Genomic DNA, 72,089 nt, shown 5'->3' with positions numbered 1-72,089 from the left:
CTCCATTTAGGGAGGATCTGTTGCACTAATAATGACTTGAAAATGAGCTCTGCACTAGGAATCCAGTAGTGAATAACGGAAATAAGTGAGCTTACAAAATTTATTGGATATTTTTTTCTGAAGGTCAGAGAACATATTAAACACAACAGCAAACGTGCATTTTTAGTAGTACATCATATTTTTAGGAGGCTCTGATGTAAAGCTTATTACGCATTCTTTTCAAAAACAAAACCGAAACAAAAACAGGTTAAAGAGACTTCAATCAAAACCCACATTGTAGATTTGTCTAAATTTCTAGAATAATAAATTAGATGTAATAAAATAAAAAAATCTCTGGATTTTTCACTCAAAAAAAGAAAATATCCCTTTTGTGGACTTTGTTATAGTCATATTTTTATAGAAACATACATTATCACTTGAAAGCTATGTCATCTTGAATAGGAATGAGAATTTGTCTCTCAGTTTCCTTATTTTTAAACTGTAAATAATATTGTCTATTTTATAAGTATGATACAATGTATGCATAGCAGAGGCTTTACCATGAGCCTGGTTCACCATTGATTCCAATCCCAACTTCTGGTAGATAATTCCCATGCTGATGGCAAAACACCCTCTTCCAAAAACACAAGAGAAAACTACACATGGACATCACCAGATGGTCAACACTGAAATCAGGGTGATTTTATTCTTTGCAGCCAAAGATGGAGAAGCTCTATACAGTCAGCAAAAACAAGACTGGGAGCTGACTGTGGCTCAGATCATGAACTCCTTATTGTCAAATTCAGATTTAAACTGAAGAAAGTAGGGATAACCACTAGACCATTCAGGTATGACCTAAATCAAATCCCTTATGACTATACAGTGGAAGTGAGAAATAGATTTAAGGGACTAGATCTGATAGACAGAGAGCCTGATGAACTATGGACAGAGGTTCGTGACATTGTACAGGAGACAGGGATCAAGACCATCCCCATGGAAAAGAAAGGCAAAATGGTTGTCTGAGGAGGCCTTACAAATAGCTGTGAAACGAAGAGAAGCAAAAAGTAAAGGAGAAAAGGAAAGATATTCCCATTTGAATGCAGAATTCCAAAGAATACCCAGGAGAGATAAGAAAGCCTTCCTCATGGATCAATGCAAAGAAAGAGAGGAAAACAACAGAATGGGAAAGACTAGAGATCTCTTCAAGAAAATTAGATATACCAAGGGAACATTTCATGCAGAGATGGGCTCAATAAAGGACAGAAATGGTATGGACCTAACAGAAGCAGAAGATATTAAGAAGAGGTGGCAAGAATACATAGAAGGACTGTACAAAAAAGATCTTCATGACCCAGATAATCACAGTGGTGTGATAACTCACCAAGAGCCAGACATCCTGAAATGCTAAGTCAAGTGGGCCTTAGGAAGTATCACTATGAACAAAGCTAGTGGAGCTGACGGAATTCCAGTTAAGTTATTTCAAATCCTGAAAGATGATGCTGTGAAAGTGCTGCACTCAATATGCCAGCAAATTTGGAAAACTCAGCAGTGACCACAGGACTGGAAAAGGTCAGTTTTCATTCCAATCCCTAAGAAAGGCAATCCCAAAGAATGCTCAAACTACTGCACAATTGCACTCATCTCACACGCTAGTTAAGGTGATGCTCAAAATTCTGCAAGCCAGGCTTCAGCAATACGTGAACCGAGAATTTCCAGATGTTCAAGCTGGTTTTAGAAAAGGCCGAGGAACCAGATATCAAATTGCCAATATCCGTTGGATCATCGAAAAAGCAAGAAAGTCCCAGAAAAACATCTATTTCTGCTTTATTGACTACACAAAAGGCTTCGACTGTGTGGATCACAATAAACTGTGGAAAATTCTGAAGGAGATGGGAATATCAGACCACCTGACCTGCCTCTTGAGAAACCTGTATGCAGGTCAGGAAGCAACAATTAGAACTGGACATGGGACAACAGACTGGTTCCAAATAGGAAAAGGAGTACGTCAAGGCTGTATATTGTCACCCTGCTTATTTAACTTATATGCAGAGTACATCATGAGAAATGCTGGACTGGAAGAGGCACAAGCTGGAATCAAGATTACCAGGAGAAATATCAATAACCTCATCTATGCAGATGACACCACCCTTATGGCAGAAAGTGAAGAGGAACTAAAAAGCCTCTTAATGAAAGTGAAAGAGGAGAGTGAAAAAGTTGGCTTAAAGTTAACATTCAGAAAACTAAGATCATGGCATCTGGTCCCATCATCTCATGGAAAATAGATGGGGAAACAGTGGAAACAGTGTCCAAGTTTATTTTTTTTTTGGCTCTAAAATCACTGCAGATGGTGACTGCAGCCATGAAATTAAAAGATGTTTACTCCTTGGAAGGAAAGTTATGACCAACCCAGATAGCATATTAAAAAGCAGAGACATTACTTTGCCAGCAAAGGTCCATCTGGTCAAGGTTATGGTTTTTCCAGTGGTCATTTATGGATGTGAGAGTTAGACTGTGAAGAAAGCTGAGTGCCGAAAAATTGATGCTTTTGAACTGTGGTGTTGGAGAAGACTCTTGAGAATCCCTTGGAGTGCAAGGAGATGCAACCAGTCCATCCTGAAGGAGATCAGGCCTGGGTGTTCATTGGAAGGACTGATTCTGAAGCTGAAACTCCAATACTTTGGCCACCTCATGCAAATAGTTGACTCGTTGGAAAAGACCCTGATGCTGGGAGGGATGGGGGCAGGAGGAGAAGGGGACGACAGAGGATGAGATGGCTGGATGGCATCACCAGCTCGATGGGCATGGGTTTGAGTAAACTCCGGGAGTTTGTGATGGACAGGGAGGCCTGGCGTGCTACGATTCATGGGGTCACAAAGAGTCGGACACGACTGAGCGACTGAACTGAACTGAGCAAAACATGGCTACTGAAGACTTGAAATGTGGCTAATCCAAATTAAGAGGTGCTGACAGTGTAAGCCATATAACAGATTTTGAAAACTGAGAATAAAAAAAGAATATAAACTACCTTATTAATAATTTCATATTGGTTAGTTGAAATCACAGTATCTTACATTTATTCACTAAGCTGTGTCTGACTCTGCAACCCCATGGATTGCAGCACACCAGGCTCCTCTGTTCTCAACAATCTTCTGGAGTGTGCTCAAATTCATGCCCACTGAGTCTGTGATGCTATCTAACCACCTCATTCTCTGCCAACCCCTTCTCTTTTTGCCCTCAATCTTTCCCAGAATCAGGGTCTTTTCCAATGAGTTAGCACTTCACATTAGATGGCCAAAGGACATCAGCTTCAACTCAACTCTTCCAACAAATATTCAGGGTTGACTTCCTTTAGAATTGACTGGTTTGATCTCCTTGCAACCCAAGGGACTCTCAAGAGTCTTCAAAAGTATTTTACATACATTGAGTTAAATATTTCAAATGTATTACTAACATAAACTTCACTTGCTTCTTTTTACTTTTTATAATGTGGCTACTAAAATTTTTTAATTACATTAGTAATTCAGTCTGACTGAATTAGAAAAATGTATAAAGGCATGAAACGTATCAAAGCAATAAGTACTATTTCCTTAGTTTCCTTTGGGCACAGTTCTTATCATTAAGAAACTTTCAGACTGAGTGAATGAAATCTTTCACTTATTTCCCAGTGTCTGGAACATAGTAAGTTATCCATGTTTCCTTCTGCACAAATAAATCAGAGATTTTATTACAGGAAGAAATAAACAGTGAATGTTATAAAATAGGTTGATGTCAGATTATACAAGATGTCAGTGCAATTTATCTCAAAGGCAGTATAACATTCTTTAAGGTTTTGGTACCTCTTATTAGAAAGATTCATGTGAAATCAGTATGTAAGATGCAAAAGTGGAAGTGAGACTACAGTCTAGCTGGCAGGCTATTGCAAAATGCTGAGTTTGCCAATAGAAAGTGGTAGTCATGGCAATGGAGGGAAATCAGATCATAAGACAAAATTAAGAAGATGCTAGAAACTAATTGGTTCTGGGTAGAGAAAGAAGAGAGGAAGGGAAGTTTTTATGTCATCATTGCAGCATGAAATTCATTAAGAATCCATGTTCTATAATTACTATTGTTATTTTTTTTTTTAAAGTTGCCCTAAGAACTTTCTTCACTATTCAAAGGTATTTTCTAACTCAGGAAAAGAAAAATGACTGCAGAACAGCAGAAAAGGATGTCATATTCTTTATTCCTAACTTCAAAAGCAATGTTCCAAAAAAACAAAGACACTATAAAAGCACGTTCAGAAAGAGACTACATCCTTCCTCTCCATTCAAGCTTCCATGCCCAGAAGATAAGAGCCTTCTGATTAGGATGAAAAGAAGTCATGAGGGAGAAGGAAAGGGGTTAAATGCACATGCAAGGAGGTCTGGACCATGACCTACTTTCCCAGATGTGTAGCTGGGGGAGACAGAAGGATGGAGAAAAGTACAGTGTTCTAGATCTACCACTTCAGTTTGGTATTGAAGTTTCGGGGCAGAAGTGATAGTGTGGGTCTCTCTACACCATAATGACATCAAGCCAACAGTTAGACATGCTGGGTGTGACATAAGGGGACGGTGTGGCTCTGGTCCTACCTTAAACTCACCACTGAGAAGTGGACAAATAAACTTTCCCCACTTCCCCAAGCAGGGCTCAGATGTCAGTTGAAGGAGACAGCTAAGGGCCAAAGGGGCTTAAATTTGTAAACCAAATGCCACTGTGAATCACGAAACGGAGGTTTTCATAAACGCAGAGATTTCAGAAGAGTGACAAATGTTATGACCACCGGAGAGCAGACACTCTCTCCCCCTGACTTCCCATCTCAGCCCCACCCCGTCATTATCACACACAAGCCTTGGGACAGGAGGGCCACCCAAAGAGGAGGAAAGAAAGCAAAATCCAGAACTCACACAATTTTAAGCTTGACTGAAAAAGTATGACGGAGACTGAGTTCACCTGGAAATGACTAGATATAGTTTTATAGCATCAGGAAAAATAAGGCATATAATAGAAACTAAATGCAAAACTGGGAAAATAAAATGTTACCTGCTTTGAAAATACGATTTCAGGGTTCACAAAAACTATACTTATAGCAGGTATAAAGGAATTTACTACATTCTTAAAGAGGATTAAGAACTCTTTTTGGGGAACTATAACATATTTTATTTAAAAAAACATAATAAATGACTGACTGAAATGCTTCAATGCTAAATTGACATTTAAGGGAATTGCTATTTTCCTGCTGCCTGGGCTTCACTCTGAGGCATGGTCTGACTGTAATTTAGTGCTGGGTTTGATCAGTTGACTCATTTGAAAAGACCCTGATGTTGGGAAAGATTGAAGGCAGGAGGAGAAGGGGACGACAAAGGATGAGATGGTTAGATGGCATCATCAGCTCAATGGGCATGAGTCTGGGTAAACTCCGGGAGTTGGTGATGGACAGGGAGGCCTGGCGTGCTACGGTTCATGGGGTCGCAAAGAGTCGGACACAACTGAGCGACTGAACTGAACTGAACTTGATCAGTAAGGTGATAAGGATTACTAATCAATATTCTTTAGTACAGGGTATTCCAAAGATTTCGAGTCCATTCTTGGATCAGTTAAAGTCTAAAGGGCTCCCACAAAACGCATTGAAGGTATGAAGATGACTTGATAGTTAACATAAACTCTAGAGCAGTGGTTCTTTATGGAGAAGATGAAGGAGAGACAGCAAGTGGTTGGCTGGGGTGGGATAAGGTGTACATGGAGTGGGTGGTTTCTCCCCATGGGACAGCTGGCAATGTCTAGAGATAGTCCTGGTTGTCATAACTGAAGGTGGTGGGAGACATGAGCATCTAGAGGGTAGAGGCCAGAGATGCTGCTAAACATCCTACAATGCACAGACAGTCCCCACAGCAACCAGTGGTCAAAAAAAAAAAAAAAAAAGGCCACGGCTGAGAGACCTGCTCCAGAGGTGAGGCCTACCCACGTTGAGGATCCTGGCAGCCTCTTGAAGTTGACTGATCACTTTGAAGTGCTGACAGAAAAAAAAAAAACAAAAAACAGTGTTCATGGGATCATTTGTTCTGGGAGGAGCTTGGAGAAAACTTCCAGAATTGTCACCAAAAAAATAACTTTTCTTTTAAAAAGAGCTCCTCATGATGATAATAATAATAAAATTCAGGTAAACTTGGCTCTAGCTATAGTTTAGAGCAAGAAAGATATAGATAACCATCTACTCATCTGACTATTTTGGATTCTACAGTCTGAGTATTTAAATGCAAAGATCAGGTGAGAGGTAGAAAAGAGAGACAGGAAGAAGTTCGTAAGTGAAAGTGAAAGTTGCTCAGTCTGACTTTTAGTGGCCCCATGAACTACACAGTCCATGGAATTCTCAAGGCCAGAATTTTGGAGTGGGTAGCCTTTTCCTTCTCCAGGGGATCTTCCCAACCCAGGGATCGAACCCAGGTCTCCTGCATTGCAGGCAGATTCTTTACCAGCTGAGCCACAAGGGAAGCCTGAAGTCTGTAAGAGGAGTCCAATATCATCATTTCTATCATACTAGGAAACAAATCACTGGGTCATTTAGTAAAATTAGCTTTGAAAAATATAAACTTCAAAATTTTAAATGACCATTTGATTGTTTTAAGAAATATTTTCCCTTCTAAATAGAAAGTACAGACTGTCTTTAAATATTTTCCTCCTTTAATTATACAATCAATTAATCAATAAATGGCCATCTCCCTCTTAATTTCAGTAATCTGTTCTTGAATAGTTCTGTGAAAAACACTTCTGTGAACGTAACTACCACAATTTTAAATGGAAAAATTATAATGTATATGTCAACCACAAACCCATGGCCAATATTCTAAAACTCAGTAAAACAATCTTAAATAATTAACGAACTCTCACATTAGGACATATAAGGCTTGAAACATTACTTCCCAATAAACAACAAATCGATATAGCTAATAATTTAGCAACATACTCTCCTAAGCAACATCACCTCTCCTAAGACTCAAGAGATTTTCAAAATGTCAACATGTGAGTCTGATGTTGTGGCTTAAGTAACTCAAAAACACTCCTAAACATTGTTTTGTTGGAAATATTTTTTGGTTTTTCATTTCACTGACAACCAACAATATTTTTCATATACTTATTGGAGGGCTACAGTCCAAAGGGCTGCAAAGAGTCAGGCACGACTGAAGCAACTTAGCTCGCACAGAGGGTACTTGCACACCTTCCTTTGTTAAATTCTGTTCAAGTACTTTAGCTGTTTGTTTTAGTTAATTGTATTTCCAAAGAGTCGAACACAACTGACACAACTTGTTTTTTTAATGTATTTATACTATTGAGATATGAGTTGTTTATATATTCTAGGTATAATTCCTTTGTCAAACACATGCACTGTGAATATTTTGCTCCAGTTTATAGTCTGCTTTTCATTTTTAAATGTTCTTCAAAGAGGCTTTTAATTTTAATGAATCCAATTGTTTAGCTTTTACTTTCATGGTTAATGTTATCTGTAAGAAATTTCTACCTACCTCTAGGTCACAAAGATATCCTCATGCTTCTTTCTTCTAGAAATTTCATATAAATATGCATTAGAATGTCTAAAAGTAAAGGTTGACAACACCTAATGTAGGTAAGGATATGGAACAACCATATCTTTCATAATTTCCTGCTAAGAATGAGAAATGGTACAAGCATTTTGGAAAATTGCTTGGTAGGTTCTTAAGCTGTTAAACATATACCTACTCTATGACCCAGCAACTCTAGGTACTTACTCAAGAGAAGTGAAAATATGTCCATCAGAAGTTTATACAAAAATACTTAGTGGCCATATTCATAATAAAACTAGAAGCCACACAATTGTTCAACAAGAGATAGCAGACAAACAAATTTTAGTATATTCATACAATGATAAATGAACTACAGCTGTAAACAATAATACAGATGAATCTAGAAAAATGATGAGCAAAAGAAGCCAGACACAAAAGAGTTTATACTTTATGGTTCCACTATATGAATTTCAAAACAGGTAAAATTAATTGATCCTGATATTGATATAAACTAGAATATTGATTGCCTTGGGGTAGGGAGAAAGATAGGAAATTGAACAGGAAGAGGTATAAGGATATAAGGAAATTTTCCAAGGTAATGGAAATATTTTATATTTTGACAATGGAGTGGATTACATGGGTATATTGATTTGTTATTGAATTATATACTTGAAATGTGTGCATTTCACCATACATAAATTACATCTCAAAATATACATATTACATTTTAGAACCACAAGTATAAATTTTTCCTACAGTTAAGATATGTACACTTCATGACTTATTAAAAGTCACGGGAATTCTACTAGAAAAACGTTTAACTAGGAGAAATCCTGTTGGGGAGTGCCTGAATCTCTTGTATGTCTGAAAAGATCTGTCTTCATCTGTGCCCTTTTAGATATAAGTAGAGAGTCAGATTATGTGCTGAAGGTTGTTTCTCTCTAGATTATATTTAATCTCAGTGGGAATTCCCAACAGTGGGGCTATGTTCTCCAATATGTTTGACCTATACTACTGGGCAAGTGACAAGAGTGAATTCAATCTCTACTTAAAGTTGTAAATATCAAATACAGAATAACAGGATTTTCTTTATAAAAATAAAGCAAAAGTAACCCACTCCATCCTTTCAAGGACCAGAGCAAGAATACGCTTGACCAGAGACCAAGATCTGCCAAGACTCCAGCTCAGTCTTAATAGTACAGAAGAGACTACATCACTGAGGGTAAAGCATTAACAAAACCTCTTGTCCTTTATGAACAAACTTGACCCTGGCTAACTTTACAGCACTGTTTCCCTAGAAACCTGAAAAAAGCAGAACTGAAGTGGTGTTACTCAACAGTATTTCTTACGATAAAACATGACAAATTGCATCTGGCAGGAGAGAAACTATATATAAACTGTATAAACCTGATGGGAAACCAAAGTTTGGGGCTCCCTGTATGTGATGACTCATAACTAGGCAATCCCCTCGCAGGAACTCCAGAATTTATGCCTCAAATATTGTTATAATATATACTGGTTCCTATTTGAGATATGACGCTTTCATATCAGGACCGCATGCATGTGTCTCATCTCCTTGCACCTGAACTGTCAACTTGGAAGCCAGAGATCAGTCCCCTGACAGATGTGAGGACTGCTGCAAGAGTCTGACTGAAGGTGGATGCCCAACAATGTATTTCTATGTTTGTTTTCCTCTCAGATATATACATAAGTAGTTCCTCTCTAGTTTATATGTACTGGAGACTTCCCTCGTGGTCCAGTGGCTAAGACTCCACACTCCCAATGCAGGGGGCCCAGGTTTGATCCCTGGTGGGGGAACTGGATCCCACATGCAACTACGAGTTCTCATGCAACAACTAAAAGAATCTGCATGCTGCAACTGAACAAAAAAGATCTCGTATGCCACAAGGAAGATCAAAGATCCTGCAGGCCACAACTAACACTTGGCACAGTCAAGTAAACAAATAAATGTGGTGATTTAGTCGCTCAGTCGTGTCCGACTCTTTGCAACCCCATGGGCTGTAGCCCAGCAGGCTCCTCTGTCCATGGGGATTCTTTAGGCAAGAATACTGGAGTGGGTTGCCATGTCCTCCTCCAGGGGATCTTCCTGACCCAGGGCTCAAACCAAGGTCTCCCACATTGCAAGTGGATTCTTTACTGTCCAAGCCACCAGGCAAGCCCAAATACATAAAAATATTTTTTAAAAAAAATAAAGCTTATGTGTAACAAAGATGAAAATATAACCTCTCCCTTACATCTGGTTAACAGTGCCGAGTTATTAAATATCACAAACCAAAAGCAAACAAAGGGTCATTAAGAGAAGTTGGTGATTAAATAGTAAACAGAAACATAGAATGGAATGAAAATCCCCAAACCATTCTAAAGCAGAAAGAAAAAAATAGGGATATTTAGACTTAAAAGTACTTGATACAAACTTTAATAAACTAAGAGTAGCTCTGGAACAGTTTCCCATGACCATTTGAATTAATCTACACGTTAAGTCTATCAGAAATCAGTATACTACTATCAGTCACTAACTTTTCTTGAGGTTGTTATATAAACATTTTTCCTATGTAAACTTTTAATGAACCCAACATAAAAGGTAAGTCAATGAACTTAAAATTATGATCCGCCATAGGGAGATTAAGACTCATCCTGAGTACACATGAATTTGTCATTTGAACTTTAATTATGAAAACAGCATCTTCTCTTACCGAGTTCTAGGTAGAAAGCCTACACCCTCATCTGGCAGCTAACATTACCATTTGCACATACTGAATGACTCAGAAAAAAAATTTTTTTAAAGTTCAATATATCAATGACTAGATGATATAGCTGCAGGGCTTTTGTTTTGCTTTGTTTTTGAAGACAAAAACACTATGGCTTTCCAGATGATTAAACTGAAATATTTAATAATCTGCAATTCTAATTTATTTTCTAGGCATACATGCAAATTTTACCAATAGCCTATAGCAACATACTTAAGCTGCCACAAGTTGATCAACACATTCTAGCCTGGGTGTTTAAAAAGGATCTTGGGTAGAGATGGAGGGAAAAAAAGGCAAACTAACTCACCCATTCCTTAACCCTACAATCTCCAACAAGGAGTTTATGTCTGAGCAGACAAGAAATAAACAATATGACCAAGTTGCCTACATTGGTGTCACTCCTTTCTGGAAACAGAAAAAAGCCTCTCTCAAATCATGCCTGAGAGTAGACCACATATGGGCCCACTGCAGAAATGACAGGATTGACTACCTCTATCCAATCAGAAGTGCCTAAAAGACTAACAAATTCCACTAGTTATAGTGAATTTGAAAGCTAATAAGCACCTGCTCTGTGGTACCAGTGTGCTAGATAGATGACTCAGTGATTACTTGTTTGTACCTTTATTGTCAATTCCTCAAGGATATGCATGAGCTGTCTCTTAATCTCTTTACTCTAAGTTTTGCCTGGTATATAGTAAACTTAATAAATGAGTAAATGGACAAATGGTTGAATGAGTAACAGAAAGGTGGCCAATTAGTCTCAGCAACCACTGAAGATACTGTTACTCTATCACTTAGGATGTTTTCAGCTGCAATCAACAAGTAACAGAATATTGGATTACAAGATTGATAACAGAACAGGATTAAATAAAGTGGACATTATCATCTCAATTAAAAAGGAAAGTGAATCCAAGGTTGGTGCAGTGATTTAATTATGTCATGTGGGTTCTTTCTATCCTTCCACTCTTCCCACCTCAATTTTTAGCGATGTCTGCCTTCGTGGTCACAAGATGGTGGCTAAAGCTTCACGATCACACCAACACAAGGGTAAACAACAGCCAAAGCAGGAAGTAGGTAAGCATATTATTTTTATTTTCACAGGTTTTTTCCATTCTATTACATTTTTGCTTACCTCTCACTTGCCAAGACTGATATTGCTTGTTGTTCAGTTGCGAAGTTGTGCCCCTCTCTTTGCGACCCTGTTGACTGCAGCATGCCAGGCTTCCCCGTCCTTCACCATCTCCTGGAGTTTGCTTAAACTCATGTCCATTGAGTCAATGATGCCATCCAACCATCTCACCCTCTGTCACCCTCTTCTCCTCTTGCCCTCAATCTTCACTAGCATCAGGGTCTTTTATAATAAGTCAGCTCTTATCATTAGGTTGCCAAAGGGTTGAAGGTTCAGGTTCCGCATCAGTCCTTCCATGAATATTCAGGATTGATTTCCTTTAGGATTGACTATAGTTTGATCTCCTTGCTGTCCAAGGGCCTCTCAAGAGTTTTCCCCAGCACCACAGTTCAAAATCAATTCTTCAGCGTTCAGCCTTCTTTATGGTCCAGTTCTCACATTCATATATGACTACTGGAAAAACCACAGCTTTGACTATACAGATCTTTCTTGGCAAAATGATGTCTCTGCTTTTTAATACACTGTTTAGATTTGTCATAAGACAATATGAAAAAGAATGGAATTTCCATAACCAGCATAGAAGAGTTCTCTATGGCTAAAGAACAGAGAACAAAGATGTATCCTCCCTGCTCTCCTCTACCAAATGAACAAAATGAGAATTCTGTTTACATGCAAGAAGAGGAAATAGCTATAATCCATAGTATTTGCACAGCTCATTAACAGCATAATATACAGAAAAGTCACCACACTCTCAAATCGCTCATTCATTTATTCATTCAACAAATATTTGGCAGGCACTATTCTCTGTCCCAGGACTTCCCTGGTGGCTCAGTGGTAAAGAACTCACCTGTCAAAGTAAGAGATGCGGGTTAGATCCCTGGGTCAGGAAGATCCCCTGAAGAAGGGATTTCTTCTTGTATTCTTGCCTGGAAAATCCCATGGACAGAGGGGTCTGGTGGGCTACGGTCCATGGGGTCACAAAAGGGTGGGACACATCTGAGTGATTAAACAACAATATTCTCTGTCCCTGAGATACATGAGAAAACAAAATATGACTTCCAAATCTCATGAAATTTACATGCTAGAGGACAAAGACCAACAATACACAAGTATTATAAATAAGATATATGCATCACATGTATATGTATTTTGTAAATATACTAAAGTGATACGTTTGGTTTTTTTTTTCAAGATTGGAGTGAGGTGGGACTAAGATGGGGCTCTAAATAGGTTAATCACAGAAGACCTCCTGAGGGAGTGATAGTGATTAAATAGCAGATCAGACTGTTGCTTTTCTGGTCCAACCTAACTTTTCATACAGCCTCAAGATAGCTGCCACTAAAATAAAAGAACATGTCACAGGAAGAACAAGAAAGCAAAAACTGAAGTACTATGTTGAATATATCCAGAAAAAAATTGGGGTTGTGCTTACAGACATATTGAAAGCAAGCAAACTGCAGGCTTAATAAGACTGAGGAAACTATGTTGGTAAAGAATCCATGAGCCTGAGAACCAAAGAGCAGTGTGTCTCTCTGAGTCTTAAAACAAACTTTAGGTCTACAAACAGCTGCAAAATACAGCCCCTAAGGGGAACATATTCCCATAACCCACTTCAGATGTGGCCAACAAGATTAATAGATGGGGGAGATTCTTCCAGAGAGTAGGGTAGGGGACCACAGAAAGCAATGGGTAAGAATTCCCTCCCAAAGAGCAGAAACAGGATCCAATCAAGGAACGTCCTCCACTGCCAGAGCAGAGGGCTTTGAGACCCCTGCCCAGCTGGTCCCCATCAGTGCTGGGGACCAACGACTGCTATGTCTCTCATTCTTCTCTTATCTGAACAGGGGTTTTAATTTCCTGGCCCACTCTGATCTACCTGAGTTATATTTAGACCTGAGTAGAAAGACTGAATGTCACTCAGAAATCTTTGGATTTAAGCTGGATACAGTAACTGGATGGAACTTTGAGTCATCTGCCTTGGGACAGAGGTGAGTGTGCTCTATGTTTCTTGCATGGAAAAAGGATGAATGTGAGAAGGATACATGCAAAAATAGGCAGAGTTGCAGGCTATGAGAGATCGCTAGCTTCCCACCAATATTCATCCACCCCTTTTTCCTGCCACATAATCAGGTGACATTCTCAGTTTCCCTTGCAGACTGATGTAACTATGTGACTAAAATCCCAGCTATGATACATGTTATTGTTGTTGAGTCACTACGTCACATCTGAATCTTTTGTGACCCCATGGACTATAGCCCACTAGGCTCCTCTATCCACGGGATTTCAGGCAAGAATACTGGAGTGGGTTGCCATTCCCTTCTCCAGCGAATCTTCCTGACCAGGATCAAACCCGAGTCTCCTGCATTGGCAAGTGGGTACCACTGAGCCACCAGGGAAGCAGCTGTGGTATGTGCCTGATTCTTCGAAATTCCAGCCTTTAAGAGAGGTGTGCCTTGTCCACATGTTGCTCTCTCCATTGATTGAAACCTGAACAAGTCTTGACCTGATGACAAGGTTCTAGAGGATAAAAGCACCACAAGATGACAAGATGGGAGAATCTGGATCCCTGAATTGCCATGTGGAACAGAGTTACTACCAACCAGGTGTGTGTTAGGCACTCAGTCGTGTCCAGCTCTTTTTCAACCCCATAGACTGCAGCTCTCCAGGCTCCTCTGTCCATGGCATTTTCCAGGCAAGAACACTGCAATGGGTTGCCATTTGCTTCTCCAAGCGATCTTCCTGAATAAGGGATCAAACCTGGGTCTCCAGCATTGCAGGCAGATTCTTTGCCATCTGAGCCACCAGGGAAGCCCAACCTGGTAAACCCTCAGTTATTCTGTTAGGAAGAAATAACCTTCTTGTTCACAAAGTCACTGATTTTCTAAGTCTATTTTCACAGCAACTCAGTCTAACACAGAAACATAACTACCGAGCTAGTGTAGCAATTATCTTATATATATATATATCTTCTACATAGCCAAAAAGCACATAATACATTTTAGAAAACTTTTGTCTTAATCTGTTTGGTTGCTATTACAGAATGCCTTAGACTAAGGGGTTTATAAACAGCATAAATTTATTTCTCATAGTTCTGGAGGCTAGAAGTCCAAGACTGAGGTATTGCTGGCAGATTCAGTGTCCAGGTGAGATGCTACTTCCTGGTTCATAGATAGTCACCTTGTCACTGAGTTCTCTTGAGGCAGGAGAGGAAGGGAGCTCATGGAGGCCTCTTTTATTTATAAGAATACTATTCATGAGGGCTCCACCCTCCAAATCCCATCACATTAGTGGTTAGGATTTCAACATAAGGATTTGGGGAGAACATTCAGCCTATTGCAGCTTTCTTTCAAAACAGCTAAAAATTTTTAAAGCTTTAAAAACTATTATTTTCCAGTTATTAAAAAAAAAAACCTGTGGTGGAACCACTAATTTCCTACAGATTATAGATAAGTGAATCACTACTACACTTAGCATGTAAAATTTAGCAGAATAATGAAGAAAAAAAGCACAGAAAAATATAGACCAATGTGGTACTTAGACATTTTTATAGTGCTACAGCAATTAAAATGAAAATATATTCCAATGCCATTAAAAACTCCATTCTAAAAGCAATTACTTAATGCCTTTCTCTTACATCAGGTGGGAAATTTCTCAAGAGTAGGGATTCTGTTGCTTCCTACTATATAACTAACACCCAGAACAGTTTCAAAAAATATAATGAACATTTAATAAGAAATTGTTAAATGAATAAATAAATGAATGAATGAATGAAAAAAAGTATTTTAAATATTGAATTAGTTTTAACTTTTGTAGAAAAGTACCATGATTAGTAAAACAAAACTCAAAAAACAAAAAAGTTGTATTCTTTTTCACCATTAATGCTATCATCTCCCAACAACAAATCTCTCTGAATTAAAGAAAATCCTAAAAATTTAAAATTCTGAAATTTAAAATACCCTACCTAGCTTGACAGGCACACTAATAGTTAACTCAGAACTATGTCAGGATTTCCATTTCTAGCTTGAGTATTCCACACTCAGACATCTGATATTTATAAAATGAAACATAAAAATAAACCTTTGGTAAAACATTATGAAACAGATTTCTAACTTTGACATCAACTCCAAACTTTCCTTTTATCACTCTGAATTTAACAGCAGGAATTGTGCATATTACTAAAAACTGGATTTGACCCACAGTGGAAAAAAAAAAATCAATAGCTAGTAGTTAACTCCCAATCTCCTCCCAGCAATGTCAATGTTGAATTTATCCACAGACGGGAAATAGGTTTGGTTTGTTTGCTTGCACAATAGGACAATGGATCAGCAGACAGCTTACCCATAATGTCAGCATTACTGAAACTATAGGTGGTAAATCCCTTTAATGCAAGTATTTGTAGCCCAAACTTTCAAAGGGATGCTGGTCTAAGCTTAAGAGGACCCATAATTTTAAGAGAGACATTTTCTTCAGAGTTAAGAATTCCAATGGAGAAGCATGAAACTCTGTCGAGAATCCTATAAAAATTAGACTTTTAGAAAACGGATCAACAATACTGAAATAAGCCTACCACACCATTCAATTTGAGTGTAAAGCAAAAAGAATTCTAAAGCAAAGTCATTTTTTTTCTTTTTTGCTTATTAAAAATGAAAAATAGTTTAAATAGGTATTTTATCTCAAATAGATTATTTAAGCCAGCATTTAGTCTAAGATTGAAAACTTAGTTTTCAGTGTTTACTAACCAAATTTAATTTTTAATACATGATTCATTCAATCAACAGATTTATTCAAGAAATATGTATTGAGTACTAGGACAGAGATTGTTTATTGCCTAGTGTAATATCCATTGTCCCTACTTGAAAAAAGATAAAGTGTTAGTCTCTCAGTCGTGTCCAACTCTTTGCGACCCCATGGACCGTAGCCCACCAGGCTCCTCTGGGCATGGGATATTCCAGGCCAAAATACTAGCCATTCCCTGCTCCAGTGGACCTTCCCAACCCGGGGACCAGACCTGGGTCTCCTGCATTAGCAGGCAGGTCCTTTACCAGCTGAGCCACCGAGAAGCCCACTGTCCCTGCCTAGAAGGCCTGATTTTTAGCTGGGTGCCTGGATGTTGGAATAAAGATCTGATCCCAAGTCTCCCTTTCATCCTGGCTCTCACCACTGAAAGGGTGGGAGGTAACCAGAAATGTTATGTCGCAGTTTCTGAGAAATATCCTTAAAAAGCAGCCAGTATATATTCTTTGCTCTGTCTTCTCATCTTTCTCCACCTTGCTGTTTAAAATGTGTCTCTAATGAAAGATGCTCTCTCTTGCATAAAATGATGAGCCCACATCCTAGGGATGACAAACTAGAAAGCTAGAACCCGCATTCGTTCCTGAGGACTTTGTAGGTCAGGGCTACCACATCCATCCTAGACTGTCCATCTTCAGACTTCAATGCAAGAGAAAAAAAAAAGTCCTATCTTTTAAAGTCACTTGTATTGGGGATTTTTATATTACTGCAGTGAACCTAATCCTAACTGACACAAGCTCAACCTGTAAGGTAAGTACTGAAATACAAGATGACTGAAGCAGATTTCCTTGCACACAGCCAGCTTAAGTTCTAGCAATCGATACTGAAGTATAAACAACACTGAAGTGAATCATGACTATTTTTGCCTGTTTGTTCTATTTTCAAACCAACTCCCTTCTTCAGGTAACAATAACCACTTTTCTTCAGAGAAATATCTCTCTCATATTATGAGATCAGATTTTCATCCCTATAGCCCCATTCTTCAGTCAATCTATTTTGGGGGGAGAGGAGAAGGGGAGAGGTGGGAATGTAATCCAAGCCTGGCCAATTAAAGTACCAGTCAGTCAAACTGATTCAGAAATGAGCCAATTAAACTTAGCCATTTAGAATCCTGCTGTGTTAACGACCATCACTACAAGATGTCACATAACAAAACAACTCAGGACTCAGTGCTTATGACAACAAGCATCCATCACAAATCTGTAGGTCTTCTGGGCCTCCCTAGCTTCAGGCTGCTGACTGGACGCAGATCTGCTTCACATCTCTCATCCTCCTTGGACTGGCAACAACCTGAGTGAAATTCTCTTAGTGATATATGGCTGAGGCACAAGTCAAGCTAAATCACACAAGCACATTTAAGGTCTCTGCTCATGTCATTCTGATTAATATTTCATTGGGGTGGGGAAATACATTCTGCCCACTATAGTGAACTATGAGGTCACATAGCAGACAGAGGACATGAAGAAGTGGAAATGATAATGCATACAATCTAGTTGCCAATTATGCACACATCTGACACCTCTAGGTTTCTGACACCTCTAGGGTCATGGTGATCTTAGAAGGCTCTAAGCCTAAGGTTGCATGTGCTAATCTTCCAGGCTAAAAGGATGTCTCCAATGGCAGAGAATGACTTAACACGTGAAGAGAAACAAAGACAGTCAAGGTAAGAGATGCATGGATAGATACACAAAGCATACTGAATCCTTTACTTTAAAAGAGGAACATGTCAGAAAAAATACCAAGAATAGCAATAACACAAACAAGTGTTGTGAGGATTCAGAAAAGTGAGAAGATCAGAGAAATTTTTGTAGCAGACATTCATTGGAATGACGAGTATGGGTCATCTTCACGAGAGCAGACATTAAAATGATTTTCAGAAAAGCAAGTTATGCATTGTCTAGCAGTCCTTATTGGCTTATACACCTAATTTCCTTGCCTTGCCTTCTGTTGCAGAGGATGATAAAACTAAATACTCAGTTCCCTAGAATCCATTGTTGCAATGTAAGTTCTGCTGGGATCCCTCAGGAACACTGTTTCTTCCTTACAAAAATGAAAAGGCAGCTTTCCCTCCCATTTCTCCCTCCATCTTCCATTTCTATCTTCTTTCCTGGAAGACAATATATAGGGCAGTCTTTCTGCTCTTAAGAGGGAAAGCCAGAATAGATGCAGAGGGGGTGGTCCTGTGATAATGAACCAGCAGTTGGTTCTTCTGACCTTGTTTGGCTAAACAAATAAAACCTTACCCTGATTCAGATACTGTTAATCAGGTTTTCTGTTACTTGCATCTGAAAGGATTCCTAAACTGATTTAAGCCTAAAATCAAGGTAATATCCGTTTTAGGTCCAGAACCACCTATATAACTGATCTTTGTATTGATATGTCCCCTTACAGTTTATAACACATTTTTGCATTCCTTACTCAGTTACTAAATTAGTAAGGGTTGCAGTTAAATATAAAATCTTTGACTATTCAAGTAAATAAGTTAGATTTTATTAAATGAGACAGTAAACTGGAAAGCCTGATGTAACTGTCTAAACACTAAATAGATTTATGTATTACTGTTACAAGAAAGGCAAGAAGCTATGACAAGTTTTTGAGAAGGGGAGTTCATCTGTGTTTATTTAATAATGGACTGTGAAAGATGGATTGAAAAAACTAGATTGGAAGCAAAGAGACCTGGGAAGAAGCTCTGATAAATGAAGGATCCACTGACAAAATAACAAGGGATTCCAGCCAGGATGGAGTAAGGAGTACCAGAATAGCTCTGCAAAGTTAGAAAACAGGACAAAGTATATGAAATACTTATTTTCAGATGCTGAAACACAGGCAGAGCAAAATGTGATCTCAGAAAAAAAGGAAATAACTGAGGTAAGCCTTACAATTGCCCTGGTTTTATGCCTGGAGACACTTTCAGACCAAAGTCCACATAAGGATATTCTAGCAAAGCTGGTATGAAGAGACAAAAATTGAGTTTGGGGAGTATGAGATGTCTGGAATTTGCAATTAGGAGTGCAGAAAGGGAGAACTACTCAGAGAAAGAGTTTCAGAATATGCTTTAAGCCTTCACTTGAATACTTCACTTGAAGGCACTGTGCATGTACAGCGTAGAAGCTATGAAAGGCTGGGCAAAAATTAATCACCAGGGAAAAAAAAATTACCGGGGAACTACAATCTGAACAAATAGATTCAAGAGAAATAGATTCAAGGGATTAGATCTAACAGACAGAGTGCTTGATGAACTATGGACAAAAGAGGTTCCTGACATTCTACAGGAGGCAGGGATCAAGACCATCCCCAAGAAAAAGAAAAGCAAAAAAGCAAAATAGTTGTCTGAGAAGGCCTTATAAATAGCTGTGAAAAGAAAAGAAGTGAAAGCAAAGGAGAAAAGGAAAGATATACCCATGTGAATGCAGAGTTCCAAAGAATAGCAAGGAGAGATAAGAAAGCCTTCCTCATGGATCAATGCAAAGAAAGAGAGGAAAACAACAGAATGGGAAAGACTAGAGATCTCTTCAAGAAAATTAGAGATACCAAGGGGACATTTCATGCAGAGATGAGCTCAATAAAGGACAGAAATGGAATGGACCTAACAGAAGCAGAATATATTAAGAAGAGGTGGCAAGAATACACAGAAGAACTATACAAAAAAGAGCTTCATGACTCAGATAATCATGATGGTATGATCACTCACCTAGAGCCAAGACATCCTGGAATGCTAAGTCAAGTGGGCCTTAGGAAGCATCACTATGAACAAAGCTAGTGGACAGAGGTGATGGAATTCCAGTTGAGCTATTTCAAATGCTAAATGATGATGCTGTGAAAGTGCTGCATGCAATATGCCAGCAAATTTGGAAAACTCAGCAGTGACCACAGGACTGGAAAAGGTCAGTTTTCATTCCAATCCCAAAGAAAGGCAATGACAAAGAATGCTCAAACTACCGCACAATTGCTCTATCTCACACGCCAATAAGGTGATGCTCAAAATTCTTCAAGCCAGGCTTCAACAGTACATGAACCGAGAACTTCCAGATGTTCAAGCTGGTTTTAGGAAAGGCAGAGGAACCAGACATCAAATTGCCAACATCTGCTGGATTACTGAAAAGCAAGAGAGTTCCAGAAAAATATCTACTCCTGCTTTACTGGCTATGCCAAAAGCTCTGACTGTGTTCCGTTCAGTTCAGTTCAGTCGCTTAGTCCTGTCTGACTCTTTGTGACCCCATTGACCACAGCACACCAGGCCTCCCTGTCCATCACCAACTCCCAGAGTTTACCCAAGCTCATGTCCATTGAGTCAGTGATGCCAGTCAACCATCTCATCCTTCTACTCCCCTTCTCCTCCTGTCTTCAACCTTTCCCAGCATCAGGGTCTTTTCAAATGAGTCAGCTCTTCACATCAGGTGGCCAAAGTATTGGAGTTTCAGCTTCAACATCAGTCCTTCCAATGAATGCTCAGGACTGATCTCCTTTGGGATGGACTGATTGGGTCTCCTTGTAGTCCAAGGGACTCTCAAGAGTCTTCTCCAACACCACAGTTCAAAAGCATTAATTCTTCAGCACTCAACTTTCTTTATAGTCCAACTCTCACATCTATACACGACTACTGGTGGATCACCACAAACTATGGAAAATTCTTAAACAGATAAGAATACCAGACCACCTGACCTGCCTCTTGAGAAATCTATATGCAGGTCAGAAAGCAACAATTAGAACTGGACATGGAACAACAGACTGGTTCCAAATAGGAAAAGGAGTTCGTCAAGGCTGTATATTGTCAACCTGCTTATTTAACTTATATGCAGAGTCGATCATGAGAAATGCTAGGATGGATGAATCACAAGCTAGAATCAAGATGGCTGGGAGAAATATCAATAATCTCAGATATGCAGATGACACCACTCTTATGGCAGAAAGCAAAGAAGAACTAAAGAGCCTCTTGATGAAAGTGAAAGAGGAGAGTGGAAAAGTTGACTTAAAACTCAACATTCAGAAAAATAGGATCATGGCATCTGGTTCCATCACTTCATGGCAAATAGATGGGGAAACAGTGGAAACAGTGACAGACTTAATTTTGGGGGCTCCAAAATCACTGCAGATGGTGACTACAGCCATGATATTAAAAGACACTTACTCATTGGAAGAAAAGTTATGACCAACCTAGACAACATATTAAAAAGCAGAGACATTGTCAACAAAGGTCCATTTAGTCAAGGCTATGATTTTTCCAGTAGTCATGTATGGATGTGAGAGTTGACTATAAAGAAAGCTGAGTGCCGAGAATTAATGCTTTTGAAATGTGTTGGAGAAGACTCTTGAGAGTCCCTTGGACTGCAAGGAGACCCAACCAGTCCATCCCAAAGGAGATCAGTCCTGAGCATTCATTGGAAGGACTGATGCTGAAGCTGAAACTCCAATATTTTGGCCACCTGATGTGAAGAGCTGACTCATTTGAAAAGACCCTAATGCTGGGAAAGATTGAAGGCAGGAGGAGAAGGGGAGTAGAAGGATGAGATGGTTAGATGGCATCACCGACCCAATGAACATGAGTTTGAGTAAATTTCGGGAGTAGGTAATGGATATGGAGACCTGGCATGCTGCAGTCCACGGGGGTCACAAAAAGTCGGACACGACTGAGAGACTGAACTGAACCAAGCTGAACTGACAATCTTTACAACTACTGGAACTCTTAGGAAAGTAATCAATTGAGTTTTATACAACTAGAGAATAGAAACTTTATTGGAAGACCTGTGACATACAATAGAAGGCTTAAGCCACTCCTTAAGAAGAGAACTAGAAATTCTTGTAACAAAAGGATAGTCTAAACACTCACAAAGTTTAATAAGCTACTAGAGTAACAGCATTCCAAAACAAAGCCCAAAACTCTTTTAAAACCTGGATATTCAAATGTACTCATTTTATAATGCCGTCATAACAAATTGACACAAATTTAATGGCTTAAAATAATATAATTTACTATCTCTAAATTCTATTGGTAAGAAGTCCAGGTACAAGGGAATTCTAACCCTCCATTTAGAACCTCACAAGGCTAAAATCAAGACATCAGACAGGTATTGAACATCCAAATCCATCCAGTTTTTTAGCTGAATTCAGTTCCCTGAAGTTTTAGGACTGAAGTCCCATTTCCTAGTTGGCTGTCTGCTGGGGTCCAGTCTTTTTTTTTTTTTAATGTCTTTAATTTCTGCCATACAACAATGTGAATCAGCCATAAATATACATTTATTCCTCTCCTGCTTGAGCCTCCCTCCCATCCCCATCCCACCCTGCATCCCACTCCCCTAGGTCATCACAGAGCACAGGGCTGAATGGATGAACAAATTGTGGAATATTATTCAGCAACAAAAAGGAACTCCTATTAGAAAACAGCACCATGAATCTCAGAAATATGCTGAATAAGGCAATCACAAAAGAATACACACCATTTATTTTCACATATGTAAAGTTCTAGAGTAGGCAAACCATATCTTTAGAGATATAAATTAGATCAGATGGGGGAGGTGGTTTGAGAAGGGGCACAGAGAATTTCAAAGTTGTGGAAATGTTCTATATCTTGATTGGGGTGGTGGACATGCTATTGTATACATTTGGCAAAACCCATCGACTGTACTTTTAAAATGGGAAAGTTCTATTTCTGTAAGTTAAACCCCGAAGTGTAGACTTTTAAAAATAATTTAAAAATAAAAAACAAGGTAAAAGTTTTAAGGAGAGGTAGACAGGCAAAATGCTACAGAAAGAGAGAGAACACTGAGAAATGAAAATAACTTCGATACAAGAAAATCGTTACTGAGTTTAGAAAACATTTGATTGAAAAAAATGAGTAGAACCCAAGATGTAAGACATTTCAGTCATATTTCCATAAAATGTGAAATTCAAATAGGTAACACAAAGACTTTTCTATTTCAATCTGTTGTTGTTCAGTCAGCTAAGTTATGGCTCACTCACTTCAGAACCCACGGACTTCAGCCCACTGGGCTCCTCCGTCCATGGGATTTCCCAGGCAAGAACACCAGAGTAGGTTGCCAGGGATCCAACCCAGGGATCCAGCCCGCCGCTGCTGCATAGGCAGGCAGATTCTTTACCACTGAACCACCTGGGAGGCCCTTCTGTTTCTATTAGTGCTTCTCAAATTCTCAGAGGTGTACAGTAACCACCTCTGGGTTTTGTGAAAAGCAGGTTCAGATTCAGGATGTCTTGGGTGAGACTTTATATTCTACGCTTCTAACAAGATCAGTCAGTTCAGTTGCTCAGTCATGTCTGACTCTGCGACTCCATGGACTGCAGCATGCCCGGCTTCCCTGTCCATCACCAACTCTCAGAGCTTGCTCAAGCTCATGTTCATCCAGTCGGTGATGTCATCCAACCATCTCTTGTTTGCAGTCCCCTTCTCCTCCTTCTAACAAGATACCAGGCCAATAATGCTGACTCACCTTCTATACTTCAAGTAGCAAAAACACTGATCACTTTTCTGGGGCACTGATGGTTTACATTAAGTGCTAGTTTGGTCTAGAAGTTCCCAAGTTCTACGGAATCCATTCCTACCACCAGTCACCTGGAGACTGACAACCTAGTCCCGTCTCTGTAAACAATAGAGGTGTTTATGATGTTCTGGAAAATAACAGCTAACTCCCGTGATCAAGTCCCCACCTCTGATTCTAACCAATAGATAATCTGGGTTAGTCATTTTTAGGAGGCAAAATAAGAACTCTTCTGGTTTCTCTTTTCTAAGCTGTTGTGAGTCTTACAATAGAAAATGTAAGTCAAAGTGTTACATGAATCATAACAGCAAGCAAAGTGGGCAAAAGAGATCTTGAGTACCTCCGTTTTTTAAAGGGGCGGAACCTAAAATAAGAGGTGGGGCTCCGGGATTATCCTCGTGGGCGTGTTAGGAATGCGCCATATTACAGGGGAGGGGCGCCCCATTTCTACAACAATCTTAAAAAAATAAAGCTTCTGCATTTGAAATTACCCCTAAATGAGGAAAACTTGAAACACAAACTTTTCTCAAATTAAACTCGTCAACCAGCACCTAACTCAAAGTTCAGCGATACTATTTTGCCTCGGTCCGGCGAGTTCACCCGAAGTCCTCCCCGCGTTATCTGGCCGTGTCCCCCGGCCTCGTCACTTTGCGGCCCACGCGGCCCCCGCCCGGAGGCAGTAGTTTCCCTACGCTAAAGGGGGAGGTGATAACGGACTCCTCTATCTACTTGCCTCGAGGAGGGGCGTGTGAGGAGCCACCTTCCACCAAACGGTGAGAGACCCGGGCCAGGAGACGCGGGGTCAGGAGGAAATCCGAGCCGAGGCCGCGGCGTCGGTGCAGCCGGGGAGCTGCGGGGGTTGGCGGCCGGCGACCGAGCGCGCGGCCTCGCCCTCCGCGCCGCCCCGCCGTTCTCCCCTCAGAGCCTCGGAAGGATGGCACCGGCGGGAGGGGGCGGGCCCCCGGGAGGGGGCGGGGCCGCGCGGGCTGGCTGCTCGGCTGCGGCCGGAAACAATAGTGAGGAGCCCGAGCCGCGCGCATCGGCGGCGGCTGTGGCGGCGCGCGAACCCGGACGGTAAAGCTCCCGCTCCCCCAGCCCGCGCCCTGGTCCCCGACCCCGCGGTCCCGCCGCCTTAGCCCTCAGCCCCGCGGCCCCCGTCTCTATTGCGCGCGGGATACCCCGACGGACAGTCGGGGAGAAGGACGCGGCACCCTGAGGGGCGGGCGCGCGCCCCCAAACGCCGGAGGCCGGGCGGGAACCAGGCTCCCCGAAGCGCTGAGTCCGGACGGACCGGCTGCTGGAGCTCTCGAACGCCTTCTGCCGGGGTGGGAGGAAGCCCCGGGGCGAGGGGACGCGACGCTCCCGCCGGCTGGTCTCTCTGGGACCCCCCTGCCCCGGCCGGGCTTGGCCATCCCGGCTCCTCCGGCCGTGCCCGAGCCGCTCCGCTGAGCCGCTGCCCGACCTCCCGTGAGGATGCCAGGGACGCGGCCGAACCCCCGCCCTAGTGTTCACTTTTTCCACGTGCATTTTGCCCGCCGCGGACCTGGAATAGCACACCTCGCTACGCCGAGCTAGCGAGACGCATCTAAGGTTCCCACAGTGAAGTAAGGAGAGCGGTGTCCCGAGCGCCTCGCTCGTCCTCCCTTCAACAGCGTTAAGTAGGTTGACAGACCCCGGTAGCTGAACAGGCCGCGCCGCTAAGCTCTTTCTGCGCCTGGTCGGGGATGGAAGCGGTCTAGAATACCCGAAAATTGCTCTTCATCAGTTCCTCTCAACTAAATACAACACAGGACCAAAAAAGGCGCCTGGGCATAGTGTGACTTGCGGCTGGACTTTTAAGTTTTACTAGCTTTGTGTCCTTGCACAGTAAAAGTATTAGTGTGGCGATGCTTGTTTCGAGAGGCTGTTGCCTTAGATAAACTGAAAAGCATCCTTCTCTTTCCTAGAAGTTCCTACTATTGCCGTGATGACAAGTTCTTGAAATTGTGTAACTTTCTGTTTCTTAATAGGGGCACTATGAACGAAGAGGAGCAGTTTGTAAGCATTGATTTGAATGATGACAACATCTGCAGTGTTTGTAAACTGGGAACAGACAAAGAAACACTCTCCTTCTGCCACGTTTGTTTTGAGCTAAATATTGACGGTAAGGACACAGGATAGATTCATTTTATGCCGTGAACTTTACAGAACTACTTCATGCTCAACTCTGGTTATAAGGTAAAACTAAAGTTTCTTGAATGATTGTAAATTGTGTCAAGTGGAAATCTGTTAAAGATAAGGGTTTCTGGAAATGAAACTGAAGATAGCACAGCTATGAATTTAAGAGAAACTTGTTTTTTGGGGTTTTTTTTTTTTTTGACTCCCACAGTATTAACTCAGTTTTACTAATATAAAAATGAAAAACGAGTATTAACTGCTAAACTTTTCTTTTTGAGAGCTTATTGGGTTTTCAGATTTTAACAGATCTGTGTGTTTTGTTTTGTTTTAATATTTAAGAACTAACATAACTAAACATTTACATTGATAGGCAAATGTAATTTTGTTGTTTTGGCCATACCATGCTAGTACATAATTGAGGTGAGCTATAATTTTTTCTCCAGTGCTCTTATTATCTGAAACACATTTTAAAATTTTTAGATAACTTGTCAGTGGTCACACACACCTTTAATAATTTTTAAACTAAAAAGGCTTTTAAAATTTCTCAGTAGTATCTCTAACAGTACACAAATGAGTTCTCCAAATACTTTTTTTTTTAATCTCTATTAAAGTATTTAGGTTGATGCACAGCTAATGTGTCTGTGGGTATCAGTAGTTTGCCCCCAGGAAACATGTGGGATATGTTTCCTTAATCTTGATGTTACCTTGATAAATTCTGATTTTTTAAAATATTTATGCCACACAAAAAAAGATCTTAATATTCTGATGATAAGTTTGCCTGCCATTTGAATTTTGAATTGTAACATACCAGTAGAGAGATTTTGTTAGACCTTTGGATTAATTTATAGATTAATTTCTTTACTGGTTCTGTTTATTAAGTAGGAGATAACAAATGTTCTTTCCATTTGGAAAAAAAAGGGTTATCTACCTTGAGATTCCTCTTAAGACTTCTTTTTCAGAAATTGTTGTAGGCACCAAATTAATACATTTAGATACTCTGTAGTAAAAATCAAAATTATAACTATGAATAGACTATTAAAAACATGTAGAGTTAATTACATGACATTCATTTTCCATTTAAGATACTGGTTGTGACAGTTTTGCCATTGTACTCTCAGAAGTGTAGCTGCTAAACATGATAATCTATGGAAGAACATGGATTTCCTGTGGATTGCATTAAATGCATAAAACAATATTGACCCTGTATATTCTTTTTCATTGTAAATTTTGGTTCTAGATGGACCAGAGACATTGGAAATGACTCAGCCCAAAGTTGTGTTTACGTTGAGGAAAACTGGCAATCAGGTTGTGGGCCTGTTCAGGGTGGCTCTGGTGGTGATGGCAGTCTGTTGTTTGTGCCAGGCCCTGCACTAAGCACCTTATATGGATTATGTTATTCAACTCAAAATAGCTCTGTGATGGCTACTATTATCCATTTTAAGGTTGATGGAGCCTAACTTTCAAGACCTAGAAACTGCACTTTGAAGTTGCTCAGCAATGAATGACGTTGCTCGACTATGGAAGCCTGGCATCTAGTTCTAGTATATGTCCTTTTAATTCCATTGATCTACTGTCAATGGTTATTTTAGTTGATGGGGTAATATTAGAAACCTATGTTCCTGAATCGTAATTGCTGTCCTTGATATTCGGCCAGCCAACTTTTCCTAGCCAGTGTTTCCTGCTACATTACCATTAGGGGTATTCATGCTGTGATCAGATTTTTCTGAAGAAACCTAAACTTTCATATTAGCTTTTCTAGTTTTGTTTTTTTTTTAATGCCTTTTAACTGATTCTTCATCACTGTATAGACAATATACAGATATTTCTCAGGTACCATCCTTATAAATATTTCATCTCTGATAAATCTATCTGTGTATAAGCTTGTCGTAAGCCCTACATTGTTGAAATGTACTTATCTTTAGCTTAAAAGACAAAAATCATTCTCAATTTGAATTAGAACTGTTTCTTTTTATGTTCTACATACACTCAAGGTTTTATATTTTTAAATATAAATTAAATATTAAATATTATTAAATATAATTGACATTTTTAAATGCCAGTTAAACTTTCCTAGGGAAAATTACTTTAGAATTAAATTTTCTTCTCGACTTATCTGAAGTCAATTCCTAAGTCTCACAAATATAATACATTTCATATTTAACACAATGATGAGCTTCTGCATTATAGCCATTTTAATATGAGATTATTTTTTTAATCTTAGGGGAAAAGAAGGGAAATGAGAACCCTGAATGCCACAAAATTTCAATTTTTATATCAGTATACAGGTTTTTTAAAAGTCAATGAAAAAAAAAGGTGAAACAAGTTATATTCTTTGTTTATGTCAGTAAACCTTTTAAAATGTTTTTGAACATTTTTGTCCCCTACCAAATTCTAAGCACAGTACCAATCAATAAATGTTAGATAAGTAAGTGGGACTTTAAAAAGTAGGGCATTTAACTTTCCTACTTTTGGTATAACCTTTCTGTAGTGTGGTTATGTTGCCCTCATTTGGTTTCTTAGCTTTCTAACTGCCAAGTTTGCTCTAAAGCCTTCTATTCTTCTTTCACCTAAGAGGCTAGTTAAAAATTTTCTTAGAATTTTTTGAGTCCACAGATTCATAGTAAACAAAAATATTAATATCTTACACCTTCTGGATTGTAGCTTATGTCAGATCAAAACTAGCCTAATGTTGCTTGCATAAAATCAAAATTAAGCTTATCATATTTTTTAAACTGTGGGCATACATATATTTATAAAATGAAAATGAAAGAAGAAAGAAAAAAATTAAATCTTGTAGGAAAGATTTCATATTCTGAGCATGGCTCTAAGTTGCCTTTTTTCTGTGTCTTTGCAGTACTTACAAAGAAATGAGTACCTACATTTTTATATACTTTCAAACCAGAGGTGATATACTTCAAGAACCTAAAAAATACACTTTAAGGAAATTGATTTGGCCAAGGGGTGGGGAGGGACACATAATTCACCATTGGAATTACTTGTCTACTTCTAGGAGTAAGAGAAAGATGCATAAACTTCTTAATATTTATGACCTGTCCTTGGCGCCAAGACACTATAAACATTTTATGCATGTATAATCAAATACACTAACGTGCATCATAGTTCATGGTACTCAAATTTTTCTAAAGTTCTTTACTGACTACCATTCCCTAGGCTATTAAGGCTGGGAAGAAGGTAGCCCAGGGTAGTCAGGAGCCAGTCATGAAACTCAGCTGTAATATAGCACAGTCAGAAATGAAACTAAAGGTGGCAGGGTGGGGGAGAGCCAGGGCTACAGTCTGTTACTTCATAGTATCAGTTTTCATTTTGTGCCAAAATACTGTGCGAATAATTAGTATTTTTGTGTATGAATGTGTTAGTCATTCAGTCGTGTCTGACTCTGTACAACCCCATGGACTAACCCGCCGGGCTCCTCTGTCTCTGGGATTCTCCAGGCAAGAATACTGGAGTGGGTGGGTAGCCATTCCCTTCTCCAGGTGTTCATCCTGACCAAGAATCGAACCCAGGTCTCCTGCATTGCAGGCAGCTTTTTTTACTGTCCGAGCCTCCAGGGAAACCCTTGGTATTTTTACCTTCCTCCTCTAATAATTGCCTTCCTTTTTATTTAGTGAAGAGGAGCTTTTTGTAAGACAGAGATCAATTCCTCTTATGCCAAAGTTTTCAGTGTGAGTTGATCTTGCTAGTTGATTAAGTAAGCATTTCATATAATTACTAGTCCATCCTAGACTGTAAAATCTATCTCAGACTTCATTCTCCCCTAATTGGTTGAACCTTCTGGGAGCTTTTTTAGAAACAGACCCAAATTCAGATCCTTAATAATCTTCCCAGCAAGAAGTCTGTAGATGTTTTCTCTTAGTTAAGGCACTGGTGAACCCAGTGCTCACTTTTAATCTCATTTTTCCTTGATTCTCTGAGTCTTTGACCAAAACGTTGTTCCCATGGCCAGTAGTCAGGGAGCAGATTGAATCTCATATTAAATCCCTGATTTAGCTTGGAAGTCAGGACTGATTATTAACCACTCAGAGCCTGTCAACAGCTCTTCCCTTTGTCTTGTTGCTAACACGTCAGCATCTTTCCACTTGAGTAAAGGCCCACCACTTTACTTGTGATAGGGAGGCTGTATGTTGCTAACTCCATCTGGCATTAACCTCTTTCTCTTGCTTTTCATAATGACAGACATCATGCCTTTCTATTAGCTAAAAGAGCGCTTTTAAATATAAAGCCTGATGTGACTTTTGAATTTAGCTTAGCTGTCTTTATACTTAGAAGTACAGATGAAGAATTAATTTTTTAACTGCCTTTTAATGTCACTTTAAATTTGAACACTTAAAATGGCTCTAGCAGTAAAACCTCTTTATTTGGACAGGAGTTAGGAAGGGTGGAAATGAAATTGTAGGTTTAATTGGTGATAACTGTATAGAATATTTTTTTAAAAAGATAAAGCTAGGCTAGCCACATCTTGTAAGCTAACAAGCCATATCTGAGAAGCCAGGTTCCAGATTCTTTTCCCTGTCCTAATTTTATGATGGCCTCGTTTTAGTTACTCCCAACTTTTTCTCTCTTTAACTTCAAACTTTCTAATTTTAAAGTTTAGGATGAACTTAAAATTGAGATCATAAACGAATTTTGGTTAGAAAGATATACCCATTAGAAATTAGGTCTGGCTGTATGTAACAGAAAATCCAAATAATAATGATGAAATAATATGGGATGGATATTTACATATCTCGTAGTAAAAGAAGTTGATTCTGGAGTCTGTGTGGTAGCACCATGATCAGAAAGACTCAAGCTGCTTCTGTTTTACTAATCCACTTTCTTTAACACATATTTGCCATCACCAGTCGTCTCATGAACCAGGATGGCTGCTGGAACTCCAGCCATTGCTTCCTTATTCTCGGACAGAATAGAAGGGGCATCTGACAAAAGGTACATGGTAGCCGTCTCTCCTGAATCTATAAAGGAGCTTTTCCTAAAGTCCTCCTTAACAATTTGTTACACGTTTCACTGCCCTTTCAAGAGAAGCTGCTCCAAATAAAATCAGTATTTTACAAAGAAAGGGACAAAAGATGTTGAGTGTCCACCTAACAAGATCAGCAACAGAGAGGCCTTTCTAGTAATTGAAGGTTACCATGTTGAAAGCAAACTATTTGAGCTACAACTAAGACCAACAAGTAAAGGTCCCGTGATTCTTCTAACCCAGGAGTTTGAAATGGAATGGATTTTTACAAAGGAAGCCTTGTATTCTGAGGACAGGCATACAGCCAGATCTCATGTGAACTTGTTGCAAAAAAGCTATGAGAATTTTCAAATTTCTGACCCATCTTCAGGACATAAAATGTAATGGTTAATACTACTGCTCATTATACATATGTTAGATACTATAAACTTACCCTGCTTTCTCTCAGCCTCTCTTCTTGATAGACTAACATGGTAATTCCTCACACCTTTCCAGTTCAGTTCAGTTGCTCAGTCATGTCTGACTCTTTGTGAGCCCACGGACCACAGCACGCCAGGCTTCCTTGTCTATCCCCAACTCCCGGAGTTTACTCAAACTCATGTCCATTGAGTCAGTGATGCCATCCAACCATGTCATCCTCTGTCGTCCCCTTCTTCTGCCTTCAATCTTTCCCAGCATCCGGGTCTTTTCAAATGAGTCAGCTCTTCGCATCAAGTGCCAAAAGTATTGGGAGTTTGAGCATCAGTCCTTCCAATGAATATTCAGGACTGATTCCCTTTAGGGTGGACTGGTTGGATCTCCTTGCAGTCCAAAAGACTCCCAAGAGTCTTCTCCAACACCACAGTCCAAAAGCATCGATGCTTCAGCGCTCAGCTTTCTTTATAGTCCAACCCTCACATCCATACATGACTACTGGAAAAATCATAGTCTTGACTAGACAGACCTTTGTTGACAAAGTAATATCTTTGCCTTTTAATATGCTGTCTAGGTTGGTAATAACTTTTCTCCCAAGGAGTAAGCATCTTTTAATTTCATGGCCAATCACCATCAGCAGTGATTTTGGAGCCCAAAAAAGTAAAGCCTGTCACTGTTTCCATTGTTTCCCCATCTATTTGCCTTGAAGTGATGAGACCAGATGCCATGATCTTAGTTTTCTGAGTGTTGTATTTTAAGCCAACTTTTTCACTCTCCTCTTTCACTTTCACCAAGAGGCTCTTTAGTTGTTCTTTGCTTTCTGCCATAAGAGTGGTGTCATCTGTGTATCTGAGGTTATTGATATTTCTCGCAGCAATTTTGATTCCAGCTTGTGCTTCATCCAACCCTCCGTTTCTCATGATGTACTCTGCATATAAGTTAAATAAGCAGGATGACAATATGCAGCCTTGACGGATTCCTTTCCCTATTTGGAATCAGTCTGTTTTTCCATATCCAGTTCTAACTGTTGCTTACTGACCTGCATACAGGTTTCTCAAGAGGCAGGCCAACTGGCCTGGTATTCCCATCTCTTTCAGAATTTTTCAGTTTGTTGGTTCACACAGTCAAAGGCTTTGGCATGGTCAATAAAGCAGAAATAGATATTTTTCTGGATTTCTCTTGCTTTTTCGATGATCCAGCAGATGTTGGCAATTTGATCTCTGGTTCCTCTGCCTTTTCTAAAACCAGCTTGAACATCTGGAAATTCTCAGTTCACGTACTGTTGAAGCCTGGCTTGGAGAATTTTGAGCATTACTTTACTAGCGTGTGAGATGAGTGCAATTGTGCAGTCATTTGACTATTCTTTGGCATTGCCTTTCTTTGGGATTGGAATGAAAACTGATCTTTTCCAGTCCTGTGGCCACTTCTGAATTTTCCAAATTTGCTAACATATTGAGTGCAGCACTTTCACAGCATCATCATTTAGCATTTGAAATAGTTCAACTGGAATTCCATCACTTCCACTAGCTTTGTTCATAGTGATGCTTCCTAAGACCCACTTGACCTCACATTCCAGGATGTCTGGCTCTAGGTGAGTGATCACACCATTGTGATTATCCGGGTTGTGAAGATCTTTTTTGTATAGTTCTTCTGTGTATTCTTGCCACCTCTTCTTAATATCTTCTGCTTCTGTTAGGTCCATACCATTTCTGTCCTTTATTGAGCCCATCTCTGCATGAAATGTTCCCTTGGTGTCTAATTTTCTTTCACCTTTCCAGGGAAGATTGCTTTTCTACAGCTGGGTACATCTGCCACTGCTCTCCTTCTGCTCCATGTGGGCCCTGGACTCAGACCTGGCCTTGAATCTTGACTCTGCCACTTACTAGTTGGATTTTCTTGGCAAGATATCTAAGTTCATTGTGTCATACTGGTTCTCATATTTTGTACTTTCATTTCTTAATCTTGAAATTATTGTGCCAGAATCTAATTCAGAAGGCTGAACTCCAGTTGTTGCCATTTGTTCCAAGAATACTTGGCTATATAAGCAGTGGTGCTCAGATTGGTTTGGTCCTGATGCTCAGAATGAAGCTGCAGAGTTTTTCTCCCCACCTGTAAACTACACATCTGTATATGCAGCTAATGTGTAGACATCCTCACTTGTGAAGTATAAGTACTTCACACTGCATGTCTAAAGGTAAAGTATTATCCTATACTACATATTTTTCTTTTTAAAATGAATGAATAAATAAATAAGCAAATTCCCCCTCCATCCCTACAACAAAAAATGTTGGGGTTGGAAGTAAACTATGGAAAAGGTGAACAGATACATGCCTGGCTGAAATACTTGAGAGGTGGTACCACAGCAAGAACCTGCCTGCCCTAATTTTTTAAAAGTTATTAATACTTCTCAAAGCAGCCTTCCCTGCCCCCCAGCAGCACTGTCAGCCCCATGTGCTTTTCCTGCTAGTAGCACCCTTTTCTTCATGGCACTTGCTTTAATTTGTTGCTGTAACTATTGGTTTACTTCTTTGTTTGTTTGTGCTCACCCTCCTCCATTTCTAGCTCCATAAGGACTTGGGTTTGAGCCTCCTTTATTTACTAGTATATAATTAGCAGTAGCACGAGGATTGGCCAGAAGTTATGAATGAGTATTTGAAATATTTGATTGATGAGTGAATTAACCTAAAGGAGACTGTAGAGGACTGTCTTTTTTTTTTTTTTTTTCTGTTTTTCCCTTAATCTTGCCCACAGTGAAACTCTTCTCCTATTTTTCTGCCCTTCCACAGAATTGCCTGAGATCTTTCTAGAGTCTCCTAAAAGCTTTGTGAGTCTTACTAATAGAACTTTGTATTATATTCAAAAGAAAAATGTAGCAAATAATATTAACAGTGATATCTGGTTCTTTTTTTTTGCAATCAGGAGGATAGAAAACAGTATTTTTTCTCTACAGAGCAAGAAGTCTGAAACAGGACTGTGCTTAGAGAGGGAATTTCTACATTCATTTACATGCTGCAACTCTATTATTCCGAACACCTCAGCAGAGTGGTGTTTGCTCATGATGATGACCCCTTCATCATCATGATGTTTGATGTTTGATGACCTGGAGTGCTTGTTAAGTCTGTGATAAAAGTATACTCTTTAAATCAGTGATTTAAAGTTGAATACAAAGAAACAGTATACTACCCAGCGTATCTTATTAATAGAAACATCATGATTATAAATAAAGCATTTGTTACAATAGATAAAAATGACGTTCTGATTCAAATTCATAATTCATTTCCACCCAGTGTTGGCAGAGATGAAAAGAAATGTTTTATGAGTTGCCCAGAAACAAATTAAATCTAGATTGGAAATCTTTTAATTGTTAGCTCAGAATTATCTATTCTCAGTAAAGGGATACACTTTTCATTATTGAAATAATTTTATAATAACTGTTACTAGAAAGCTGATAAAGAGAAATCAGCTGCCCAGAAATAAAGGGGAATTTTTCTGTTGCATACAAAATAATACTGCCTGTGAAAAAAGAAAACAAAGATAAATTTCTCTACTCAGGAAGAAATGAAATAATCACTCTCTAGTTGGGAGAAGCTAGTCCAGCTGTCAAATACTTAAGGGATTTACACTTTTAGGTAAGTGATTTATCTAAATAATAGGTATTTATCAGCTATTCTGTGTTTCACATGCATTATTTCATTCTTAATACAGCTATATGAGATATAGGTGCTAGGTTATCCCAGTTTGATAAATGAGGGAGGTAAGGAGAGAATCTGGGAAGCTAATCTAGAATCACACAGCTTGGAAGTCCAAACCTGACCCCAAAAGTCCAAGTGCCTAAATCATTTCTGCTTCCAATGAAAATTACATGAACTCTTAAGAAATCTCAGAGATACTGGGTAACTTCTAGGCAAAATTACAGATGAATTACACAATGTGAATGGTTAGGCAAGGAACAAAATTTGGGTTCCGAGAAGTGCTTGCTTTTTAAAAGCTGTTTCTACTTGTGATGCTGTTTAATTAATACACATTTGGTGGAATATCCAAAAGTAGACCTTTTTCATGACCTAAGAGAGTAGGATGATACAGTCTCCATATAGGTTGTAATCTAAATAGTCTATCAAGAAAATGTAGATTCAATCATCAGAGAAGAGGGAAGGACTGGGAAGAAGAGACACACACAAGACAGTCTTGCTGCCCAGAAGACACAAGGAGGCTGAGCTGCAGACTGACATTTGCTGCAGAATCATACAGGTGTCGGCTCGTCAGGAGGCAGTGTTCTGGCACTGCTGTCCATCCTTCCAGCCGTTCAGGTAACAGAGGCTCACATACTTAGTCTGATTCATCTTCCTCTCAAGAGAGAATAGGTTCTGAGTAAGTGGAGGCAGACAGTACAAACTGAAGTGAAATTATCAGCACCAATCCTGGAATTGCACGCTATCTCCCTTTTGTTCATCTAGGAATACTTCCTAGAAAGAGAAGAAGCAGGTGGTAAGACAGCATAACTATATAGCACTTTAGATGTTCAAAGGTACTTTTGCAGCATCTTAAATTTAATTTCTACCTTATAAAGAATAGTAACACTAATTGTGAATTTCAAATAAGGTGTTAACATGGAAAATGTAACAAGTAATTGAAATCCAAGTGGCTAAGTAACATTGCAAAATTATCAAAATGTTGTCACAGTTCTAGTCAGAATGAATTTAAATCATTCTAATCCAGTTTGGCACACCATCTATTAGGATTTTGATAAGGGGAATAAGCCCATTAAACACCGAGCCTTGGATTTATAGTTTGTAATAAGGGAAAACAGTGTCTGTTTACAAATAATTTTAAACTAGTATATCTATTTCAGTTAGCTTTTTGGCATTACTGTCTCAACTATATAACAGCAAGGCAAAACAATGGTTTGTGGCACCCATGAAAATCTGAATCTTAGAGTCAGAGCTATGTTCATAGAGATTTTTATACACATTCACTAGTAAATATTAATTAGGCAACTGCTTTGTGCCAGCAATTGTTTGGTAGCTAAGGATAATACAACAGTTAACAAGAATAAATTATATGGTATATTAGAAGGCAATATAGAGTCATTTGCCTTTTATGAAGAATAAATTCAATCACTGGTATACTTTTCCATGTATTACCTTATTTAAAGTTTACATTTAGTGTTCATTTCCTACATAAAATGAGGATTAAAATTAATAGTAAAAGTGCCTTCCAACCACCAGAGTGCAATTCAAATACACTTAAATGACATCTTCAATATCTAAAACTCACGATAACTGGTGAAATAATATCTGCCATGAATTTAGCAAATGATAATTGCTAGTCTGTTGTGAAAACAGAGTTCACACATAGTGGAAGTCTGGTGGTATTAAGGTATCCTTCATAACCTTGACCATGTTACTTTGATTCATTGGAATAATTTCAGTATGTCAGCAATCAAGTTCAGTTCATTGTCAGTCAACATTTTGGCTGTATTTATACTACAAAGTAGAACAAATACAATATAATAATTCTTATATAATGTATAAGACAGTTCTTCAGAAAACCTAGTTTTTTATTACCAGTGTATTTACTAACCAAATGAAATAGCAGTCATAAGTATCTGAGGAAAGAAATTAAAATATCACAATTCTCAGTCAAGACTAATTAAAGCATAATTTAATTTCATGTTTCTTACACCCTGTCTCTCTTTTCTGCCACCCACTCTTCATTTATTCTTGCCTTCATTTGTTTTATCGTACACTGACACATCTTGCATAGTTACAGTTATCTTCTCCGTAACCTGACAGAGTGACCAAAAAGGTGATTAGAATGGCAGAAATGCTCCTGTCTCCCATATTTATAAGAAAATCAAGGGAAAAAGCATTCCTCTCTGTCCCTTAAAGCTATAGTTCTCGCAAGAGCAGTGTCCATTCAGTGTCTCCTCTGTCCCTCCTCCCCACTTCCTCTTCAATGCCCCTGTAATTGGCCTCCTCTTTTGCTTTCACCAGTGACTTCCTAGTTGTCAACACAATAAATAGTTTCAAGTCCTTACCATTTTCAAAATCTGACATTTAACATTTCCCTGTTTTTTCAAACACTCAGCTTCCTGGGTTCTCTGTTAAAATAGCTCTGGCCTCTTATTTCTGCCCTCTTTTCTTCTTCTTTAGTTCATTACCTATTGCAGATCCCTGAAATACCACTGTTTCATTGAATGCTGTCCTTGTTTTTCTTTTCTTCTCATATTTCACTATCTGTTTCTTTCACTGCATGAGCTTCAGGTATACCTTTGTAAGCTAATGGAACTCCATAAACATATCATAGGCCTATTTTCTTTTAAATGCCAGACCTATATATCCAACCACCTTCTGGGCCTCTCCACTTAGATATTCTACAGGTGTCTTAAATGTTAAAAGACATTTGCTCCTTGGCAAAAAAGCAATGACAGACTTAGAAAAGCAGAGACATTACTTTGCCTACAAAGGTCCATATAGTCAAAGCTGTGGTTTTTCCAGTAGTCATGTATGGATGTGAGAGTTGGACTATAAAGACAGCTCAGTGCCGAAGAATTGATGCTTTTGAACTGTAGTGTTGGAGAAGATTCTTGACAATCCCTTGTTGAGCAAGGGGATCAAACCAGTCAATCCTAAAAGAAATCAACCCTGAATATTCATTGGAAGGACTGATAAAGCTAAAGCTCCAATGCTTTGGCTTCCTGATGTGAAGAGCCAACTCATTGGTAAAGACCCTGATGCTGGAAAAGACTGAGGGCAGGTAGAGAAGGGGGCGACAGAGGATGAGATGGTTGGATGGCATCACTGACTCAATGATGTTTGAGTTTGAGCAAATTCTGGAAGGACAGGGAAGCCTGGCATGTTGCAGTCCATGGGATAGCAAAGTGTCGGACACGACCAGGTGACTGAACAGCAACACAGGAATCTTGAATTTAAGTTTCCCAGACTAAATTTATCTCCTTACTTCCATATACACATGGCGTTTTTATTTCTTTCATCTTTGGTTCACATGGAATTCCAGGTCCAATACCCCAGAGTTTGTGTTTCAATACAGTTGAGTCTCTCAATCTACAGTTGAGTCTAGGAATTTGCACTTTAATGGGAATCCCAGCTGACTCCTACGCAGGTGGTCCCAGGACCAAACTTTGAAAAACTTCCCTGCGAATGAATGGTTCCAGTTTCTTCAGGGCTTTCCATATAAAGTTGTGCAGTTGAGGTGATGTGTTGTGGCTGACCTAAGCTCTGCATTTCAAGCTGTATGCCTTTATTGCTTCTTATAGTACCACCTCAAGACCCACTTAGTCAGATTTATAGACTTGATCTCCCTTCCCCATCACTACCCCACACCCCTAGTTCTCTAGGTATCACCAGAAGGGTCTTTAAAGTGCTAATCTGATATACCATTAATTTTCTTAGAACTCCTCACTGATTCCTTACCATTTTCTTCTGGTTAGACTGTTAACTCCCTAACATGACACATGAGACATTTCATGACCAGGTATCTGCTTAACTGGCTACCTTCATTACCTCTTCAAAGGCACTCTACAAGCCAAGCATCCATGCCCACTGTCTCTCCCTTCCTCTAGTTTCCTCCATTTCTTTCTCACTTCCATACTTTATTTAGTTTCCTGTGTCTTAAACGCCATTGACTTTGGCTTCCTCCTAGTATGCAACTGCCTAACGTTTATTGATATTAAATAGAGATGATAAATTACACTGTTGCCAGTGTTCACAGGGTCACTTCAAGGATCACAAAAAGATAATAAGTGTAGGAGCTCTTTGGTAAATATATCAGCAGCATGTGGTGTAGCTGTTATTTAAATTGAAAGGCAGAAGTGTTTTATTTTCATCTCATCTGAAAAGATGAAAGTCTCCTGAAACAATCATTCTGACTCATTTATGTATTGAGTTTGTGTTGTTCATTTGTGTTGAGTTGTGTTGTTCACTCATTTGTGGTGTTCATTTGAACAACTCTTCCATTGCCAAAATAATTCAGTGTTTTATGCACACTGAAGTTTGACTTTATCCTCGGTTTTGGCTGCACTGGGTCTTAGTTGCTTCATGCAAACTCTTAGTTTGCAACATGTGGGATCTAGTTTCCTGACGGGGTAGAACCTGGGCTCCCTGCATTGGGAGTGCAGAGTCTTAGCTCCTGGCCCACTGAGGAAGTCCCTCGAGTTTACCTTTTTATGATTTGGTTTTCTTTATGATTTGGTTTTCAGTAGATTTTTCTGCTCTAGCCACCGTAATTTCCCTCATGTATCAGCTGCCCTGGTGGCTCAGTGGTAAAAGAATCTGCCTGCCAAGCAGAAGACATGGGTTCAGTCCCTGGGAAAACCCCCTGGAGGAAGAAACCACAACCCATTCCAGTATTCTTGCCTGGGAAATGCCCTGGGCAGAGGAGCCTAGCCGGCTCCTGTGCATAGTGTCACAAAGACTTGGACAAGCAATTAGACAGCAGCAACCACAGCAGCTGCCCAGCTAGTCCTTTCCCCAGTTTCTTTCAACAGTACGGATTGTGTTCACACGTCAGTGTCTTTTTCCCTCAGTGCCTTTCAAGTCTTTGGGTCTCCAACAAGGATTTCCAGATAAAACTATGCAGTGGTTATAATCTGACTTCGGAGGAGAGGAATCTTTGATTTGAAGGTTACCCTTTGCTAGAAACATTGTTAGCCTAAGGAAATTTTCAACCTTAAAAATATTCAGAATATTGGGATATTTTAGGACTATGTATCTTTTATCATTCCAGTATTATAATTTTTTTGTTTTACTTAGTTCATTGGAACATATAGTATATAACTTAAAACCTAATTTGTCTTGCACTAAGACACCCTGTTTTCTTTCCCAAACCAAAATATTTCTTTGTAGGCTTTTTAAAAAATGTTTTAAATTTTCACTATTTAAATGATGAAAGATTTTCTTTCTCTCATTGAAATGAAATTTCTCTCTTTTCATCTCTTTTTATTTTCATTAAAAAAGCAAACTATTACAGAAAAATCAAAATACAGGAAGCAAAAAGAATTTTAAGATTCATAATCCCACATATCTACCAATAATATTAATATTTTTGATGTGTTTTATAAATTATTTTCTGCAGTACAGTATCCATGTATACGTGGTAAGTTGTGTTTAAAAATGAAATCAGGCTATGTATACCATTTATAACTGGTCTTTTAATTTAATATATCAGAAACATCTTTTTCATATAAATGGATGAAAAAGGTTGCACTGCATTGGACTGTAATTTTTATAACTTTGTTTCATCATGGAACAATTTTACTGGACACTAGCTCTCCAGACCCTTTCTGCAAATCAAAGTTCCTTTTACTCTAGAAATGCTGTGATTCAATTGTAGTATGTAGTCACAATCTTTCTTTTTTAGCATGTTTCAGTATGATTCATCAATTATTGCCTTTTTGAAAAATCTTTAGTTTTTTTAATCAAATGGTTGGTGAGTTGTAGTGATTGCTTCCCATCAGTTTTGATTTTTACCATTTACTACCTATAGTAGTAATTGAATTATAAATGACTTCAAATTCACTTGCTAGTAAATCTCTATTAGATGCTGCTGTAAAGCATTATGTAAGGAATAGTCAGCTAGAACTTCAGGAACAGTGATTCAGATACATGCGAAGAAGTTGAGATACAAAACATGTTTTATAAATAGCTGCAGGACAGCTTTTATTTTGTTTTTCTTATTTGTAAGAAAATAAATCAGGCAAAACCTTAACTAGGCGGAGGGAAGTTCAGGAGGCAGAGGGCAGTTCAGGAGACAAAGGGCAGTAATGTGCTAGAAAAGCAATTTTAGCTTTTTATATTCTGTGCTACTGTGAGCTTAGTATCCTAAAGATGGATAACTTCCATTCGTATTCTTTTTCCAAATACCCTTGTACTTCATCAGTTATCTATGGACAAGCTACCCTGTCCAATTTGGTAACCTAGCCACAATGTAGTGATTTAAATTTAAGTTAACTAAAGTCAAAATTAAAACCCTAGTTCCTTGGTCATGCTCTCTGCATTTCACATGCTTGGTAGCCACATAAGGTTAGTGGCTATGGTATTGTATATAGCACAGGATGAGAACACGTCCACTATCACAGAGAGTTCTATTGGACCTTTCTCGTTAAAATAGGTAATTAAATTTGAGAGCAGAATTGAGTGTAGATTGTTATTTTTTGTACCCAGTTAGTAATAAACAGTTGTTATGTAGGTGTGTTTCTCCAGTTTCCCAACTGTTATGATGAAAAAGTAAAATTCACTGAGAAAGGTTTTCTTTTTGATAAATTATTTGCAGTTTATACATCCATCATTACAAGAATTCAGTTCTGCTATGGCTTCCTTGGTTATTTGAGGTTGAGGTTTATCTTTTAACATCAACCTTCTGAACTCTTTGCTGATTGAAATTTGCCCTTATAATTCGTTTATTGCATAAATCTGCTTTGACTAACTGCTTAATCCTTCTCTCCACACACACAAAAACCTTTGGCATAAACATCTCCTAAACTGAAATACGCAGTCCACAGACCACCTGTTGGTATATCTTTCTTTAAGGCAATGATTCTCAAAATTTGGAAAAGCAAGTTGCTGAGCCCATCTGTGTATTGGCTTAGTACAGTTTCCAATAATTCCATCTGTTTCCAATGCAGAGATAAGCAATTCCCTATTCCTTTGAACAGTATGTTGGGTATTTGAACATGACAGACTCTTAAGTGATGTTAGGGGGAGGGGACTGGAGCACTGTTCACCACAGAGCCCACTGAGGCACAGAGGACAACTGATACAATTTTCCCTGTTTCGGATTTATGGAAGTAGGTGCCCCAAGTATCCATCCTCATCTTCCCACCTTCAGGCTAATTTGCCTTTTGCTAGTAAGAGTGTAGACAGTCTGAGCGTTCTCCCACTGCATGCCTGTGACTGGCAGTAGATCTAAAGGTGATCACTCTTCTTGAATCATGGCTTGGCTGCTGCTTGATCATCAAATGCAGAGGAGCCTGGTCACCTGGGGTGTCCAGCCATTACTGGGACAGCCATTACCTACACAGAAGCAATCCAGACCTGCGTCATTACAGTCTCGGTGTAGTGTGAGAGTCACTAACCAGCATGGCTGTGCTGGATAAGTCACAAGTACCTGCACACTCCCAAAGGGAAAGATAAGGACTGTTGAAGAGCACTTGCCCAGTTTTCAGGCAGTAGCTGCTTCTCATTACTAGCCATTTGCTGTCAGATCTTCTGATTATGTTTTTAAGGGAAACCAAGAAATCAAAAACTGTAAGTGAATCAAAATTTTTTTAAAAAACATTTATAGGCTAAGCAGAACTTGCTACAGTATGGATCCAGACTTCAGGCTGTGGGCATGCCACCTCTACTTCCAGAAAAGTGAAAAGTGTTAGTCACTCAGTCATATCTGACTCTTTGCGACCCCATGGACTGTAGCCCGCCAGGTTCCTCTGTCCATGGAATTCTCCAGACAAGAATACTGGAGTGGGTAGCCATTCCCTTTTCCAGGGAGTCTTCCTGACCCAGGGATCAAACCTGGGTCTCCTGCATTGCAGGCAGATTCTTTACCATCTGAGCCATCAGGGAAGCCCCAACTTTTCCTCTATTCCTTTTTTCAGAAATGGGAACCTGGTCCTCAGAAACAAAGGCATAACAGCTCCTTCCTTTCCTTCTTAATTCAATAGAGTTTAGCTCTTTGCTCCCATCTTTACAATTAACACTTACTGAAAAAGTGGAAACAGTGACAGACTTTATTTTCTTGGGCTCCACAATCACTACGGACAGTGACTGCCACCGTGAATTAAAGACACTTGCTCCTTGGAAGAAAAGCTATGACCAACCTAGACAGCGTATTAATAACATGAGACATCACTCTGCTGACAAAGGTCTATATAGTCAAAGCCATGATTTTTCCAGTAGTCCTGTATGGATGTGAGAGTTGAACCATAAAGAGAGCTGAGCGCTGAAGAATTGATGCTTTCGAATTGTGGTGCTGGAGAAGACTCTCAAGAGTCCCTTGGGCTGCAAAGAGATCAAACCAGTCAGTCGTAAAGGGAAAGCAGTCCTGAATATTCATTTGAAGAATGAAGCTCCAATCCTTTGGCCACCTGATGTGAAGAGCTGACTCACTGGAAAAGACCTTGATGCTGGAAAAGGTTTGAGGGCAAGAGGAGAGATGGTTGGATGGCATCATTGACTCAGGGGACATGAGTTTGAGCACAGAGATAGTGAAGGACAAGGAAGCCTGGCATGCTGCAGTTCATGGGGTCGCAGATATTCCAACACGACTAAACAACAAAGATGTACGTAAACTTGGCTTAATGTGGGCAACACATAAACATGTAGGTGCTTGTTCTCCATTCCTAGCAACCAGGATAAGATCATCATAAAAAGAAAACACCTTAACTCTTGGAAAATTCTTTATGCTGGGCAAATGTGAGCCTCCATAAAAAAAAATTCTGAAGCAGTACTGTGAATTGTTGCACAAATGTTGGTTATGTCTGGAGGCAGTGTGCTTAAAATTTCTTCACAGCCTGTTAACCTGAAACTTGACATAAATAAATAATCTTGCCTTACTTTAAAATTAAGAAAGAACACACAAACCCACCATTCGGAAAACCAGTACTGCCAGCTCTCTAATTTTTTTTTTTTTTTTTTTTTGGTTGTAGTAAAAGTTGAAATGCTTACTCCCTTAGAGCTTTCCAGTCCCCTGCTGATATAACAGGTATTACAGCTTTGCATCCAACAGTTGGTTGTATTATATTTGCTCAACCTATGGAATATCAAAGTATATGAAGCCAGTCCTGTGACTGAGGAGTGAAATATAGCAGTCACATTCAGAAGGAAGACTAATTGACAGAGAGTAAATATGCATATGGCAGTCAGATGATATGATTCGAGAACCTGTGAAAATAAGAAGGGATGTAACATCAGTGTAGTTGGCTGAGAGATGGCACTGTTTGATAGGACCAGCTGGGGAACCAGCAGGAAAAGATTGCTTTGCTTATCTAATTACCACCAAATCATAAATAAGATCTTCAAGAGGCTAAAAGGGAAAAGCAGAAGGTGATGGGACATGTCGTAGAACTTAAGTGTTTGGGGTTCTGTGGCTGTTATTTAGTGCCATTTGGAGTATCATCTTGTGAGAGGACAAACTGTTACTACAATAAGCATATTAAATATATGCATGGAAACATCTTTATTTTAAAAGGGTGACAATGATAGGCAAACGAGAAGATCTACATTTGAGTGACTTTTGCCCTTTTATGACTTTAACCAAGTTTTCTTAAAGCAAATTGATCCTAGAAAGGAATTTAAAGAACAGAAATGGGGATAGCATAGCAGATGGGTTAGTGGGAGGGTTTTCAAAGTATGTGAGAATGGTATAACAAAATCAGAAATGAAAGTGGGGAAAAACGTTATAAAGAAAACTATTGAATAGAAACAGCTTAATTTTTAAAAATACCACTGTTCGTACAGAAATGTCCACCTAAATAAATTTCCAAAATATTAGCAATTATGATTGCCAAGTAAGGTCCTGGTTCTCTACTAATCACGAACTCAAGACCCAAAGTTACATAGCCATCTATGTGATATGTTTTAAAGTTTTCCTTATACTTAGGATGTCAATTATATTGCTCCTCAGAAGTTTTATTAGGAAGTTGTAGTACAGTTTTTGTGGAACTGGTTTGGAAATTACTTCTAACTCAGTTTCTGAAAAGTACCAACTCATTTAATTGCATTTAGATTCATTCCCTTTCAAAAGCTGCTGAAGATTGAAAAATTGAAAGCATTTCCCCTGAAATCAGGAACAAGACAAGGGTGCCCACTCTCACCACTACTATTCAACATAGTCTTGGAAGTTTTGGCCACAGCAATCAGAGCAGAAAAAGAAGTAAAAGGAATCCAGATAGGAAAAGAAGAAGTGAAACTCTCACTGTTTGCAGATGACATGATCCTCTACATAGAAAACCCTAAAGACTCTTCCAGAAAATTACTAGAGCTAATTAATGAATATAGTAAAGTTGCAGGATATAAAATTAACACACAGAAATCCCTTGCATTCCTATATACTAACAATGAAAAAACAGAAAGAGAAATTAAGGAAACAATACCATTCACCATTGCAACAAAAAGAATAAAATACTTAGGAGTATACCTACCTAAAGAAACAAAAGACCTGTACATAGAAAACTATAAAACACTGATGAAAGAAATCAAAGAGGACACAAACAGATGGAGAAACATACCGTGTTCATGGATTGGAAGAATCAATATTGTCAAAATGGCTATTCTACCCAAAGCAATCTATAGATTCAGTGCAATCCCTATCAAGCTACCAACGGTATTTTTCACAGAACTAGAACAAATAATTTCACAATTTGTATGGAAATACAGAAAACCACGAATAGCCAAAGTAATCTTGAGAAAGAAGAATGGAACTGGAGGAATCAACCTGCCTGACTTCAAACTCTACTACAAAGCCACAGTCATCAAGACAGTATGGTACTGGCACAAAGACAGAAATATAGATCAATGGAACAGAATAGAAAGCCCAGAGATAAATCCACGAACCTATGGACACCTTATCTTTGACAAACGAGGCAAGGATATACAATGGAAAAAAGACAACCTCTTTAACAAGTGGTGCTGGGAAAACTGGTCAACCACTTGTCAAAGAATGAAACTAGAACACTTTCTAACACCATACACAAAAATAAACTCAAAATGGATTAAAGATCTAAATGTAAGACCAGAAACTATAAAACTCCTAGAGGAGAACATAGGCAAAACACTCTCCGACATAAATCTCAGTGGGGTCCTCTATGACCCACCTCCCAGAATATTGGAAATAAAAGCAAAACTAAACAAATGGGACCTAATGAAACTTAAAAGCTTCTGCACTACAAAGGAAACTATAAGTAAGGTGAAAAGACAGCCCTCAGATTGGGAGAAAATAATAGCAAATGAAGAAACAGATAAAGGATCAATCTCAAAAATATACAAGCAACTCCTGAAGCTCAATTCCAGAAAAATAAATGACCCAATCAAAAAATGGGCCAAAGAACTGAACAGACATTTCTCCAAAGAAGACATACAGATGGCTAACAAACACATGAAAAGATGCTCAACATCACTCATTATTAGAGAAATGCAAATCAAAACCACAATGAGGTACCATTACACGCCAGTCAGGATGGCGGCTATCCAAAAGTCTACAAGCAATAAATGCTGGAGAGGGTGTGGAGAAAAGGGAACCCTCTTACACTGTTGGTGGGAATGCAAACTAGTACAGCCACTATGGAAAACAGTGTGGAGATTTCTTAAAAAACTGGAAATAGAACTACCATATGACCCAGCAATACCACTTCTGGGCATACACACCGAAGAAACCAGATCTGAAAGAGACACGTGCACCCCAATGTTCATCGCAGCACTGTTTATAATAGCCAGGACATGGAAGCAACCTAGATGCCCATCAGCAGATGAATGGATAAGGAAGCTGTGGTACATATACACCATGGAATATTACTCAGCTGTTAAAAAGAATTCATTTGAATCAGTTCTAATGAGATGGATGAAACTGGAGCCCATTATACAGAGTGAAGTAAGCCAGAAAGATAAAGAACATTACAGCATACTAACACATATATATGGGATTTAGAAGGATGGTAATGATAACCCTATATGCAAAACAGAAAAAGAGACACAGAAGTACAGAACAGACTTTTGGACTCTGTGGGAGAAGGTAAGGGTGGGATATTTCAAAAGAACAGCATGTATATTATCTATGGTGAAACAGATCACTAGCCTGGGTGAGATGCATGAGACGAGTGCTCGGGCCTGGTGCACTGGGAGGACCCAGAGGAGTCGGGTGGGGGGGGGTGAGAGGGGTGATCGGAATGGGGAATACGTATAACTCTATGGCTGATTCGTGTTAATGTATGACAAAACCCACTGAAATGTTGTGAAGTAATTGGCCTCCAACTAATAAAAAAAAAAAAAAAAAAGCTGCTGAAGAAACAAATTTGTGCTCAGAGCTGTTAACACTTGTAAATGCAATTAAAATTTATAAAGTCAACTGGAAAACTCACTGGGATCTCTGATAATAGCAGTGGTTGTTTCTCTTATATTAATTCAAACTGATGAGGTGGAAAAAACAAAATCACTTCAGGAATTTATAAAATGACACATATATTGTTGATATAAATTGAGTGGGCTACTCACATTCATTTCTTGTAAAAAGGTATATGAAGTGTCAGTATATTAAATTTTCTTAATTGGGTATTTTAAACTATGTTTACAAGACAAGTATTTTCAAATTAAACTTTAAAACTGATTCAGGTTTTAAATTTTTAGTGAGTTAAGAAGGTATAGGTACAGATCTGGAGAATGAGCTACAGTTTACATAAAACAGCCTTGTATATTCACAGTATGTATATTTCTAATAAAAATAAGTAATTGAGTAGAAGTTCCTGATTTTATTTGGCAGATTGAATGATGCCACTGGAATGCATCTCTATATATCAGTGCCACTCATCAGTTCTTGGGATTAATGTCATATTAAACCAAACAGGAGTAACTCCACTGGAAGATGTCTTTAATAACTTCCCTGTGTGTTTGTGTTCGCTCAGTCACATCCAACTCTTTGTAACCCCCATGGACTATAACCCACCAGGCTTCTCTGTCCATGGGATTTCCCAGGCAAGAATACTGGAGGAGGTTGCCATTTCCTCCTCCAGGGGATCTTCCCAACCCAGGAATTGAACTTGGGTCTCCTGCACTGGCAGGCGAATTCTTTACCACTGTGCCACCTGGGAAGCCCAGTTAACTTCTGAGAGCCTGCAAAGCTGCGCAGCCTAGTTACCTTGCAGATGGGTAAAACTTCATTGCAGTAGACCTCAAATAATAATTGGTAGTAAGTTTTAGGTTTGCTTTTTAAATGCAATTTTAATTTTCCTTTATTCATGTAATGACTTTTTCTTGAGTATTCACTATGATAATAAGGATGTATATAAAACAGATGGTGCTCTTTCTTACAGAATTTACCTCTAGCAGGAGATAAAGGCCAGTGAAGAAGCAATTTGAAAATCTGGTGCCATTAGCTCAGATGTAACTGGTTAGAAAAGGCTTCTCAGAGGAGGAGGGACTAGAGAGGGGCTGGTATGAAGACCCAGATGATGGAGGGGGAGTGGTCATGGCGTGAAGGAAGATTTAGTGTGCTAGGTTTTAGCGGGGAGAAGTCTGTGAAGGTGGACAGTAAAGCATCTGGGATGCAGCACCAGGAGGAACTGTCACAGAGGACACCCAGTTTTCTTCCCTGAGCAGTGGGGTGTGCCAGACTCAGGAGGAGGAGCGGGTGTGGGTGTAAGGATGGAGGAAGAGGCGGGGGGGATGTGAGCAGCATGGCAACCCCTCCAGTGTTCTTGCCTGGAGAATACCATGGACAGAGGAGCCTGGCGGGCTCCAGTCCGTGGGATCAGAGTCGGACATGACTGAGCAAATAATTGCACATGGGACATCTAGCTAGAAATATTCCCACATTCAGAACTGTTCCTGTCATGGCATTTTTTTGTCTTTTATAGGGGATTTTTCACCTGAGTGTCTGAATCTGAAATTTACTTTACATTTACATGTTTTCACAGTAAATTGAATATTGTTGTTCTCTGATTTGCTTTTCATCTCAGCTGATTACCAGTATGCATATAATTGTGTGTTTACTGGGCTCCAAACGTTCATTTGGGTGGGCATTTAAGTAAAAGCTAAAAGAATTAAAATTATTTCTGAAGAACAAAAAGTTATATTACATAAATTACTAAGAAGAAAGATTGGGTTAAAAAATCATTAACTTTAAAAGCCCACATTATTCTTCAAATAAACATTTATTATATTGACTTATTATTAAAGCTCTGGGGCACATTGGGAAAGTTGTCGTTTCATATTTTTGTCTTTTTTTAATACAACTTCTGAACATTCCAAATAAATTTTTTAAAACCCCCAAAAAACTAGCAGCAAAGAAAAATGACTTTCTACTGGCTTCCCAGGTGGCACCAGTGGTGAGGAATCCACCTGCCAGTGCAGGAGACATAAGAGACACGGGTTGGATCCCTGGGTGGGGAAGATCCCCAGGAGGAGAGCATGGCCACCCACTCCAGTACTCTTGCCTGAAGAATCCCAGGCACAGAGTAGCCTGACAGGCTGTGGTCCTTGGGGCCACAGAGAGGCAGACACGACACAAACGCACATAGCCTAGCTTAGAATCCTTCTTACACACAGAAGGATTTCCTCTCATGTATAGTAAAGGAGAAATATAATTTACAACATTTAGATTCAGCTAAACCATCGCTACATAGATTAGTGCTGTGGCAATGGACTGAGTGAGAATGAGACCATTTACGGTTTCTGGGGTTGGCCAGCTACCTGTTGGCACCGAGCCCCAAGAGAGTAAGAAAGCTCTCTAGTGAATTTTCCAAAGTTCCTAAAATACTCGAGCTTCAGGTTCTCTCTGCCTAGCAGTCAGTGTTAGAATCAAACAACAGAACGGAGGTGTTTCTTATTTTATCTATAATTGATGCTAACTGCCTTTTTGTCTTATTTATGATATTAAACCATACATAATATTATAAAGTACTTTTAATATGTTTATTCTAATCAAGATTTGTGCACTTCCCTTTTATGTTAATTTACCAGGTTTCGAAGGCATACAGTGTTGTCAAATAGAGCTTTGAAGTTTTGTGCTTGAATATTTTAATTTTGCAGGAAATTTGACCTAACCAGACAATAACTGGTAAAAAGTATATACACACACAAATACAGCACGGGCACCAAAGGAGTAAATAAAATGTGTATGCAATTGTTTTAAGTTTGGTTTTTGCGCTCAGTGGAAGAAACACGACTGAGATGGTTGAGTTTACCTGGTGAGGCACGTCTGCTTAGTTAGACGGCTAGTATTTAAGAGGGGTGCCCCTGTAGCTTGTGAGGGAGCTAACAGCCCAGTTAGTACTGGTTTTGGCAGGACCCATCATTGGCTGATGTGATGTTGTTTTAGAACAAGTTAGTATTTGTATTTTGCACCTGATTTAATACTGTTAAAATACAGATACATCACTATTTTAGTATTAGCCAGCAAGTCAGTGAATAAAATTATTACAACTTCAGCTTTTAAAACAAGGGATGTGTCAGGGAATGTTTGACGGGAGGATTCCTAGTGCTGTCCCTCATGAGCCCTTTGTCCCTCTTCAAGCGGAACAGCACGCTGCTCCCAGGGCCTGAGGTCACTGTGTGAGGCAGGCTTGGGTCTCCTTTAGTAAACATTCTCTTTAGGACAAAACTGCTTAGTCCCGTTCCCCTTTCTTGAGATATGGATTGTCTCCTGACCTTGTGACTAACATTACCCCTTGTTCCCCTGGTAATGGTTGCTGTACGTTTGGTTTTCTGATCTCTCTCATTCCCGAAAGAAGTTTCTTGTACCACAGCCTATATATACTCATAGAAAAATCATTAAAGCACCTTTACTTCATCAGAGCTTAGGTCCCCGGGTCTTTTCTCTCTCTCTCTCTCTCTCTCTCTCTCTCTCTCTCTTTTACTTTCTTATTGTCGACTCCGTACCCTAGGTTCCTGTCCATTAAAGGACCCAACAGGGATGGATACAGAATGTAATTTTTTCTGATGAGTCAGTTAAAACTTCCTTTTTAAGTTAACACCTGAGTGGTTCTCAACTTCCTGTTTTCAAAGCTAAGCAATTTAGAATGCTTAATTCTTGCAGGCATTAATTTTCCATTCCACATCTCATGTTTACCTTCAACGTAAAAGCACTGCTGTTTTATTTTAAATGGTTTGAACTTACAAAAATGTATCAATGTATTCTGTATTTCAAAGTATGTTGTATATTTGAAAATGTATTCTCTTTTAAAAAACAATAGAGATAGCATACTTGAGCTCTACTAAAAAGTTGGAAATGTAAATGTGTAGTATTTTCCATGATTTGTGGTATGTAATGAACATTTGTGAGTTGAAGAATTATATTGTGTCTTGGTAGATTGAATTTGTTGCTCTGTGAATAAGAACTGTGTGTAGTGCATTTCTTCTAGAGATAAAATTATGAAGTTTTAGTAAGTATTAAACATGTGAAAACATTTTAGATGTTTTTATTTTCTTACTTGAAAAAAATCTAAACAGTTCATTGACTTTTTGAGGCTTTTATTAATGTATATTTTCCTGATTCTGGTTTACCTGTCCCCAGTAAAAATATAACTATTAATTTAAAATCATGATTTACTGTGTTTTTTTGTTAGGGAAAAAATTGTGAAGCATTTCTCTTTATTAAACCTATAACAAAAATTTTTACAAATGTATAATTTCAGGAGAGCTAGTGAAGAAAGCTTTATAATGTACAGGTCAACGTTCTGTAAATAAAAATTGCTGGTTTGGTGGTATTTTTTTAATATTATGCAATAACATGCCTCTGGACTGAGGTTGAAATTGAATCATTAAGTCCTTAAGAAAGGCTTTGCTATTCATAAGAACTTAATATTTCTGCTATTCAGAAGTAAAGCGTAAATTATTAGGCTATACATTATTGTAATATATATGTATATTATTAATACTAATATTCTTTAGCATTTTTCCACTAATTTGTAAATTAATTGGTGACTCGGTATTTTACTAAGATTTATATTTTTTAATGCAGCTTATAAAAAAAAAATTGGGTCACGTCTTACTTTTTTTCTTTTAGGAATACCAAAATCTGATCTCTTGCACACCAAATCGTTAAGGGGCCATAAAGACTGCTTTGAAAAATATCATTTGATTGCAAACCAGGATTGTCCTCGATCTAAGCTTTCAAAAAGTACTTATGAAGAAGTTAAAACCATTTTGAGCAAGAAGATAAATTGGATTGTACAATATGCACAAAATAAGGATCTGGATTCAGACTCCGAGTGTTCTAAAAACCCCCAGCATCACCTGTTTAACTTTAGGCATAAGCCAGATAAAAAGTTACTCCCACAGTTTGATTCTCAAGTACCAAAATATTCTGCAAAGTGGATAGAAGGAAATGCAGGTGGCCTCTCAAACTGTACACAACGAGTGCTGGAACAGAGGGAGAACACAGACTTTGGGCTTGCTGTGTTACAAGATTCGGGTACCACTTTATGCCACAGTAGTGTACGGTGGCCTCACAGTCACACCCGGGAACAGAAAAAGGAAAAGACGATCTCTGGTCCAGAGGCTCATGTCCAGACCCAGCATCCACATTACAGCAGAGAGGAATGTAAGTATAGGGAAAGAGGGTAAAGATTGGAGTTTTGTTGGTTCTTTTTTATTTTTTTAATGTTTCACATATGTGATGTGTCAAGAATTTTGCTGTGGAATTACAGATTTGGTTAATTTAGCATTTAAATGACAGGTTCACCCTAGCAAAAATGCTATCATTTCTTTGGAATATTCCTTAGTATGCCCTAAAACCAGTGGAATTCTACAGTCCCATCATTTGTTTTGCCATTTTAAATTATTAATAGAATGGAATCAACAGCTTGGGAATTAGGAAGTTCAGAGTTCATATAGTTAGAAGTAGAGCCTCCAGCACTGACAAGCACACACCGTCGTGTCGCTAACCCTAGAAGACTAGTTGGGTTGGGGCTGGTGTTTCAGAAGCAGAAACCTGACAAGTTCCCAAAGGTCAAAGGTGACGTGTGCACCTAGAAAAACCGACTCATTCAGTCTGCATCCGTTTCTTCAGAAACGCACAGGAGCACACGTGGTTTTAATTAACTTAGAATCAAGTGATCTTAGGGCTAGAAGGGCCCTTGGGCCTATTTTTGTATAACTCCTTGATTCTGCATCTGAGTTATCTACAGTCGTAAACGTAGACGGTGCTCCCCGGTGGCCCAGTGCTGAAGAGTCTCCTGCCAGTTCAGGAGACGAAGGTTCAGTTCCTGGGGCGGGAAGATCCCCTAGAGTAGGAAATGGCAACCTACTCCAGTATTCTTGGCTGGAGAATTCCATGGGCAGAAGAGCCTGGTGGGTTGCAGTCTATCGGGTCACAAGAGTCAGACACAACTTGGCGACTTAACAGCAACATATAGCTAGATAAATGGATTTTCAAACTGTTTCTGTAGTACGTTAGTCTTTCAAGCTACACATCATGAAGCATGTCGCACTTTAACAAAGTCAACTCAGTGGGTAGTAACTAGCACTTTTTAAAAATGGAAACAGCATGAGAAATACCAGAACCCATTGGACCTAGTGCTAAGAATTTTTCTGTGAACTTTTTATTTCAGGTGGAGGTAGACCGGTAGTGAAATAGACTGGTTGTGGATTGTGGGCAGAATTTGAAAACCCAGCACTTTAGGAGTTAATGAATGAATCCTAGGGTCCTGTTAAATGTCATGTTCAGAAATAAATGCAGATACTTTGTTTTAAATAGGATGTTGTGTTGATGGTGTAGAAAACTTATTTCCCCAGGTTGTCATGGTAGTAATGAATGTATTTTCATGTTTCAGTGAATTCGATGACTCTTGGTGAGGTAAAGCAACTGAATGCAGAGCTCCAACAACAAATACAGGGTAAAGACTCATGTCAGTACTTCATACATGTGCCAGTTTTGTTACAGAAAATCCCTTATTATCATTATTTGCATTTAAATTTTAAAATGATCCTCTTAGACTCTCCAGAGCAAAAAGCATTTTTCTTAGTCTTCTCAGTGAACTGATGGTGACATAGATTCTTCTTTTTCTGGTGAAAACAGAGACTACAATGTAATCTCTTACTAACATGTTTCTTTACTGCCTACTATTGTGTGAGGCACTGCACAGGGGTGCTCCTTAGCAGATTTCTAAGGCAGGTGGTATTGGCCCCGTTTTTTGTTTTGTTTTGTTTTGTTTTAATTATTATTAACTCTTCCAAACACAAAAGTAGTCAGAATAATGTAGTGAAACCCTCTTTCCAAATTTCAACTGACTAATTTTCCTTCTTCTCTACTTGCACCCGTTTTCCTTCCCCTACTCCTACCTCCAGCATGGATTATTTTGGAACAAATTCCAGACAATATTTTGTTTTGTTGTCCATAAATGTAATAGTGTAGAATTTTCTCTAAAGATAATATTCTTTTTTAGGCAATCACAACCTCATGTTTTTAAAAAAAGAACAGTAGTGTGTTAATATCATTCAAGCAGGATGCTAATACAGTTAACGGTGTTCAATTTCCCCAATTGTCTTTTTTTCTTTTTCCCCTATAATTAATTCCCATTTAGGTAAGGAAACTGCACTTCAGAAACCTTAAGTTGCTTACAATTGCTTTAGCTGCTTACAGAGATCTTGGATTCAGTAAACAACAGATTAAGGATTCTAATTCCTGTCCTTTTAACTCCAAAGGTAGTGGTCTTTCTTGACTACACAGCCTCTCAGGATAATAAAATAATAATAGCAACTTAACATTTGTCAAGTACTTATCCTGTGACAAGTACTTTACAAGTATGATCTTATTTAATCCTCACAGTAACCCTGTGAGGTGCTTACTTTCATCATCAAGGTTATTCCATAAGAGGAAATTAAAACATAGTTTAAGTTACTTGCCTGAGACACTAAGAGTCAGAACAAAAATTCAGGTAGTCTGATTCCAAAGCCTCTTAGAGGAGGTTCCAGACCTGGGTACTAACAGGCACTTTACTGTTCATAAATCATATTAGAAATTCATTGAACCTGTTTATTCCATGTGAGGAAAGGATCTCAGAGGTGATTGTAACTGCCATCTCTGCTGTGCATCTGGGTCATTGCTTAGGACTCGCAAGTTTCATTTGATGGAGAAGGACACCATATTCCAGTTGGCTATGCAAAGTGTACAACTTCCTAGGATGATCAAAACTCAGCTGTTTCCTTGGTTTCAAACTACTTTCATTACAAACACTTGCCCAATGTGTTCATTTCAGCTTAAGTACTTGAAATATAAATCATAGATTAGGTTTCTGTGTATTAAAAATAGAATTACTTTTTAAATCTTTACAGAAGTTTTTGAAGAGTTAGCCCACCAAGTGCAAGAGAAGGATTCTTTAGCCTCAGAGCTCCATGTCCGCCACGTTGCCATCGAACAGCTTCTCAAGAACTATTCCAAGTTACCATGTCTGCAGATGGGCCGAACGGGATTGAAGTCACACCCGCCCATAAACAACTGAACTCAACTTACACTTACTTCCCATGCTCTGCCATTTTTTGGTCTGCTGGGCATGTTCACTTTGAAGAAGTTGAAGAAAGTTATGGTCAATTATTTTATGGTCATTAAATTTGCAAAGATTAAGGCAATATTCAACATCTTTGCCAAATAAAGCAGACCATTACACTCTAGTCTTCTAGGGTTGATCATTTTGATTCATTTGGGGAATCTGTTTTCCCATAATTACTAAACAGCCCTCCCTAATTTATACCACATGTGACTACTTAAATATACTGTTACAGTGTGATTTTATTAAACATGTTTTAATGTAATTCACCTGTCAAAACAACAGAAGGTTAACAAAGTTCTTATATTAGTCTAAATTACTAAAGATAACAAGAGGGAAATGGAATTCATAATATCACCTCTTATTTATTGAGCAATATTTTAATATGAAAATTTTATATATAAAAATGCTATTTTAGGTACTTTTCATCCTCTTTATAAATGTGCATTTGAATGGCTCTGTATATTATAGTTACACTTCGTGTGTGAGTATGTTACTCATTTCACATTACTGCATTTTATTCTCTTAATAATGTTTTTACAGCTGTTACCTTGTTTTCCAAAGATAAATGTATTTTGGAATAGAAATCTATCTAGTTGAACTGTTTTGACTTCTAATAACTCTTATGAAAGAGGAGTTAATAACTTTTTAAAGCAAGTATACGGGAAAATAAAAGACATTATTTTTTTCTAACAAAAGCAATTATGAGTTCAGGAAGAAAATACTAATCTAGTTTTTGTATGTCAGCTTATCTCTGTAGAAGTAAAAGCCTATTTTAGTCAGTATTACTTTCAATAATGACTTTGATGTGTTAGAATTTGGACATGAGTTTAAGTCAAGCCTCACTTCCAAGTCAAATATATTATCTATCTTCAAATTTAATATGCCATGAAACTGGTGTCCTGTCTTTGAAAAAAATTATATTGTGTGCTAGATAAAAGTTCAAGAATTCTTCAACTGTCCAAATTCTTTTAACATCATTGAAAGTCATGCCCAAAGAAAGCATTTTCTAAATTTTAGAATCAAAAGGAAAAGAGAAGATTGCTTGTGAAAGAAAAGTAAAATTCTAATTCAAAAAAATAAGCTCCTTTTTAAGAAGATATTCTTGTTAGTTGCTTCTCATGTTTCCAAGAGTTCTGAACAAATAAGTTGTCTCAAACAGATAAGTTTTCAAGCCATATAGTATAGTGAATGCTATAACCAACGCAGATTTAAAATGGGCTCTAAATTCTGTTTTCTGCTGGTACTTAGAATGTATTTATGAGACAGGATCCTTTGCATGAAAGCATCAACAGAAAAGCCCATTAACTTGGCAGTTTTGTACATAAAGATATGAATAACTTCTGCCTTAAATTTGGCGGGCTGCCCTGGCTTGGGGCAGATTTTAGTCTTGAACACAAAGAGTATTTGACCAAGCAAAGAAATGCCTCTATCTAGTAGAAAACAAATTTTTGTCATGCTAAAATATAAAATGTGTTATATTTGCCCGAGGATATTAATTGATGTGTTACTGATTTTTGTGAAATATGTTACTGATTTTGTGAAATATGACATAACTGCTTTTTGGAGGGAGCTTTTGAAAGACGCTTTCCATTTCTCTCGATTCTTTGAGTCATCCAAAATGAATTTAAAATCCAAGGAGTGGGGAATGAATTCATTGCCTTAGTTTTGATAAGCTTTAAATTAAATGTGTGCAATATAAAAAATCCCTATAAATTGTAAGTTGAATAGAGATGTTTCCTGATGCCAGTAAGTGTCTCAGTGCTTCGTTGTTATGGACAGATGTTCAAATTTGACTTTACTCTTTTTTTGGTATAATTCATTAAGGATGTTACCAGCCAGTGTGCTTGCACACATTTGTGCTTCTATTTAGATCACTTTGGGACAGTCGTAAAAACTGGGGATGTGTTGCCTTTGATAGAAGCAGTAGCTTGTTTCCAGAAGAGCCATTCTGAATCCAACAGTGTTATCCAAAGAAAGTGTTTGCTTATTTCTGGCAAAATTGTAGCTTTACTGCTGAGGTTGGCACAATTAGATGGGATCATATAGGTACCAAGGTCTTATTTGGAGACTGACTTACTCCATTTAGATATTTTACGTGAGCTCTTCAAAGGCACGGTGCTCTTAAAAAATTTCTGTGGTGCTGGTACTCACACTAGTACTTGATTTGGGTGGATATTCTAGTTTAAAAAAATTTTTGACAAAAGTATTTTGCACAGCAGTTTATCCAAATATTTGGTAAACTTATTCTATATTCCTATGTTAGTTTTCTCGAATATGCAGTTATTCTATATGCTAGATAGAGTTGAGTTCTATCTTCAGAGAACATGAAATACTCCAAATATTGGTTACCATCCTTGGCCATTTTTCGGCAGAGTTGTTAGTATTTTTTGAGGATGTTTAGAAGAAAATCTCACCTATACTTTTAGTTTCAAAAATGGCAAAAAAGAGATTGCCAGTCAGCTATTTAATAGCTGATATGATTAAGGAGAGTGAAATAAGACTAATATTTTTTCACTTTAGATTTCATAATTAGACAAGTTGAATTAACTTTAAAAAATTAGTTTGAAGTTGAAAGTGATTTTGACAACACAAGATTGTTCTCTTTAAAGATTTCAAGTGCTGTCAGCCTTTTAATTAAGCTAAAAATGTGTTTACTTTGTGATTATTATCCTTTGATCCTAGTATTCAGTGTCCAAATTAGTCTTTTGAAAGGCATGCACTTTCAAACCAGACCAGCAATAGATGATGCATGCAGGCAGCCAGTGTTCCACTCCATTATGTAGCTTCTTACAGTGTTGGAGCAAAGAAATGTTTTTAGTTTTTCAAATTATATGTTCATTTTACCACAGAGTGCCCATTTTTATAAACATTTGAGGATTATTTTTAAATAAGTTCATGTTGGGAAGTGATTTCAGAAATATAGTCAAAATATATTGTTGGCATCTTGAGATTTCTGGGGTTTTTTATTTTACCGTTTACTGCTGAAAATGGTTTAGAGCTCATTCTTGTTGTTTATATGTTTTTTTACCTTGGTGTTTATGCTGTTCCTTTCAGTCAGCTTTTGCTGTGTGTGTATGTGTGAGGGTGTGTTTTTAATTAATTTCTGGGGATAGATGTGTGTGTGTTAATGTTTACAAATTTTGGCTTTGTTTTGTTTTAGAAGAAATCTGCTAGTGTTATTAATGTTGTAAAATGTAATACAAAATGTATATGCTCAAAACTTCAGTAGGAACTTTTAAAGAGTAAATTATTTGTGTAGCTCAGTAAGCAGTTCAGGCTAGTGACCATAAAATTAGGTTATGTGACATAAAAACTTGCAAATGGTACAGTGTAAAGTTCTTGTAGTGTTATTTTTATGCTGAAGTAAGATGTTTGAGTACTTTTAAAGTACTTAATAAAAAATGTTTAGTACTCAAGTATCTTTGTTCAGATGTGACTGTAAAACAAAGATAATTGATTTCAGTGTTCAGTTGCGTTTTTAAGTTTAGGTTGGTGGAAGTAATTATTTGAGGAAATTTGTGGTGGAATGGGAGAGAGTTCATTGACCAAATAATAAGGTAATGAAGCCCTGGCACAAGTAAATGTATCTTGGAGAAGGGCTCTGATACTGTGCTTGGAATAACAAGGTTCTGTCCAGTGTCTCGGAATTTTCATCCACTTCATCCTTTCATAACTGCCCTTATTAATAATGTAGCCTAACCTATTAAGCAACTTGATCGCCTTGCTGTGAACCATATCATAACAAGTCTCTAAAACTGAGATATCTTTAACACCTAGTTTGTAACATACACTTTTCATACTTTTTCAGTTTAAAAGAATCCAGATTACTAATGCATTTTAGTGATGTTGAATTAGTCCACAATTTTAACCTTAACAAATTACAAAAATCATGCAAGCGATTATTGCCCTCCACCCTCCATTCAAAAAGTGTTACTTGGAGCTTCCCTCAACTGCACCAAAAAAAAAAAAAAAAGAATTTTAGTAAATGTGTTTCTTCTTTCAAACATAGAATGTTTACTGCCATCCTGCTGCCTCCAAAAGAGGTATTTTAGAAAGTGTTCAGTAGTGACTTCTGTTAAATGCTATTCATACTTTTACAATTTGTGTGTGTGTGTTAATCTTGCTTTAAATTTTAGCAGAACATTCAAAATTGTCTAAGATTTGAGAAAAGAAAATGAAGCTGCCGTGATGAAAACCAAGTTGGTTTCAAAATTTATTTAGACATTACTTGGCTGTTATACTTTCCTTTTAAAACTGCAATAATTTATATATTTCTATTGCTCTGCTTTGGAACTGTAACTACATATGCTTGTCTACTATTTTTAATTTTACAAAAATAAAATAAATATTTTATTATCTGTTAGCTTTAGTGGCTATTTTTAAGTGTCCATATATTTTCTCTAAATTATTGACCAAGTGAAAAGTTTCATTTTCAGGTTTAGGACGTCTGTACTTAAAAATGGTTATCTAACAGTTTCTTAATTCTTGGTGAGACTCTTTCTTTGATAATATTCCCTCTGCCCCAAGAGTTCAGAAGCAGAAAATAAGATTCTTGTGGCTTTCTAGATGCCTGCGCAACTTTTTAAGGTTTTAAGTGTGTTAAGTTTTAATAAGTGTATACAACTGTATAACCATCTCCTCTTAGGATGCCTTTCAAATCTCTTCCTTCTCCATTTCCTTTCCAGTGTCCTGATCTCTGTCACCGTACTTTGCATTTGCCTGCCTTAGAACTTTACATAAATGTTATTCTACGGGATGTACTTGTTTGCCTCTGGCTTTTTTTTCACTCAGCTGGCTACTTTAAAACTCATCTGTATTAGTGCAAGGATCGGTAGTTCATTCCCTCTTTTTGAGCTGACTAGTCTTTTATTGTATGTATTAGAGTTTGTTTATCTATTCATCCTGTTGATGGACATTGAGTTGCTCCAATTTAGGGTTCTATAAATAAAGCTGTAGTGAATATTTTTAAATTGGCTTTTAAAAGGATACTAAAGTAGAAATTAAAGTATCAAGATTACTTGTGGTTAGGACTATGAATCTGAATATTTTTCAAATTACCATTTTTCCCACAAATGATTTTTAAAGTAATTTATATACCTGTGGTATTAATTTAAAATTAGGAAACAGTTTTTCAAGAGATCAGAGGTAGATTATAAAATAACGGGTATTTGAGAACTTCAACATGAAGTTCTCTTCAAAGTCTAAGACCACTTTTTTTTCCAGAAAAGGCAATGAAGACCAAAAGAGTCTGGTTTGGAGAAAGTACTGGAAAAAGCACCAAACCACAAGCGAAGCTGTTCTCTTTAGCTTTAAACTATTCTGTGACATTAAGGGAAATTCATCACGTAAACTTTTCTAAGTCTTGAGTTCACTGAGCAAGAGCAAACAGTTGGTAAAATGTAAGCCTAATGCTGCTTAATCATTTTTGTTCCTGCCGAGGTTCTGAGCTTTCTTAAGAATTTTCAAATCACTTGTAAAATGATTTGTTCACCCTCATTATTAAATGTCATTATAGAACCCCGAATTTTTTAAAGGTATTTTAGAGACTGACAGGTAGCAGTGAGTGTTGAGAGCACTTCTCTGTCCACAAATACAAGAGGGGAGCTGCCAGCAGAACAATGCCTTTTACATTGTTTATATATAGGTGTTCTAAATTATTTGTTAAAAGACTTTTAAAGCTTTTATTTTTGAAATCTGATCTAGATGATGTCTTAGATCCCCTCTGTCTTAAGTTCCACACACTTGCAAATAAACATCAGTGGATTTTACTTTTTCAGGGGCAGGGGGGAGGAGCATGTGCTCTGCATCTAAATCCCATTCTGGTGCTCAAGTAGCACAGGGGAATACAAAATTGTGGAAGCAAAAATTTCTCCCAACCTCCCTTGCATCTGGGACACTCCACCTAAGTTGGTGAAGCAAAGAAATGGTGGGCGAGGATGAGAACAGCCAAGGGAAAACATCTGGTGTCTCATACTCAAGTGTAGGCAACACGTCAGCTCCTGGCATCTGGGCTTGAGTGGCATCTGGCCACTGTTCAGAGGCTCTGACCTTGAACCTAGTAGCGGAGTAATCACCTTTGTTGCTAACTAGTTTCCAAGCTTCCTGGGCAATCTCTGCCCATTGAATCAATTCCTTTTCAGCCTAAATCAACCAGTCGCCTTCTCTGGCTTGCAACTGAGAACCCTGTTACGCCTCAATTCAATGCTCTCCCCCTCTGAGATCTTTCAAAATTGGTTTCTAAAAGTGAACTGCTGAGAACCACCCCTTATCTAAGCTGCCCCTCAGGACCACAGGGTCTGCCTTTTGGGTCAGCTGCAACTGATGGGAAGGTTTTGAAGAGAAACTTTTTGGTAACATGGATGTCTGTTTTCCTGTTAAAAGTGTTGATTGTTCACAGGCCGAGTGACTTTGGAGCACTTCTCTCTCTCTCTCCCCTAATTCTCCAGCATGAATTACTCAAAGTGCTCACGTTTGTATCTACCAGGATCTTGGAGGAAGTGATGTGAGACAATGCTAATCATTTTAGCCCTGGGTTTGACCTGTGTTCTCTTGGGTCATACTGAATGACCCCAGCTCAGTAAGACTCCAGAGGCACACCACGACTGCATATTCTCCATATCAATTGTCATTGGTGCGCAGTCATGTCCAACTCTTGGCATGGACTGCAGCACGCCAGGCTTCCCTGTCCTTCACTATCTCCCAGAGTTGGCTCAAACTCACGTCCATTGACTCTGCGATGCCCTTCAACCATCTCATCGTTCTGTTGCCCCCTTCTCCTCCTGCCCTCAATCTTTCCCAGCATCAGGGTCTTTTCCAATGACAGTAGCTACAGGGAAAGTAAGTAAATAAATGCCTAAAGCCGTCATCCAGTAACTGAATACTGCACATTCTCTCCACATACCCCACTCTCCATAGCATCTCTGACTCCATTTCAAGCCTTTGATGACTTGCGCTTGTTCTATTTCCCCTCCAAACTAGTAAGTTTTCTAACTTAGAGCTTCATGAAACAGATGTCAAGTGGCTGCATCTCTGGGGTTTCTCAATGACTAGGTCAGGGGTGGAACCCAAAAATTTCATCTAATGAATTCCCAGGTGATGCCGAACCTGCTGATCTACACGGCATTTTGCAAACCACTGCCCAAGTTTACTTCACAGAAGATACACTACTACTTTCTTCCTCAGACTTTCTAGATTACTACTGCCTAGAGAATAAAAATCAGTCCTCACAGCTCAGCATTAGAAGCCTACATCACCTGGCTCCCACCTGTTTTCCATTTTAATTTCTTCAAATTGAGATTGTGTTCCAGGAACTCAACAAACCCTATAGGCTTAAGGTCTAAGAGACGTAAAAGCCAACAAGGCTTTATCGGCAAACTGAAAAAGAGTCTGCCTGGAGGCTACGGACTGAAAAAGGTTCACTGGATTTAGCCACCAGGATTTCAATGAGAACAGTTTTGCTGGACCTATGGGAGCAAAAGTAGATCATAATGAAGTGTGGGTGGGGAGGTGGGATATGAATTTGGGGTATGAGCTCTTAAAGAGTCTAACCATAAAGCTGAAGTCATGATGGTGGGTCCAAGGTTTTGTTTCATGTCAGGAAGTGGTGGGATTGGCCAAAAATTTTGTTAGGAATGTTACAGGAAAAACCGGAAAGAAGTTTTTGGGTAACCCAATACTTAAGCATAAATACTGAGAAGACAGATCTGGAAGAGCCAAAGACGAAGAGGTAGCAATAATCAAAGGAGTAGATAGTACTGAAGAGGTGAAACTACAGCACACCTAGAACGAATTGTCCTCCGGGAGGTCTAGGATCATCTCGGGCTTTGACATTGGAGAGAAGTTATACACCACAAATGAACGCATTTGAGGGAAATTCATCGGAGAGTAAGTTGAAAAAGTCCCTACCTGGCTGTTCCCATTTTCTGTGAGAGAAAAGGAAAAGATGATGGGGTCAGAAGCTCGAGAGAAGTGGTGATGTGCTAAATAGCTGCTTCTGAAGGAATGAGAAATGTCTCGCTACAACAGGAAGGGTTGCCACACTGTTTAGATGAAGTGGAGACTGGCACCCATGACTCACCATTGAATGAATTTCTCTAAATTTGCGTTCAGATTTCGTTACTGTAAATACAGAGTATTTTTGCAATTGGAGTATACTGAAAGCACCACTGAAAACAGAATCTGAAACTCAAATTTGTGGCTCAAAAATTCACAAAACAGCACCCAATAGATAAAGTTTCAAGTGTGGGGAGAATGAGAAATTTGAAAAGCTCCTATAAATAGTATGTAGGAAGCAATGAATTATACAGTTCTAAGCAATAATTTTCACTTGTCCTCTCAGTAATTGGTCCTACAGGCAAGGTCCTAAGGCTGTTTTGAAGGACAAGCCTTTACAGGTCAGTTGGTATCAAGCTTCAGCAGAGGGAAGTGGGGAAATTTGAACCTAGATAAAAGGAGTTTGTTGAGAGGCCATCAACCTCCTCACAGAACGTGGAAGAAAGCCAAGACATAGCTAAACACAGAGTTTCAGATCTGTAACTTCAAACGAAAGGAAAGGAGATGTAAAAGGAGAAAGGCTCTTCTGGGGGAAAGAGCCAAGTGAAACAAAAGCGATGAAGGCAAAAGAGGAAGCTGAAATGAGCAAGGCCATTGCTGAACTGAAATTCGGGAACTTGGGGCCTAACCCACCGCTGCCGCTCCCAGGCGCCACTTCACCTCTCTTAGCCTCCGTTATCTTGCCTGTCAAAAGTGGACTTGAACTTGGTGATCTTCAGGGGAACTTCCAGCTCTCACATTCTGTAAGGATAATGAGTTTTAAGAAGCCTGTCATGGACAGTTTCCTCGGCCTCTGCATGAACAGTAGAGCTGAGCGGAAAGGACATGAGAAATGTGGTTTCATTTAGAAGAAACCATGAGGTGCTTTTACAGCAAGATATTTCTATGATCATCTGTAACAAAATAGACAGGACACAAGAATGAGCATGGCTCATAAATAACCCTACAATTCCCTACGTGCTGTTTATAGACAGAAAAAGAGTACTGTAAGTCTTGACACCTCATTACTTTCCTACTTTCTTTGATCAGAGGAAACTATTTGGGGAGACTCTTCTCTCACACTATCAACAGCTGGTCCAGCTCCTAAAGACGGGCTCAGGCACTTCTACCTGTGCTTGGAAAATGAAAAACTGGAAAGGCTGTGCCCAAAGCTATTTGGTAGGACATGATCTTTTCGATCAATAAAACTGTCCTTTATTTTGAGATTACATCTTTTCTGTTATGGGAGTAGAAAATTTTCTTCATGAAGTGATAACAGTAGATGGTAGGTTTTCATTTTTTATTTGTTTGGATTTGAGTCCTTCCTTGGTAAACATTAAAACGACAGTCTTAAGTTGGTGCATGATTCAGGGTTCTCCAAAGAAAAACCAAAAAGGATAGGTAGACAGGTAGGTGGGTAGAGAGAAAGTGAGAGTGAGTAGAGGTAAGTGAAAGTGTGAGTCACTCAGTCGTGTCCAACTCTTTACAATCCCATGGGCTATAGCTTCCCCGCCTCACCTGTCCATAGAATTTCCAGTAAGAATACTGGAGTGGGTAGCCATTCCCTTCTCTGGGGGATCTTCCCAGCCCAGGGATTGAACCCAAATAGATAGATAGATAGACCAACAAGACAGATGGTCTGGGGAAGGGGTTGAATGATTTAAGGGAACTGACTGACACAATTGTGGGGGCTACAGGCTGGAAATTTATGTTGCAGTCTTGGTTGGACCTGAAAGCAGTCTGGAGGTAGAATTCCTTCCCTCTCAGGGAAACGTAGTCTTTTCTCTTAAGCTCTTCAACTTATTGGATGAGGCCCACCCACATTATGGAGATTATCAAGCATAATCTGCCTTATACAGTCTACTGATTTAAATATTAGTCACATCGAAAAAATATTTTCACAGCAACATCTCAACTGGCGTTAACCAAACAACTAGGCACCAAAGCCTAGGCCAGTTGACACATTAAATTAACCATCACAGTTGGTTACTATTTTTATTTTAATATTCCATGAATCTAGTAAGTCTGGAAATCATAGATCTGGCATAGTCTAGTTGGGATCTGCTGTCATAGGAGACCACAAAATATGTGGCACTAAAGGGGTCTCATAGCTTTTCTTTGATTTGCCCTTGTTTTATTTTACGAGAAAGTTTTCTTCAGAAAAAAAAAAAAATCCTTTAAGAACAGCTAAGCTGCAACACATATGAAAGTTGAACTGCTCCTGCTCTGTGTGAAAGACCATGGAGATTATCCGACACAGCCCACTTCACACCCTTTTCAGTTACCATCCCCCCCAGTCCACCAGAACTGCCACCATGAGCCCCCAAAGCAGTTCTGAGTGACCTACAGGCCTGGGGATCTACAAAGTACTCATTAAAAACTGATCTGGTCTCACCCACATAAAATGGCCTAAATCGTTTAAGAAACTTCCAAACCTTCTACAGTCCTTATTAGCTACAGATGCAAAGACTGGACCCCAATCCTCCTGATTCCATTTCCAGAGCTCCTGTGACATAATATCACCTCTGCCTGGGCTCCTAGCTTTTATTTCTATTACACAAGATCTTCTGTTTGAGAGAATTATAGGATATTTCTCCACATTCTGAGAGACCACAGAAACAGCCAGGAAAGGAAAACAGAGGGCAAAGAAAAGGCGGGGCAAGTTTTCCCTGCTAAGCAAAACAGGGTTTAGTCTGAACCAGGACAACTGCTAGTGAATCCTGACAGCACCTTATCTGCCCCTATTCTGGAAGGCAACCAGGATGGGCTACAAAGACAGCTCCCATCAAAACCTAAGACAGCAAGTGCCTTTCTTATATCAAAAAGCCAGTTTTAGCAGCACTCAATCCTAGGAAATGTCAAAGCTTATAAATGCCCATTGCTTTTCTTAGAAAATAAAGGGAAACACTCCGTTGCTCCTAACTGATTCTTCAAAGCAGAGGCAATAAAGTCATATATTATCATAGTCATATTTACAAGGGACTGTGCGCAGTGTTGGGGGGATTTCCTCTGTCAACAGAAGGAAATGGAAATAGTGTGTAAAAGCCCCAAATATGTTATATTATATTATATCCTTGTGCAGAAATTACATACGTCTGTACCATATCCTAGAACCAATTAGAAGGCTAAGACCGGGGGTCCCAGCAAAAAGGGTCATCATGAAGCCTAATTCCAATCTCATATGGAGGTGAATTTGAAATGGAAACCTAGTTAGTTACAAAGAAACTTTGAACAAGATCTGAAACTGTTAGCTAAATAGCCCTCTTCTTAGTCATTACCAGTAACTTAATGCTCATTAGAAGTAAAAGGAGGACCTATCCAATTACCCACTGCTTGAGACTGCTAGAAAGCAAGAATGCATATCTGCTGTAGCCGGCTGCTAGCCACATGTCTCGGTGTACTGAGTTCTGATCAGTCAACTTAGGTAAAATCCCATTACTAGAGATGCTAGAAATAGCGCCAGCAAAATGACCGAAGAAAGGGCAGTAAGTTTGTGTTGTCCCTTTTCCTCTCCTTCTAGAGCAGTTCAGTCCAAGAGCTATGAGGTGGGACAAACAAGGGTGGTAACCAAGCGGGGATATGCGGGGTGGGTTGGGGGGCGCTGTTGATGGAGGGGTGTTAGACTTGAAGTAAGTTCTTATTAGGTTGTCAGACTGCCAGAAGGATAAGCAGGGCACCCATGGGGGTGTTAGAGGAGATAAGGGCCTGGATATGGGGGCTCAGAGCCTCAGTGGGCTAAAGAGGCCACCTGTAAAGAGTGACAATGGAAAATCCTAACACACACAGAGATTGATCAGGTAAGTAAATATATTAATGATAATGGGGGCCTGGTTTCTCATTCCTGAAGGAGTTAGAAAGGGAGTTAGGCAGAAAACTAGAATGAACCCTGTGGATCTGACTGAAATTGAAGGCAATAACATAAACTCATCGTTTTCAAATAGATATGTAAATACATAGATGCATACACATAGACACACCTGTGTTTGTTCACTAAGAAGGTCTGAGAGAGTGACCTCAGACAAAAGCAATGAATACATCTAGCATTCAAGTGTTACTCTCTAAAATAATTCTCCACTAAATCAGCACCCCTTTAGGGGAAATGACTGACTGTGGAGCTGAGACAGGGTGTAGGGAAGGAGCAAATCAGCCAAGATGGACTATTCAGGCTCTCTCACCCCACGGTTTGTAACAGCTGCGACCACTCACAGCACCGCGCGGGGGCGTCACGAGGAACTCGCTTGGTCACGGGGTTTTGTGTGCCGGAAGCACATGTGACCTCCACCCACCATGGTTGCGTCTGGTGGGTCAGCCACGAGAGGAAGGACTAGCGAGAAGCCTGCTCTGGCTGCTGCGGTCAGCCGGGAGAGGGCTGTGACGGCTGCCGTGTCAGCCGGGAGAGAGGCTGCGTGCAGTCATGTTGTTACGTCGTGGCTACTGCTATGGCTGCCGTGCCAGCCAGAGGGAATAAACATGTCTGCCGCTCCCATGGCGTCTCGCGTCTCCTTCCGGCCTTCCGGCCTTTTAGCTCCTGCCTCGCCTTCCCTGAGTTCAGCAAACAGTGCCGGCAGTATGAACAGTAAGTCCACTGGCCCTGTGAAGAGGATGAAGAGCAAAACACAGGGAAAGAAGAAGATGGGCCTTTGTGCCCCCAAAAAGGGCTCAAAAAATGATATGGACATGTCAGAAAACACAGAAGCTATGTTGAAGAGGATCCACTGACCAAATAAGAGACAATTTAAGTATCAATAATTAGTGAATCAGTTGAGTAAAATTTTAAAATATGTGTCCACACTGTTTCTTAAAAAATGAGTGAATGGAGAGTTGGCCGTGAGAGATGGGAGAGTTGGTGATGCCAAAAACTTGACCTCTGTGCAACCAGTGCCAAATCAAATCTTGGAGACAGAGTTTTTTTTTTAGTGATGTAGAAAGAATAGCTTTATTGCTTTTCCAAGCTGAGACGGACACTGAGGGCTCATGCCTCAAAAACCATGTGTCCCGACCTGGGAGGATTTGGGGAGGAGTTTTATAGCAATGATTCAAGGGCAGGGTTGCTGATAACATTAGAGAGCGTGGGCGCGTGCACTCATTTAATCTGGTCTCGAGTAATCTCTTAATGAGCTTCTCTGGTTCCTTCTGGCCTCTTCAGAATGAACAATGCTGAGTCCATTTGCCAGGGTTTTAGTTCTATAAACAGCTCAAATATATTATTATGTGTATCCCTTGAAGTACAACCAGGACCCCAAGGTTGCACTATTGTCTCTCTGAGCTGCTCCTCCCTGTCTGCCTCCCTCCCTGATTAGCAACTGTTTGAACCTGCCCTTCAGGATTCAAGGAAGGTCAGAGGGCTGGAATTTGTTCCCTAGAAAAAAGGAATGGGGGAGACAGAAAGGCTACCATGCCCACCGGCCCCACAGAGTCCTGCTCAGTTTCACGACCTCATCTCAAATTTATCTCCCCCCAAATAATAATTATTTACAAAGAAGAAAAAGAAGAAGTTTAAGTCTCTACCTTAATCAAGTGATAAAGCCATATCAGGAATGAGGGTAAAGATAGGAATGAGCATGAGACTGCTATTTTTCATAAGAAAGTATAATTGATATTTTAAATAATATAAATGTGTAACTGTGATAAAAAAATTACATTGGAAAGATTTTAACAAAAATGCTTATCTGTTATTCTTAGGTAAGAAAGCCAGAAAATAAACAACAAACACCATAAATTAAGACTAGTCAATGATAACATAGTATTTGAAACAAACAAACAAAAAGAAACAGTTTTTACAAAGCAAAAGAAAATATGTAATGACTCTTAAGACAACTCCTGATTCTTAGAGTTTAAAATGTTATCAATTTGAACAAAGCAATTCAAAAAATTTAGTGGAAAATATTATGAGTTATTGTAGGTAATAAAATACTATCTAGTTAACATTTGTAGAGTCTTAGCATGCATTTATGCTAAGTCATTTTAGTTGTGTCTGACTCTTTGTTACCCCATGGACTGTCGCCCACCCGGCTCCTCTGTCCCTGTTGCCATTCCCTTCTCCAGGGGCTCTACCTGACCCAGGGATTGACCTGAGTCTCTTATGTCTTCTTGCATTGGCAGATGGGTTCTTTGCCACTAGTGCCAGGTAGGAAGCCCTTGTAGAGTCTTACTGAAGGGGAAAAACTCTTCTTAGTGCTTTATACCCATTATCATGTCTAACTCGCAATTTCGCTATGAGGTAGGTACAATTATTATCCCCACTGTACAGATGAGAAAACCGAGGTAGAGACTTTAAAAATCTAGCCCCACATGACATAGTCAGAAGGATGAACTCAGGGAGTTTCCCTCTTGTGCCTATGCATTTAATCATTACCCTGACAGTTTTAATCCTAAACTCTAACCTTTTGTGTTTTTCCTCCTCAGGTCATCTAAGATCTAGTAATGACATCTGTAACAGCTATCTCCAGCACCATGACTATCTCAACCTTAATTCCAACCCTGCTATTTAATGCCTTGGTTATTAAGGAGACCTCTAATTCTTCTCTGTTATGCACTGAATATTTGTGTCCCCCCAGATTTCACATGGTGAAGCTCTAACCCTCAATGTGATAGTGTTAGGTGGTAGGGCTTTTGAGAGGTACTTAGGTTCCTCCTGTGAGGTCAAGAGGGTGGTTGCCATGATGACATTAGTGTCCTTATAGAAAAAGAAACCAGAGCACTCTCCCATCTCCCTCTCCCCCTCCATCTCTCTCTTTCTCTCTCTCCCTCTCTCTCTGCCTTGGAAGGACACAAGAGTGAAGGTAGTCATCTGCAAGTCAGGAAGAGAGCCCTAACCAGGAACCAAATGGCCAGCAACTGATCTTGGCCCTTTCCAGGGCCCTGGAACTATGAGAAATAAATATCTGTTGTCTAAGTCACCCAGCCTATGGTATTTGCTACAACAGCCCGATTAATATACTATCCCTCAAGTTGGACTCAACTTAGTGACCAAATAACAACAACAATATATATATAAAGTGATATACAGACTCTCCCCACACTGATACATACTCAAGGCTATCTCCCAAGTAAGTTTTCAAAGACTGGTTTATCAATGTCACATTCCTACTTAAAAATATGTAAGGGTATGGGGCCTGAGGGCAGGATTCAAATCCTTCAGGAGGGTATTCAAAGCTTCATACCCTTGGACTCAATTACTTCTACTAACTTTACTTCTCACTATACTTTTCTCTGAAATGTCCCCTCCAGTCAATTCCGCAAACACCCCCAAACAAATGTTTGGATATACGGCCTCTCTCTCTCTGCCCCTATGCATTCTTTCTGGCCATTTCTGGAATGCCCTGCCCCTATTCTCTCTCCAGAAACTTCCTTTTACCTGTTCAGACTCACTCTAAGTATCCAGTCTTTTGAAAAGATTTCTCCAAATCTCTGTGCTCCCATAAGACTTTGCTTATAGCTCTATTTTGACAAGCATTTATTTAGGGTCAGTCTCCACCAAAACCAGGCTTCCTTTGTGGTTCACATGGTAAAGAATCTTCCTGCAAAGCAAGAGACCTGGCTTCAATTCCTGGGTTGGGAAGATCCCCTGGAGAAGGGAAAGGCTACCCACTCCAGGATTCTGGCCTGGAGAATTCCATGGATTTTATAGTCCATGGGGTCGCAGAGAGTCAGACACGACTGAGTGATTTTCACTTTGTTGTACAACATAATTGTTCACTGTTTGTGTATACCATTAAAAAGATGACTACAGTATGTCTAATTAACATCCATCGCCATACATAGTTATAAAAATGTTTTTCTTGTAATGAAGACTTTTAAGGTCTTTTATTGAGTACTACTGTGTACAGATGGTCAATACTGAAATCAGACTGAATATATTCTTTGCAGCCAAAGATGGAGAAGCTCTATACAGTCAGCAAAAACAAGACCAGGAGCTGACTGTGGCTCACATCATGAACTCCTTACTGCAAAATTCAGACTTGAATTAAAGAAAGTAGGGAAAACCAGTAGACTGTTAAGCTATGACCTAAACCAAATCCCTTATGATTATACAGTGGAAGTGACAGACAGATTCAAGGGATTAGATCTGATAGACAGACTGCCTGAAGAACTATGGACAGAGGTTTGTGACACTGTACAGGAGGCAATGATCAAGACCATCCCCAAGAAAAAGAAATGCAAAAAGGCAAAATGATTGTCTGAGGAGACCTTACAAATAGATGTGAAAAGATAAGTGAAAGGCAAAGGAGAAAAGGAAAGATATACGCATTTGAATGCAGAGTTGCAAAGAATAGCAAAGAGAGATAAGAAAGCCTTCTTCACTGAACAATGCAAAGAAATAGAGGGAAACAATAGAATGGGAAAGACTAGCAATCTAGTCAAGAAAATTAGAGATACTAAGGGAAATTTTCATGCAAAGATGGGCTTAATAGAGAACAGAATGGTATAGACCTAACAGAAGCAGAAGATATTAAGAAGAGATGGCAAGAATACACAGCAGAACTATACAAAAAAGATCTTCATGACCCAGATAATCATGATGGTGTAATCATAATCACCCACGTAGAATCAGACATCCTAGAATGTGAAGCAAGTGGGCCTTAAGA

General features: G+C 39.0%; 1 protein-coding gene across 2 annotated transcripts; it reads left to right on the top strand.

Annotated features, from left to right (window-relative positions):
- The first annotated feature begins 24,382 nt into the window (after positions 1–24,382).
- Positions 24,383–59,826, top strand: C21H21orf91 (chromosome 21 C21orf91 homolog). 2 transcript variants are annotated; one of them, XM_065913669.1, is made up of 5 exons: positions 24,383–24,486; positions 25,723–25,856; positions 51,987–52,523; positions 53,755–53,817; positions 55,256–59,826. In XM_065913669.1, exons 2-5 carry the CDS (start codon positions 25,730–25,732, stop codon positions 55,420–55,422), a joined length of 894 nt encoding a protein of 297 aa, XP_065769741.1. In that variant the 5' UTR covers positions 24,383–24,486; positions 25,723–25,729; the 3' UTR covers positions 55,423–59,826. The 2 variants fall into 2 exon arrangements, with proteins under 2 accessions (XP_065769741.1, XP_065769740.1); XM_065913668.1 differs by lacking the exon at positions 24,383–24,486 and adding an exon at positions 24,728–24,787.
- Positions 59,827–72,089: the final 12,263 nt, after the last annotated feature.

The sequence above is a fragment of the Muntiacus reevesi genome, chromosome 21 (genome assembly GCF_963930625.1).
Source record: "Muntiacus reevesi chromosome 21, mMunRee1.1, whole genome shotgun sequence".
Taxonomy (NCBI): Eukaryota; Metazoa; Chordata; class Mammalia; order Artiodactyla; family Cervidae; genus Muntiacus; species Muntiacus reevesi.
This window is presented reverse-complemented; position numbering and strand designations above follow the sequence as displayed.

What these genes read in the sequence shown, in the direction of transcription:
- C21H21orf91 (XM_065913669.1), top strand. Translation starts at nt 25,730, where the DNA reads ATGAACGAAGAGGAGCAGTTTGTAAGCATTGATTTGAATGATGACAAC. An exon ending in TTTTGAGCTAAATATTGACG is followed by an intron (nt 25,857 to 51,986) that starts GTAAGGACACAG and finishes TTTTTCTTTTAG; the next exon opens with GAATACCAAAATCTGATCTC. An exon ending in ACATTACAGCAGAGAGGAAT is followed by an intron (nt 52,524 to 53,754) that starts GTAAGTATAGGG and finishes TTCATGTTTCAG; the next exon opens with TGAATTCGATGACTCTTGGT.